Source organism: Arachis hypogaea, chromosome 4 (assembly GCF_003086295.3).
Source record: "Arachis hypogaea cultivar Tifrunner chromosome 4, arahy.Tifrunner.gnm2.J5K5, whole genome shotgun sequence".
Classification (NCBI taxonomy): domain Eukaryota; kingdom Viridiplantae; phylum Streptophyta; class Magnoliopsida; order Fabales; family Fabaceae; genus Arachis; species Arachis hypogaea.
Window position 1 is genome coordinate 13,331,247 of NC_092039.1, and position 72,089 is coordinate 13,403,335.

Below are 72,089 nucleotides of genomic sequence, written 5' to 3' on the forward strand. Positions count from 1 at the left end.
TAAAGATATGATGTGATAGCTTCTCAAAATTTTTTTAATGAAAATATGATGAAAAGCTGAAAACAGGCCAGAGTTATGGAGTGGGTCCAAAAGGTATAGTTGGGCTTAAGTTCAATGACATCACAGTTTAGTCTCCCCCTGCTTTGTGGTTTGTTCATCACAAACTCAGAATTGTCTCCTTCCTGCCTACGAGACAAAAACAAACAGAATCACTAAAATCACAATTTTTCAACACAACTTAAATCCAACATTCCCAAACTGTTCCTTAAAGAACATAACCTATCTTCACACAAAGGTTTAGTGAATATGTCAGCCAGTTGATCTTCAGATTTCACAAATTGAATATCAATAGTATCTTTTTGCACATGTTCTCTAATAAAATGATATCTAACTTCAATGTGCTTAGTTCTAGAGTGTAGAATAGGATTTTTAGAAATGTTTATTGCACGCATATTATCACAAAATAAAGGTATACTATTGATTTTCAATTTATAATCCTCTAATTGAGTTTTTAACCAAATTAATTGAGAACAACACACTGCGGCAAATATGTATTCAGCTTTAGCCGTGGATAGTGCAACAGTGGCTTGCTTCTTGCTTAACCACATGTTGAGTGAGCAGCCAAGGAAGCAGCACATTCTGGATGTACTTCTTCTATCCACTCAATCACCCGCATAATCTGCATCACAAAATCTTACTGCACAAAACTCATCAAATTTAGGATACCATAAGCTAAAATCACATGTTCTCTTAATGTATCTAATGATTCTTTTGATGGCTGAAAGATGGGATTCTTTTGGATGAGTTTGAAACCTTGAACATACACCCACACTTTGAACAATATCGGGCCTAGAGGATGTAAGATACATGAGAGAACCTATCATTCCTCTATACCGTGTTTCATCCACATCTTTGCCATTTTCAACCTTTTCAAGTTTAGTATTTGGATGCATATGTGTTCCCATTAGTTTGGAATTTTCAAGGCCAAATTTCTTGATTAATTCTTTTGCATATTTACCTCGGTGAATAAAAATACCACTAGGAGTTTGTTTAATTTAGAGACCAAGAAAAAAGGTTAATTCTCCCATTAAACTCATTTCAAAATCACTAGTCATAAGTTTTCCAAACTCTTTACACAAGGTTCTATTGGTCAAACCAAACACAATATCATCCACATAAACTTGAACAAGAAGAATATCATCATTAGATGCTTTTATAAATAAAGTTGTATCAGTGATTCCCCTTTGAAAATGATTTTCCAACAAGAAGGCACTAAACCTTTCATACCAAGCTCTTGGAGCTTGCCTAAGGCCATAAAGAGCCTTTGAGAGTTTAAAAATTTGATTTGGAAATTCTTTACTTTCAAAACCGGGGTGTTGAGCCACAAATACTTCTCTATCTATAAAGCCATTAAGGAAAGCACATTTAACATCCATTTGGAACATCTTAAAACCCTTATGGGCAGCATAGGCAAAAAGCAACCTAATTGCTTCCATTCTAGCTACTGGGACAAATGACTCATCAAAATCAATTACTTCCTCTTGATCGTAACCTTGGACCACTAATCTAGCCTTGTTATGAACAACACTACCATCCTCACCCAATTTATTTTTAAAGATCCACTTTGTACCGGTTACCTTCTTACCATTTGGATTTGGTACAAGTGTCCAAGCCTCATTCTTTTCAAATTGAGCTACCTTTTCTTCCATGGCTTTGACCCATGAGGGGTCACCAAGAGCTTGCTTCACGTTGAGAGGCTCCAATTGAGACAAGAAGGAAACATTGCTTGGCTCCAATTGCTTCTTGCTTGAGGATCTAGTGGTTACGCCTTGGGAAAGATCACCAATGATAAAATCATGAGGGTAACCCTTCAAAAACTTCCATTCTCTTGGCCTTTGAGGTGAGGTTTTGCCTTGATGAGCTTCATTAGACTGTTCTATTCCGCATTCTCTGGCTTGTTCAGGAGACAAAACTGAAATGTCTCCTCATCCTGATGAGACATTTCTAGACGGACAGGTTCATCACTTGGGATAGTTTTGGGATTTTCTTCACTGGTTTCTTGGTTGACGTTAGCTTCACAACCTGTATCATCTTCTAACTTAGCACTGGGAATTGAATTAGTATCATAAAAGGACACGTGTATAGATTCCTCTATGGTTCTATGTTTCTTGAGGTAAATTCTATATGCTTTACTAGTGGTGGAGTATCCAACAAACATTTCTTCATAGGATTTTGGATCAAATTTTCCAAGATTTTCTTTATTGTTAAGAACAAAATATTTGCATCCAAAAACATAGAAATACTTTAAATTAGGAGGGGTTCCTTTCCAAAGCTCATATGGAGTTTCCTTTAAACCTTTCTGAATGATGGTTCTATTCAAAATATAACATGCTGTATTTACAGCTTCAGCCCACAAAAATTTTTGGTACATCATGTTCATAAAGTATTGCCCTAGTCATTTCTTGAAGGCTTTTGTTCCTTCTTTCAACTACCCCATTTTGTTGAGGAGTTCTAGGACATGAAAAGTTATGTGCAATACCAAAATTATCACAGAATTTTTCAAAATCTTGATTTTCAAATTCTTTTCCATAATCACTTCTTAAGTGGGCTATTTTCAAATCCTTTTCATTTTAAATCTTTTTACAAAGTGTGGAAAAGGAAAGGAAAGCATCATTCTTATGAGTTAGGAAGAGAATCCAACTTAATCTAGAGTAGTCATCTACCACCACCAAACCATAATGTTTACCTCCTAAACTGAGTTCTTATTGGTCCAAAAAGATCAATATGCAACATTTCCAATGGCCTCTTAGTGAAAATTCCATATTTAGGTTTAAAAGAGGATTTTAATTGTTTGCCTAATTGACAAGTATCACAAGTAATATCCTTATCAAATTTAATGTTAGGAATTCCTCTCACCAAGTTCTTCTTAACAAGTTTAGAAATTTGGTATATGCTTGCATGACCTAATTTCTTATGCCAAAGCCATTTTTCAAATTCAAGAGAAGTAAAACATGTCACTTTTTGATCTTTTAAATTCTCAAGAGTCAATCCATACTCATTATTACACCTTTTAGCTTCAAACAAGATTTCACCAGATTTTTCACAAATAATTAAGCAATCCAATTTTCTAAAAATAACCTCATAACCAAAATCACATAATTGGCTAATGCTTAGTAAATTGTGTTTCAAACCATCAACAAGTAAAACATCATTTATGAAAGAAGATAAACTTTTACCAACTTTTCCTATGGCCATAATTTTTCCTTTTCCATTATCACCGAAAGTGACAAACCCTCCATCATACTCATCAAGCTTGATGAAGAACGTTGCTTTTTCGGTCATATGCCTAGAGCACCCACTATCCATATACCACATGTTGTCTTTTCGCTTGGATGCTAGGCAAACCTACAAAATAAGCTCAAGTGACCTTAGGTATCCAAAACTTTTTTAATCCTTTGACGTCAAACCATCTTCTTTGTCCCAAGCCATTGTAATCAAAAACAATTTTACAAACTTTATTTCCAATCATTCTTTCACTAAAGAAACATTGAATAGAAAAATGACCATTCCGATTGCAAAATCTGCAAAATCCATGAGTTGTTGTTTTCACAAAGCTTGTTGGGTTTTGAAACCTTACATCATTTGAAGATGACGCCATGTTTGTAAAGAAAGGTTTTTCAACAGATTTTGAAGTTTTATGAAAACCCAAACCAACCTTATCATAAAGAGGTTTCTGACTAGTCAAGAGTTGATTTAGATTTTCAGAACTTTGAGCAAAGTTGGCTAAGTCTTCTTTAGGCCTTTTTATCTCTTTATGCAGCCACTCATTTTTTTCAAAATAATTTAGATTTTCAGTCACAGAATGGTGGTATTCATAGCTTTTAATTTGAGCTTTTAACTGCTTGTTTTCTTCAATAAGTTCAACAGTAGTTTTAGCCCCCCTTAATGTATCTTTGAGAAAACCATTTTCAGCTTTTAGAATAGCAATTTGAGACTCAAGATCTTGGTTTTCACTTAGGAAGCATTTGATTTTTTCAGAAAGATGATCAATCATGAGATGAAGATCTTTAGTGTCAGGGTTATGAAATACTACCTGCTCTACTGCCATGAGGCAAGTTTGAGACTTGGTTTCTGATTCTTCATCTTCATCAGAGTCATTTTCCAAGTCTTCCCAAGAGACCATCAGTCCTTTCTTCTTTCCCTTCTTTGGCTTATCCTCCTTCTTCAATTTTGGGCAATCGAATTTGAAATGCCCAGCCTCTTTGCAGTTGTAGCAGATCACTTTACTCAGATCCTTCTTTGGTTTTGTTGAACTGCTTCCTCGGTTTCTTTCCTTTAGCTTCACCATTTTTCTAAATTTCTTAGCAAACAAAACAAAATCATTTTCAGATGAGTTATCACTAGATTCATCATCCAGAGGGTTAGTAACAGATTTTAGAGCTATTCCTTTTCTTTTTGTATCTTTTTTCAAATATGTGTTTTCAAAAGTAAGTAAATTTTCTCTCAAATCATCATAAGTCATAGAATTAATGCCACTACTCTCTACTATTACTATTGCTTTTGTTTTCCACTCTTTTGTGAGACATCTCAAAATTTTTCTCACAAACACAGATTCAGGATATGTGATTCCCATAGCATCCAAGCCATTGATGATGACATTGAATCTTTCGAATAACTCATCTATCGTTTCTCCTTCCTTCATTGAGAATATTTCATACTCTCTATTTAGCATGTCTATTATGGTCTTCTTCACTAGGGTTGTGCCTTCATGAGTGATTTGAAGTTTGTCCCAGATTTTCTTGGTTGTTGTGCATCTTGATACCCGTCGGTATTCCTCGAAGCTGACCGCACAGTTGAGCAAGTTGACAGCTTTGGCGTTGAGCTGTACTTTTTTTCTGTCTTTCTTAGTCCATTCGGCTTTACGCTTGAGAGAAACCACAGCATCAGCTCCTGTAGTGGTTGGAAATTTTGGACCTTCAAGGATTATCTTCCAAAGTTTATAATCCACAGACTGAACAAATATCTTCATTCTTTCTTTCTAGTAACTGTAGTTCTTTCCATTAAAGAGTGAGGGTCTATTGCTTGACTGCCCTTCTGTCAGAGTATAGGCAACCAGATTTGAGTCACTGTTAGTCGTCATCAGGATCTTTTCTCCAAGCTACATCTCTTTGAGACCAAGCTCTGATACCAATTGATGGTAATCAGTGGCTAAGAGAAGAGGGGTTAAATCTTAGCCTCTTTTTGCTAAGTGTTACTTTCTGCCCTTTGAAATAGCTTCAGGAAATTTTTCTTCTTTTTGTCTCGTAACTAGTCAAGAGACTTTTTCTTTTTGTCTCGTAACCAGTCAAGAGATATTTTTCAATTTTTTCTCCAACGTAATAGAAATAGAAATAGAGTAGAAGAGAAAGAGAGAATCACACCAAGAGGTATCCTGGTACAACTACTAAGTGCAATGCAGCCTACATCCAGCCTCCATCACAATAATGATGGAATTTCACAATAATCAATTGATTACATACACAAATTCTCCTTAGAAACTACCATTCCTTTCTGGTACAAGTCCAGAATCTATCCCTAATCCTGAACTTGACTTGGTCACCTACCAAGCTTTCAACTGCTAAGTGCTAACTCAACTTGTAAGGGGATTCCCACAGAATCATGATACACAACTCATAGATGTACAAAGGACCTTTAAGACACCTATGAATTTTTCTTTAATTTTGTACCCTCTGCCTTTTACCTATCACTGGCTTTTTCTTACAAACCTCACTTTATTTGTCTTTTTCACCATGAGACTCAGACAGACAAAACTAAAGAAAAGAATACAAAATGAAACACATTGAAGGAAAAGAACTCTGTAAGCTTAGGGTAGCTATGAGAACTCTGTGCTTTCTCTCCTTGTTTCAAGCCTTGGCCGTTCACCCTTATTATAGAAGGGGAAGCTTCCAAGGTTGAAACGGTTCAACCGAGCCAACTTCTTCTTCTTCAGCACCAAAATCGGTTCGGACAGAGAGAGGAGAGAGGGAAACCGAAAGCAAAACCAACATGCATGTACCTCTCTCACATCCCTTCTCATCAAGCTTCATCAATCTGAGCCTTCCATCTTGACTTGGTCCCCAAGAAGGAATTCTGACCCTTGATGAACTCTTAATCCTTGACAGCTCCATTTGTTTCATTTTTGCTTCCTCTTTGACGTAGTCTCTGTAGCTACCTTCTGTGATGGATAAACAAAAGTGGGAACGAGCTTCACTTCAAAGATCTTCTTCTTTGACCGAAACGGATTGCTACCATTTTTGGCATAGAGATCTTGAAACTTCTTCTCCACATCTTGCCCTTAGTGGCAAAGATCTCAGCCATGCCATACTTTGGAACTTCTTTTTGCTAAGGCCATCATCACCTTAGCCTCTTGCTTGTTCATAGCTTCTCTGCCACTACCTCTGATAGCTTCTTCCATCTTCTTTTACTGATGGAAGTGACATACAAATAAGAGAGAGAAGAGAGAGAAGAAAAAGAAACTTTGGAAGTAATGAGTGAAATTAAAATCAATTAAAATCCACTTCCTATCCTTATGCATTATAACGTGTGAGACATTGAAAGCTATCAAATCATTGTAAACTTTCTCTTTCCTGTTACCAATGCAATTAAACCAAGTTAATTGAATTTGAATTCCACCAAAAGAGATGAGTGGGTAATCGAACCACTTCTCTTTCTTTTTTTTCTTTTCAAATTCAGACCATGAGAAAATTGGTCTTTTAACACAAGGTTTTGGGCTGATCCATAATTTCCTAGTCCAATTATCTTGTAAACCAATTAAATATTTTAGCCATATATCATATAGAATTTTTGTGCAAGGCTGAGTATTTTCTTAGCATATTTGGGCTTTAAATTGCTTATGCCCAATGATAAAAAATCTGCATACAAAACAGAAATTATTTATTAAATAATTTGAACCCAAAATCAAATTAATAATTTCTAATAATAATTTTTAACAATGTTTGATCATCATAATAATTTGAAATTTTTTAAACTCAACAAACACACTAAGAAAAAAAAATATGCATTTGATAAAGTTATTAAGGACTTAAGGTTATGTACATGAAAAAGGGATTTTGGCTTTGTGTCATGAGGTGCAACATAAAAAGTGATTTTACATTTTTCTCTTTTATATTAGATGAATAAGGTATGCTTAAAGTTTAAAATACTATCAAATGTAATTGAGGGTTCTATAATCATGATCTAACTCAATCACTTTCAAAAAATATTGTTAGTGAGAACCAAATTTAGTTTTGAAAAAGACTACTCCTTAGATAATAAATACTGTTATAAAACACTTGATAAATGTTTGAATAATATCTTAATTTTTTTTTTATACATATCAAAGATTTGTCTTTTGAAAAAAGAGTTACTATACTTGATGGTCAAATTGACTTCGATTCTTAAATAATTAATATCACTTCTATTTATATTGTAAGAAAATATTTTTTTATGGAAAAGGCATGTATTAATAATTATTTATTTCAGGTATGAACAATTCAGATACAAATTCTTTCTAGCATTCCACAAGAGTTAAGATAAAATATTGTACATTTAATTATATATTCATCTTATCTTTATTAGTAATTTTTTAAGTGTTTAAACTAACAAAAATATGAAACTGGTTATAGGTATAAATATAACTACTTCAATTTAAGAATAAACAAAATATATTAGTAAGTTTCAACAGAACATTGGTCATATTATTTTAATTCCAATAATAATAAATATGATACTAAAATATAAAATAATTTTAAATAAATTTTAACAAAAACAGTTCTTTGCAAATAATTTTATTTTTATGATAATAAAAAAGGCAATTCAATAAAAAAATTTACTTAATGTTAGATTGTACTTACTCAAATCAATTTTAACATAAGAATATAGAATTTAAAAATGTTACTCATAAATTATAAAAAATGACTACAAATTCTATCATTAATATTATTTAAAGAATTTTTTTAAAAAAAGATATGATTTCAATATAAATATTTTAATTTAATTATAAATTATATATTACTATTAATGAATAATTGTTATATTTTAAAAATAAATTAAATTATTATTTATTAATTTTAATATTAAAAATAGTTAAATTTTAAATTTAATTAACTTTAAAAATTTTATATAACAAAAGTTATTGCGTATATTTTTATTTAAAAATTTTTAAAAGATATTTTATATATTTTTGTATATTATTTCATGTAGAATACGGATATATATACTAATAAACCAATAAAATACTACTATTCATAGATAGATGCCAACAAAGTTTTAAGCAATCTGAGTCGGTATTATAATAAAAAGTTTGATTATTTTATTAGTTCTTCTAATTTTAATATATTTTTAATTTAATTTTTATATTTTTTAATTAATTTTTTATATTGTTTTTAATTTTATAATTAGATTATTTTAATATAAAAATATTAAAATTAATTGAATATTTTTTACAAATTGAACGTATTTAGAATCAAGAACAAATCATTGATCACAAATTTTTTAAAAGAAATATGTTGTTAATTTTAATATTTTTAACATAAAAAAATATAATTATAAAATTAAAAAGTAATGTGTAGATCAAACTCAATTAAAAAAATATATATAAAAATCTAATTACAAATTTTACGAAACTATAAAAACTAAAAGAATAATTAACTTTAATAAAAAAAATTAGTTGTCCTAAAGTACATTTTAAATATATAATAATAAAATTTTTTAAAATTTTAATGTATTTAATGTATTAGAAATGTAAAAAAATTTTAATAATTTTAATAAGATATTTTTTATGATGTTTTTAATTTATATTTTTGGAATACAAGTTAGGATTATTGTTATTATTATTATTTCTCCCCATCTACAACTCCATATTAGAGCATTAATGTGAAGCTTTTCATCTTTAAATTAAAGTAGTTGGTAAAATTCAACTACTAATTAGCTTGTATTAAAAATAAACGATGATTATAAACTGAGTGAAAGTAACCGAATAAACTTTAGGTGTCACGCCATATTTAGAATGCAATTTAAATACAGGTAATACTTTCACCATTTCTTTTTGGTAAGAAGTATTCTTTAACGTTTCTTAAACAGATTTCTTTTAATAAGAAATTGACTTTCATTGGTCATATCATTTTGACATTTTTCATTACAAAAAAAGATGGTAGGCTATTATCTTCTGAAAGACCTACCGGCCTATTTGGTTTATGCTATGATGCAAGGATGTTGATAGGAATATATAATCCGTTATAATGATATGAGATATGCAGATATATAATTTAAATTTTTTATAATATACGAAAATACAGATACAATATATAAAATATAAAATATTTTTTAAATAAATTATAATTATATTTAAATGTTTTATTTATTTTTAATATCTATTTTAATTATATAAAAATATTTAGTATTTTTTGTTTTAATAATTAATAATATGTATTATTTTTAAATTTATTTTAAAAATATATGTTAAAAATTTATATTCTTTAGATAAATTATAATTATATTTTAATATTTTATTTATTTTTAATATCTATTTTAATTATATAAAATATTTATTTTTTTAATAATTAATAATATATTTTATTTTTAAACTCATTTTAAAATATATGTTAAAAATAAGGCTAGATATAAAATTACAAGAAATATATGACATCTGTATTTAGGATAAAAAGTGTCTTTCCTTGCCACTGAAATGTTGTGCCTCTTAATACTATATATGCAAATTATAATATATATAAATATCTTTCATCAAATAGTTTACTTTTATTTAATTTATCTTAATTTTAGTTATAAACTCACTTATTTTTTTTATAATTATATAATATTTATTAATATTATTTTTTAATAAATACTTGTAAATGTAAAATTCAGTTAATTAACGGCTAATTAATCCATAAATGAGAATTTATTCTAGAAAGCCAAAAATGTGATTTTTATGGCTTAATATGATAGAGAAGATTGAAACGAAAATTTCGGTACCAATTTTATAGAAATCAAACCAAGATTGGATCGAACGGGCCAAATCGGACCAACCGGACCCAAAGTGGGCCCTTAGCCCAACTAAACTAAACCAAAATCCTAGTTTTCAGCACTCTCTCTCCTCACTTGACATACTCACATGCTGAAAATGGAGGCCATGGAGGGAAGAACACTGTCTCAAGTTCTTTCTCTCATTTGATCTTCAAACCATCATAACTTTTGATCTAGAGCTCCGATCGCCGCACCGTTTACGGCCACGCGTTCACCGTGAAGAGCTCTACAAAACCCATACAACCAATCTTGAGGTAAGCCACGTTTTTCTCTTCGAATATTCAGCTTTGATTTCGAGTTTCATGAGCAAAAATGTTGAGATTTTGGGCTCTTTGATGTTATATGATCCAACTCTCTTGAAGGAGAAGATTAATCTTGTCTCCTTGGACCTTGGGTGTGGTAAGATTCTCAACCCTAGTGTAATTTGTTGTTCTATAATGTTTGGGTATTGAAATATTGTGTATGGGTATGGTGACTGTGGCTTAGGTTGTGTATATATGAATATTGGAGCTTGATTTGGTGATTTTAGAAAGCTTGAAAGAGGGTTTTGTATGCAAAAATCTGTTCTTGGAGGTGTTGAGACCTAGAGAGCTTGAGAAATAGTGGTTTGGAAGTGCTCCGGTTGAGCTTGAGAAATCGGTTAAGGTATGGTCTCGGTTTCTCGTATCTAATATGTAATGTGGTGGAAAATACTTAGGCTAGAGGCCCTAAGATAGGCATTGGATTGTTGATATTATTGAATGGTTGAGATATATGATGTGGTCATATATGTGATTATGATTATTGATGCCTTGATGGTATGAAGTATGAGAAATATGCATGTTGTGATATATGCTTGATTATTGATTGAGGTTGAATTGTGGGTGCACACCATGTTGATGGTGAGTATGATATTGAGTATGTGTAATGGTAGTTAATTGGAAATGATATTATTGGAAATTGGGATGAGAAAGTATGTATGACATGTTTATGTGCTTGTCTCTTAGCCATTTGATTGAGAAGTGTTAAAATGGTGGGATAGATGATGTTTTGGGAATTGTGGCAAAGTGTTAAAGTGTGAGTTGAGGAGGCTTGATATTGTTTTTGGTATATTTTGATTGATTTCAAAAAGGGATGAAATTGACATGTTTTGGTTGATTTTGAAAAGGGTTGAAAATGGCTTGTTTTGAAAATGGCACTTTGTGGTTTTGTATAAAAATATGGTTTTTGGGCATACTTTGATGGGACATAACTTGGACTCTAGATCCCCATTTTAATTCAAATTTATTTAGAAATGAAATTGGATCCAGAATGTTCATGCCGTTCGAAGAACGGGCGAAAAATATTTTGAAATGAATAAGTTATGTCCGTTGGAAGATTGGAGGTTCTATATGTGGATTATGCAGCTTTTAACTTAGAAAAATTTTAAGCAGAATACCCACCCACGCGTAGGCGTGCTTGACGCGTACGTGTCGTTTTTCAAAAAGGCACCATCCATGCGTGCGCATGGCGTGCGCGTGCGCGTCGATGTGATGCACCCAATGCCCAGCCATTCTTCCTGAGAGTTGTGCCAGGGTTGTGCCAGTTTTGTGCGTGTGGCACAAACGTACCCACGCATACGCGTGGCTGGCACATGTGCGTCGATTGGATGTTCTTCAATCCACGCGTCTGCGTGAATGACGCATACGCGTCGATGAACTGTGAGGCCATCCACGCGTGCGCATGAAGGACGCGTGTGTGTGGCCCTATTTTCATCCCAAAGTTGATTTTTGAGTTTTAAAAGCCAAATTTCATACTTCTAAGCCTCCGATCTCACCACTTATGTCTTAAATCATTATGATATGCCTAGCAATGAGAATGAGAGCTAGTGAATGTGGTAACTTGCGAGTGAAGCAAGGGAAAAATGAATGATCAATGAGGATCAAAGATAATTATGTGAGATGCGGAGGATGGCGGTGGAAGTGCTTGTTATGCCATGGGTCGAAGGACCGTAATTGTTAATGAATTGGCTGGTTATGGATTTAACCGTGAGCCGGATGGCCAGATTATTGCCCTGTTACGGAGGAGCCATGATTATGGCTAAGAATAAATGCATATATGCTGCTCCAGGTTACCACGTGCTCCAGGTTGAGACTCGAAACTCTTTTGACCCTATGTCGTCAGGGTAGTCGGGCACTGTGAAAGCCTCAGATGAGCTCACCCTCATAAATATTCACTAGTGAGGGTGATGGATATGGATCAGGATTATGATCAAGTTTATATTGAGTATAACTCGAGTTGGGGAGACACGACAGATGGACAGTCTAATGGTTAGCTACCAAGACTTGTCGGGATGGCTCTATAACCGACAGATGATATCATCAGCCATTAGGAACAGACATTCATCATATGCATACTATGTGAATTGTTTGAGATTGCCTATTTGACTGCATATTACTTGCTATTTGTCTAAATGCCTTATTTGTTCCTATTTGTATATCTCTTGTCTGATATAACTGTGTTTGCTACATTATACTCCTGCTGGTGGTTGGGAGGTCTGAAGGAATTGGAAAGGAAAGTATTAGTTAGACTGAAGGATCTTTAGTCAGTTGCCACTTATGGTTTAGCTTGTTTATAAGCTTTGATTTTTATCTGGAGGAAGTTCTAGGATTGCCTTCGACTTTCCTCTATTATTACATGTTATATATGTGGGAACTGTTACCATGCTGGGAACCTCTGGTTCTCACCCATGCGGATTTTGTGGTTTTCATATACAGGACGTGAGGTTTCTCGCTGAGGCATGCTGGAGACTTCTGGATTAGCGAAGATCCTTTATTCTCGGACTCTGTTTTGGTTTATATGTCTTGCTTAGATACTTCTTTCTCCACTAAATAATATAAACTGTGATGACTCCTCTTAGAGGGGATTTTGGAGAATAGGTTTTTTTATATTTGTGTCCCTTTGGGTTTCCTTGGGTTTCCTTATCTTATTTACTTATATATATGTGTGTGTGTGTGTTGCTATGCTCAGACCGGTTATCTTCGCAACCAGATTTTGAGTTTTGATATTCCCATTTTTGACACTCTTTTGTATATATATAATCTCACGTTGGTTTATCCTTGTTCGTTACGTTATCGATCGAAGTGTTGCACTTTCGAGTTACGAATTTTGTTTTACCCCTTTTTCTTATAAAGGCTCCTAGTTATAATCATTATTCACAATACTACTCGTACTAAATTTTTATTTTAGAGGTAGTAATACCTTGCCATCTCTGAATTATAACTTAAGCATAAGACTCTATATGGTAGGTGTTACAGTATATAATAGTATAATAGATATAAACTAATTAATAAATTATTAAAATTTGAAAATAATAGTTATTTTAATATAAAAATAAAATAAAAATATTTATGATGGAGTAAAATTAACAAAATACTTATTGTTCATGTTCTATTTATTTTATAATAGTTAGATATTCTTAAAATATTAGTAAAAATATGTATTTTAAATTTTAATTTTAAAATTTTTATTATTTATTATTTTTTATTTATATATGACCGAGTCAATCGATTCAACCAGTAACCTACTGATTAAACTAACGACCTAGTGACCCAATAGTCTAACCAGTTTGATCACCGGCTGTAATACTCGATCTAATCGAAATTAATTAAATAATAAATTAAATAGGAGCAAATATGGTTGGAAGATTTGGAAATTGGAATTTGATAATTTAAATATGATATTTGGATTCAGTGAATTTTTCCGAGCCGGAAAACATAGTTTTCTGTGTAAAAGCGCGCAGTGAAATTTTGACCGGCAGTACCAGCTGAGATCTGTCTGGTACTGCAGTTGAGAAAATTTATTATAAGTAAATAAGGTTAAGAAAGGAGGAATTTTAATTAGGTACGGTAGAAATATTTAAAATGCGATTTGGAGTGCTAATCTTAAAGATTTTAGCCCAAAATTGGGCCAACGGACAAAAATAAGTGAATCGGGCCTAAGTGGGCCTAAGACCCAACATATATAAACAATAGTTTTGAGCATTTCAGCTCATTTTACCCTAAAAGGAAGGGTTGGTGCGCTGAATTGAGAAGCGAGGAGGGAAAAGAGAAAACCTAACTCTCTTTGATTTTCAAACCACCATAACTTGAGCTATGGAGCTCCGATTGACGAGCCGTTTGCAGCCACGCATCGCTCTTTTCATTCTTTACAATTCTATTTAAGTTTTGTGGTGAGTAATCCATTGTCCTATGCTCAGTTTTTATTTTCCTCTTCAAATTCGAATTTGGTTTGGGTTTTGAGTAAACCTTGTGATTTTGGTTGTTTGGGAGTGCTCTAGTATGAGCCATGGGTGATATTCATCACAAATTTCAGTGGGTTAAGGTAAGAAACCCTCCAACCCTTGTGATTTATCATTTTTATGAGTCCTAGGTTGATGTATGTATGTGATATTGGTTATGTTAGTGTATTTGGTGATTTTGATGCACAATTAGGAGGTTGGTGTTGCTTGTGGAGCTTTGGTGAGGCTTGGAGCTAAGGATTGGTGGAGACTTCCATAGAAGAGGCTCAATTGATTTGGTTACAAGAGGTACGATTTAAGTTTCATTTAAATACCGTGTGATGTTATGAGAATTCCTAGGCTAGATGCCCCTAGGATTAAGTTTGGATTGTGTAAATGGTTGGTGCTAATATGCATAGTTGGTATGCAATGTGAATTAATGATTGGGTTGAGAATTGTGTGGCCTTGTATGCTTGGTGTATTGAGAATTTGATGTATTGGGTAATGAGTATTGATTTGTGGATTATGCATTTAAATTTTGAAATTAGGCTGGGGGCCGTGAATTTTGGGTCGGAGGCCGGAAAGAGGTAAGGAAGGTAAGTTGATGTGTGCATTGTATGATGACACAAGTGATTGGATAAATTTTAAATAATAAATATATGAATGATTGGGTTGGTTATTGAATAATAAGGTTTGAGGAGTTGAAGTGTGGAATTTGGTAATTTTAGGTGAAATTATGTAGATGATGTATGTTTGGTTTTGGTTGAGATATATTATGTGGTCATATATGTGATTATGATTATTGATGCCTTGATGGTATGATGATGCATGAGAGATATGTATGTTGTGATATATGGTTGAGGAATGATTAAAGTTGATTTGTGGGTGAAACTATGTGATAGTGAGTATGATATTGATTATGTATAATGATGATTGATTGGAAATTGTATTGTTGGAAATTGGGATGAGAAAGGATGTATGACATGTTAATGTGTTTGTAATTTAGCCATTTGTTTGAGATGGGTAAAAATGGTTATATGGCGGTTTTGTGAATTGTGGTAAGGTGTTAATGCATGAGTTGAGGAGGCTAATGCATGAGTTGAGGAGGCTTGATGTTGATTTTGGTATATTTTGATTGATTTCAAAAAGGGTTGAAATTGGCATGCTTTGGTTGATTTTGAAAAGGGTTGAAAATGACTTGTTTTGAAAATGGCACTTTGTGGTTTTGTATGAAAATATAGTTTTTGGGCATATTTTGACGGAACATAACTTGGACTCTGGACTCCAGTTTTGTGCCAAACTCGTTTAGAAATAAAAATTTAATCCGGGGGTGTCCATGCCGTTCGAAGAATGGGCGAAAAATGATTTAAAATGAGGAAGTTATATCCGTTAAAAAATTGGGGGTTTAATCTGTGAATTCTGCAGCTTTTAACTTAGAAAACTTTTTAGCAGAATGCCCCCCACGCGTAGGCGTGCTTGACGTGTACGCGTCGCTTTTCAAGAAGGCACCATCCACGCGAGCGCGTGGTGTGCAAGTTCGCGTCGATGCGCTGCACCCAATGTCGAGCCATTTTTCCCGAGAGTTGTGCCGGAGTTGTGCTAGCTTTGTGCGTGGGGCACAAACGCACCCACGCGTACGCGTGGCTGATGCGGGCGTGTCCCTTTGCTGTTTTTCCACCCACGCGTACGCATGGGCGACGCATACGCGTCGATGAACATTGTGGCCATCCACGCGTGCGCGTGGAGGACGCGTACGCGTGGCCCTATTTTCATGCCAAAGTTGATTTTTGAGTTTTAAAAGCCAAATCTCATACTTCTAAGCCTCCGATCTCACCTCTTATGTATTAAATCATTATGATATGCCTAACAATGAGAAAGGAGCTAGGGGATGTGATAACTTGCGAATGAAACAAGGGAAAAAGTTACGATCAATGATAATTAAAGATCATTATATGAGATATGGAGGATAACGGTGGAAGTACCGTGTATGCCATGAGCCGAAGGGCTATATTTATTGATAAATGGCTGGTTCTTGATTGAACCATGAGCCGGATGGATGAGTTATTGCCGGATTACGGCAAAGCCATTATTGATTATGGCTGAGTATAAATGCATATATGATTAATGAATAAATGTATTTAATGGATAATAATGGAAAATATTGAAATGTGATGTGTGACCCCGGGTAGTAGGCAGTGGCGTTGTCCACTTGCTCCGAGTATGAGACGGGAAAGGATGTTTATGATAAATGGGTTTAATTATGGAGTTTTGAATAAATGTGTATTTGTGATACTTGGGTAGTAGTAAGGGTGGTGGTTCATCCCGCTTGCTCCAGGTTAATGTTTGAGATTTGATAACAATGATGATTGCTTTTAAACGGAACGAATGTATGTTTTGAGATCTTGGGCAGTAGCAAGGGTTGTGGTTCATCCCACTTGCTCCAGGTCAGAGATTGAGATGCCTGGGTAGTAGCGATAGTAGTGGTGAATCCACTCGCTCCATGTTGAGCTTTTAAACACCCGCTTGGGTAGTAGCCGCAGTAGTGGTTATTTCACTAGCTCTGGGTTGAGCGGGTAGTAGCAAGGGGATTGTAGCTCAAACCTACTTGCTCCGCAAGGGGTGTTTCTGTCTAATGGTTAGCTACCAAGACATGTCGGGTTGGCTATATAACTGACAGATGATATCATCAGCCATAGGGCAGGCATTCATCATTTGCATATGTTTGAATTGTTTGGGTTTGCCTATTTGTTTTGGATTTCTACATTATATATGCTATGTTACCTGATTATGTGCTACTTATTCTACTTGTACCTTATTTGTGTATTACTTGCCACTATTGCTTGTGTTTGTACAACTGAGAGGCCCCTCATGCTGGTGTCGGTGGATGTTGAGGGCTGTTCTTGATGAGATGAATTGATAATGCGATTGCATGATGATGATGATGATCATTGAATGAGATTATTTGAGCTCCCTGGGTAGACGCAGTGATGTTTTTTCACTAGCTCCAGGTGAGGGTATGATGTATTGATATAGAATTGCTGAGGTAGAACAACTGGTGATTGTTTTGCTTATGATCCTGAGTCTGATTCGTGGCAGAGTCAGCGAGTTGGGAAACATGTGAAACATGAATTAGATTTAGCACTCCCTTATGACAGTTGCCTATTCATGGATTAGCGAGAACCTAGGATGGATAATTAGTGAAGAAGTTTAGGATCCTTAGTGAGTTTTTATTGCAGTGCATTGTATTTATTTGGCACTTTTACCGTACTGGGAACCCATGGGCCCGGGGTTCTCATTCCGTATATATCTCTTATTTTTCAGATACAGGTCCAGGTGCTTAGAAGTGAGTTGTGGGGCGTCTGAGAGACGGCGAAGATCCTTATTTTCTCTACTTTGTGTTTTGCTTAGAATATCTCCACCTTTGTTTTGAAAAGATTATATTATGTATTGAACTCTTTTGAACTTGCCTGCAGAGGCTCTCATGTTTCCTTTGGGAGATATTAGGATATACTGTGGTCAACTACTTTCATGCTGTACCCTAGCCGGCCTAAACTTCGTGGGTCACGACTAGTGGCTATTTACTTATGTTATATATATCTATATGTTATCTATCTCTTAATCTCCTTTATTCCTTGTCCGTATATCGCTTTCGCCTTCACAGTTTATCTTTTTGTTGTCGAAACGTGAGTGATACGTCTCTGCAATTTTATTAATACTCTTTTTAGGCTTCTCGATTAATACTCTTTCCAAAATTACCTATATTTATATATTAAAAATCCACCTAAGAGTCGCACCACCGTAGTATCATTGACTTATTACTCGAGCATAAGGATTTGAATATTAGGATGTTACATTATGGTATCAGAGCAGTTCGTCCTTGTGAGCCTGAGGGATGGAACTGCTTATGCTTAAGTGCATACTCTGAGTCTGTGCCTGTGCTAGTTAGGGTATCTAACCGATACATCTAGTATGAAGTCCATGAGTGTAACTTTGGTACTTTGAAGCACTATACTTTCGATATTGAGACTGATCAACTTGATATCGATTGTTTGGTGTGTATAGGAACCAGATGGCACCTCGTGAACCCGGTCGGGGACGTGAGAGAGATTGTACTAGTACTCAGGAACCGAAAATCAACCCGAATAACCCGATAAATCTTATGGCGGCATTGGAGAATATGGCTGCTGCTATGCAGGCCACTGGGGTGGCTCTTGGGCAACAGATAAACAATAATGGCAATGGCAGAAGTGGAGCTCAGGACCCGATGACACTGGCAACTTTCTTAAAGGTTAATCCACCTAAGTTCAAGGAAACCACCAATCCGACTGAAGCCGATACCTGGTTTCAGGCTATGGAGCAAGCACTGCAAGCGCAGTTGGTACCCGAGGAGCAATGTGTTGAATTTGCTACCTATCTGCTTATTGGAGAAGCATCGCATTGGTGGCAAGGGGCTCGACACCTCCTGCAGCAGGGGGATGATCCTATCACTTGGGATGCCTTCCAAGTAGAATTCTATAAGAAGTAATTTTCGAATTCTGCCAGGAAAGCCAAGAAATTGGAGTTACTGCAGCTGAAGCAAGGTGTTATGTCTGTATCTAAGTATACAGACAAATTTGAAGAGCTATTCAAGTTTTCCCGCATGTGTCAGGGAGCTCCGGAAGACTTCGAGGAATGAAAATGCATTAAGTATAAAGGAGGGCTCCGGAGCGACATCTTAAGTTCAGTGGGACCAATGGAGATCTGAACTTTTTCAGAGTTGGTGAATAAGAGCAGAATCGCTGAAGAGTGTGTGAAAAGGAGGGTTGCAGAGAAAGGAAGTCATAGAGAGCACAACCAAGGATTCGCACCAAGGGGTCGAGAGTTTAAGGAGAGAGGATACATACAACACTTTCCCCAAGGACGGAATAACTTTGCGATGAGTGAGGAGTCCCAAAGAAACGGTAAGGAAAAACAGGCAGCGGCTGCTTCTGATGTTTCGAGCTGTCAGAGATGTGGAAGTCATCACCCAAATAGGTCGTGCCGATTGGGGTTAGGTGTATGTTACAAGTGCGGGTTACCAGGGCATGTATAAAGAAATTGCCAACAAGGAGAGAGTCAGGATACGGGCCGATTGTGATAGTAAGATTGAGGTAATTGCAATAATCAGGCTTAAAGGACAGTGCGTGATTTTATAATACCGCCTTTATAGTAAAACTGGGAATGTCGAGCTTAATATTAGACTGAGAAGCAAACTGGATGGTCCGAGTAAGGATTTGCCTTAATAAAAATGGATAAATGCCTGTGACGTAAATGATTTTCTGTTGAGAATGATGTATTGTGTTTGTTATGTAGTTGGTTGATTTCTGGATTTTTGGTAAAACGGATTGAACCCGTGACTTTTAGTTCCTTTGATTTAAATAGATAAGGAATGGTCCTAAATGATGGACTTGGAAATGTTGATTTGAAATGCCAGTCATGCTAAGTTGTGGTTGAGTACTTGAGGAAGTAAGCGATAGAGCTAGTACTAGACGAGAGATCAGAATAAAGCAGCAGGAACATGCGGAACCAGTAACACAGGATAGCTACGAATAGGAGCTGTAAAAGTTTACTATAATATCTTAAGTTTGAATACTAGAAGGGTTAAGCGGGTTACTGCAAGTAATGATCCCCGAATAATTGGATTTGATTGCGGCTACGAGCTTTGATGGTTCTAAAGCGGATGAGGAAATTATCATTGGTGCGTAATTGGATTTAGATGATGAGAGAGTGCAAGTTGTCGTGTTTGAGAGATGAGTACTATGATGTTTGATCATAGTGACATTGGATTTAGATTGAGATTTATAATGATTGGTTTTGAAAGACGAATGTGAAAACCGTTAAATTGAAATGCTGATGTGGTACTGAGATTGGTTTGAGGGAACCCATGACGGGTGATAAACTCTAGTTTTTAGGAGAGGTGCTGTCAAAATTTCCCAAGAATTTGAACGAGTGTTGGTTATAGTTTCGAGAAGGACCTTTGATTTGAATAACTTTAACAAAAGATATGTGTTTCAAATACTTTTATAGATTATTAAAGGAAGCCGGATTCTTATGATTTTGTTAGCTTGTTATTCCAAACTCATTTGATTTCTAGAAATGAAATGGGTTTTTGATTGATGAGTCAGAGACTTTATAACAGCAAGTCATATAGAAATTCGAGGGTTTGAGAATAAGAAAGTAAGTTTAGAGGTTATGCTTAGAGTTGAACTGTGATTAGAGGAATTGGCTTAGCAGGAGAGAGGTTAGTGATGAAGTATGATTAAGGTGTGGTGATGATCTTCGAGTGATTATAGTGATGTGGGATGATGGCTAAATTAACGATGATGGCAATATTATTGATGACATGATTTGAGATTTAATAGGGTGAGAGTTGATGAGACGATAAAAGTAAGGAACGAGGCTGTTGGTCGGCGTTAAACGAATGACTGAGACCCTCGGAGATAGAGAAATCAGAGCGCGGTAACAGAAGCGCACAGAGTACAAGGACCTTGGAACTGTTATGCGTTGGATAATAAAGGCAGACTACGCTCGCGTACTCGCAGTGATTGATGGAATTTTCGAGAGCAAAAATTTCTGTTAGGGGGTAGATGTAATACACGATCTAACCAAAATTAATTAAATAATAAATTAAATAGGAGCAAATATGGTTGGAAGATTTGACAATTGGAATTTGATAATTTAAATATGATATTTGGATTCAGTGAATTTTTTCGAGTCGGAAAACATAGTTTTCTGCGTAAAAGCGCGCAGTGAAATTTTGACTGGCAGTACTGGCTGAGATCTGTCTGGTACTGCAGTTGAAAAAATTGATTATAAGTAAATAAGGTTAAGAAAGGAGGAATTTTAATTAGGAAAGGTAGAAATACTTAAAATACGATTTGGAGCGCTAATCTTAAACATTTTGGCCCAAAATTGGGCCAACAGACAAAAATAAGTGAATCAGGCATAAGTGGGCCCAAGATCCAACATATATAAACATTAGTTTTGAGCATTTCAGCTCATTTTACCCTAAAAGGAAGGGTTGGGGCGCTGAATTGAGAAGAGAGGAGGGAATAGAAAAAACCTAACTCTCTTTGATCTTCAAACCACCATAACTTGAGCTACGGAGCTCTGATTGACGAGCCGTTTACAGCCACGCATTGCTCTTTTCATCCTCTACAATTCTGTCTAAGTTTTGTGGTGATTACTCCACTGTCGTCTGCCCAGTTTTTATTTTCCTCTTCAAATTCGAATTTGGTTTGGGTTTTGAGGAAACCTTGTGATTTTGGTTATTTAGGAGTGCTCTAGTATAAGCCAAGGGTGATATTCATCACAAACTTCAGTGGGTTAAGGTAAGAAACCCTCCAACCCTTGTGATTTATCATTTTTATGAGCCCTAGGTTGATGTATGTATGTGATATTGGTTATGTTAGTGTATTTGGTGATTTTGATGCACAATTAGGAGGTTGGTGTTGCTTATGGAGCTTTGGTGAGGTTTGGAGCTAAGAGTTGGTGGAGACTTCCATAGAAGAGGCTCAATTGATTTGGCTACAAGAGGTACGGTTTAAGTTTCATTTAAATACCGTGTGATGTGATGAGAATTCCTATGCTAGATGCCACTAGGATTAAGTTTGGATTGTGTAAATGGTTGGTGCTAATATGCATAGTTGGTATGCAATGTGAATTAATGATTGGGTTGAGAATTGTGTGGCCTTGTATGCTTGGTGTATTGAGAATTTGATGTATTGGGTAATGAGTATTGATTTGTGGATTATGCATTTAAATTGTGAAATTGGGCCAGAGGCTGTGAATTTTGGGCCGGAGGCCGGAAAGAGGTAAGGAAGGTAAGTTGATGTGTGCATTGTATGATGACACAAGTGATTGGATGAATTTTAGATAATGAATATATGAATGATTGGGTTGGTTATTGAATAATAAGGTTTGAGGAGTTGAAGTATGGAATTTGGTAATTTTGGGTGAAATTATGTAGATGAGGTATGTTTGGTTTTGGTTGAGATATATTATGTGGTCATATATGTGATTATGATTATTGATGTCTTGATGGTATGATGATGCATGAGAGATATGTATGTTGTGATATATGGTTGAGGAATGATTAAAGTTGATTTGTGGGTGAAACCATGTGATATTGAGTATGATATTGATTATGTATAATGATGATTGATTGAAAATAGTATTGTTGGAAATTGGGATGAGGAAGGATGTATGACATGTTAATGTGTTTGTAATTTAGCCATTTGTTTGAGATGGGTAAAAATGGTTATATGGCGGTTTTGTGAATTGTGGTAAGGTGTTAATGCATGAGTTGAAGAGGTTTGATGTTGATTTTGGTATATTTTGATTGATTTAAAAAAGGGTTGAAATTGGCATGCCTTGGTTGATTTTGAAAAAGGTTGAAAATGGCTTGTTTTGAAAATGGCACTTTGTGGTTTTGTATGAAAATATAGTTTTTTGGGCATACTTTGACGGAAAATAACTTGGACTCTGGACTCCAGTTTTGTGCCAAACTTGTTTAGAAATAAAAATTTGATCCGGGGTGTCCATGCCGTTCGAAGAATGGGCGAAAAATGATTTAAAACGAGGAAGTTATATCCGTTGAAAGATTGGGGGTTTAATCTGTGAATTTTGCAGCTTTTAACTTAGAAAACTTTTTAGCAGAATGCCCCCCACGCGTAGGCGTGCTTAACGCGTACGTGTCGCTTTTCAAGAAGGCAACATCCATGCGAGCGTGTGGAGTGCGCGTGCGCGTCGATGCGCTGCACCCAATGCCGAGCCATTTTTTCCGAGAGTTGTGCCGGAGTTGTGCCAGTTTTGTGCGTGCGGCACAAACGCACCCACGCCCACGCGTGGCTGATGCGGGAACGTCCCTTTGCTGTTTTTCCACCCACGCGTACGCGTGGGCGACGCATACGCGTCGATAAACATTGTGGCCATCCACACGTGCGCGTGGAGGACGCGTACGCGTGGTTCTGTTTTCATGCCAAAGTTGATTTTTGAGTTTTAAAAGCCAAATCTCATACTTCTAAGTCTTCGATCTCACCCCTAATGTATTAAATCATTATGATATGCCTAACAATGAGAAAGGAGCTAGGAGATGTGGTAACTTGCGAATGAAACAAGGGGAAAAGTTATGATTAATGATAATCAAAGATGATTATATGAGATATGGAGGATGACGATGGAAGTACCGTGTATGCCATGAGCCGAAGGGCTATATTTATTGATAAATGGCTGGTTCTTGATTGAACCATGAGCTGGATGGCTGAGTTATTGCCGGATTACGGCAAAGCCATTATTAATTATGGCTGAGTATAAATGCATATATGATTAATGAATAAATGTGTTTAATGGATAATAATGGAAAAGAATATTTATGATAAATGAGTTTAATTATGGAGTTTTGAATAAATGTGTATTTGTGATACCTGGGTAGTAGTAAGGGGTGATGGTTCATCCGCTTGCTCCAGGTTAATGTTTGAGATTTGATAACAATGATGATTGCTTTTAAACTGAACGAATGTATGTTTTGAGATCCTGGGCAGTAGCAAGGGTTGTGGTTCATCCCACTTGCTCCAGGTCAGAGATTGTGACGCCTGGGTAGTCGCGGCAGTAGTGGTGAATCCACTCACTCCAGGTTGAGCTTTTAAACACCCGCTTGGGTAGTAGCCGCAGTAGTGGTTATTTCACTGGCTCTGGATTGAGCGGGTAGTAGAAAGGAGGTTGTAGCTCAAGCCTACTTGCTCCGCAAGGGGTGTTTCTGTCTAATGGTTAGCTACCAGGACATGTCGGGTTGGCTATATAACCGACAGATGATATCATCAGCCATAGGGCAGGCATTCATCATTTGCATATGTTTGAATTGTTTGGGTTTGCCTATTTGTTTTGGATTTCTACATTATATATGCTATGTTACCTGATTATGTGCTACTTGTTCTACTTGTACCTTATTTGTGTATTACTTGTCTGTATTGCTTGTGTTTGTACAACTGAGAGGCCCCTCATGCTAGTGTCGGTGGTTGTTGAAGGTTGTTCTTGATGAGACGAATTGATGATGTGATTGCATGATGACGATGATCATTGAATGAGATAATTTGAGCTCCCTGGGTAGACGCATTGATGTTTTTTCACTAGCTCCAGGTGAGGGTATGATGTATTGATATAGAATTGCTGAGGTAGAACAACTGGTGATTGTTTTGCTTATGATCATGAGTCTGATTCGTGGCAGAGTCAGCGAGTTGGGAAACATGTGAAACATGAATTAGATTTAGCACTCCCTTATGACAGTTGCCTATTCATGGATTAGCGAGAACCTAGGATGGATAATTAGTGAAGAAGTTTAGGATCCTTAGTGAGTTTTTATTGCAGTGCATTGTATTTATTTGGCACTTTTACCGTACTGGGAACCCATGGGCCCGGGGTTCTCATTCCGCATATATCTCTTATTTTTCAGATACAGGTCCAGGTGCTTAGAAGTGAGTTGTGGGGCGTCTGAGAGACGGCGAAGATCCTTATTTTCTCTACTTTGTGTTTTGCTTAGAATCTCTCCACCTTTGTTTTGAAAAGATTATATTATGTATTGAACTCTTTTGAACTTGCCTACAGAGGCTCTCATGTTTCCTTTGGGAGATATTAGGATATACTGTGGTCAACTACTTTCATGCTGTACCCTAGCCGGCCTAAACTTCGTGGGTCGCGGCTAGTGGCTATTTACTTATGTTATATATATCTATCTGTTATCTATTTCTTAATCTCCTTTATGCCTTGTCCGTATATCGCTTTCGGCTTCACAGTTTATCTTTTTGTTATCGAAACGTGAGTGATACGTCTTCGCGATTTTATTTATACTCTTTTCAGGCTTCTCGATTAATACTCTTTCCGAAATTACCTATATTTATATATTAAAAATCCACCTGAAAGTCGTACCACTGTAGTATCATTGACTTATGACTCGAGTATAAGGATTTAAATATTAGGGTGTTACACCGGCTCGATTCTGACAACCATAATTTCTTCTTCTATTGCTACTAAACGGCGCCTGATTCAATGCTCCTAATATATTTTGGAGCACTAAAACTCCAAATAAAAAGTTTAGGAAAAGTCATTGTTTATTATTATTTTTTATATTTTAAATTTATTTGGGCAAACTTGTATTGTTTAATTTGTTTGCCTTTTTAGGTTTGGACTCAAATGTTAGGCTGTTGCAATAATAAAAATCATATTGTTTATTGTAATATAGTATAAATTTGACAGGAAAAAATCTAAGCTATTGTTTAAATTTAAACAATATTTTTTTATATATTAATTATTTTCTAGATATCTATATGTATAAACATTCTATTAATATTATTTTTAAAAGTATTTTTAAAAAATATAAAGCTTATACATTTAGATATTAAAAAGTATGAGACTTATATATTTAGATATATTAAACTATTAACGTACTAAAACTTTAAAATAAAAATAAATTTCATTTTAAAACGTAGAATAATAATTTTTTATTTTTCTCTTTTGAAAAATATTGTCAAATACTCATCTACTAAAATTAATATTTATTTTAAGATGTCTCTTTTAAAAATAATTTTTTGAATTTAAATTTTATAATTTTTATAATCAATTTTATTTACTAATATTAGAAATTCAAAATTTAAATTTAATTATAAAAGACTAATAATATAATAAAAAATTATCTAAATGAATTAAAATAATTTTTAAATTTTCAAAACAAATAAAAACATCTTTAATTACATGGATCCATTTTTCTTTTGCTAGGACACAGATCATTTAAGATTTTGGTGATTTGTTAGACTATTTTTTTATTTCTCCATTTTACACCATATTTATTTTTACTTCTCCTTTTTATATCATATTTAAATATTATTATAAAAATATTAATAAATATAATAAAATAATTACTCAATAATATTTTTTATAGTACTTATTATGTTTTATTGTATTTATTAATAATTTTTATAGTATAATAAAAATATGGTATAAAATAAAAGAATAAAATATTGTGTATATTAAAAATATAATAAAAGTATTAACGAGTTCTATAATAAAATATTAATAAATAATTATTTTACTATACTCTTTAATATTTATTATAGTATAATAAATATTTAAATATAAATTTATAGTTAAATATTTATAGTTTAAATATAAATATTTGTTTGTAGTTTTATTAGAATGATGCATTAATTATTTAATAATTTTATTAATATACATTCAAAATTTCATTAATATAATACTTTTTAAGATATTGTGTCAGGTCAACACATATTATAATATTAATAATAAAAAAAATTTTAAAACTCCAAAAAATACAAGAATATTGTAACATATCCATCCTGCTAAACCGCCTGACCGGCGGAGTTTTTTATTTTTCTAATATTTTAAACTAATATAATGCTACACAAATCTCCAAAATATTGCATCGTCTAATGGAACATGAACCTTCAGCGCATAAACAATAAAGTGTCTGCTAATATTATTCTCTATTTGGTTTACTTCCCGACAAGTAATTAAGGCACATAACTTTACGTTCAATGTTCAATCAAGATAAAAGTAAAAAAAAAATGTAAAGTAATATATTTTTTGTCTTTAAATTTTTAAAATAATTTTAAAAATATTATTAATTTTTAATTTAATTTAATTTTATCTCTAAGTATAAAATAAATTTTATTTTTATTTTTATTGTTAATTTTTAAAAATTAACATTAAATAATTCTTTTTATTAGTTTTATCCTTCTTTTATAATTATCATCATCTTATCTATAGTTATATCTTAAAACTCAATCTTTGAATGCTGATGTAGCTTGCTCTTCTTCATTTTTGAATTCTTTTAATATTTTCTTTTGGCTGTTTTTTTAATTTTTTTTATTTTATTGTACATATTTTTAATTCATGTGTTACTTGACTGTTGATATTTTGAATTGAATCACTTTTGTTCATCTTATTCTACTATTTGAATTTACTATATTTCTTTTCTTTTAATATTTAAAAAAAATCTTAGTATATTGTCAATGCATGTTGATCTTGCCTGCGAAATAGATCGGTTGTTTACCGAGCTATCACCTCAAAGGCTTGAACACCTAATCCTTAAGTCCGAGCTTTCTTCCTTGTGAAGGGATGTGAAAAGACGAGCAACGGAAAAAAAGGGCGAGTGTACCTGCAAAAGCACTCCGAAAATTAAGTCAGTATATTGTATTCTCTGAAAAACTTAACTTGGTAGAATATCTTACCTTGCTTTATATGGTGAGCTCCTCGTTTGTTACGTTTTTGACATTAATCGTCAGTTTCGAAATGATTGATATTGTAACTGACTGATGTGCCGTTTTAATCGTCGGTTATGGTAGGAATATAATTCTGACCGAGTTATGGCTTATGAAAAGCCGAGCTTATAACGGATGACAGTTACAGCTCTTAGTGATAACAGCCATAATACCGAGTTATAGCTCGCATTTAAAGGCGACCATATCATAGCCCCCAAGCTTGACCTGAGGAGAGAATTTTTAATGAAGTAGGTTGAGCTTATTTGACTCGGTCAGACAAGTTATTGAGTGAGCCCCCAGTTCAACTTACTTCATTAAAAAATTGGTTGGTTTTGTGTGACGTGGGGAGTCACGTTTTCCCTTTTCACTGAGGAGAGAGGGACATTTATTGCATTTAAAGTTTTGGTCTGTTTCCAATGTTACCTGCGTCGTTTGACGTGACCAAAGAGCAATTAGATCATTTTGAAGTTTTGATTTGTGGTGTTACTCTTATTTCCTTGTTTAATGCTCCATTTGTTGCTTGGTTTCATTTGCTGTTTGGTTTTTCTATTCTTTGGGAGTAGAATGAGTAAGAGAGGTATGTATGTTTTATCTTTCTGCTTCTAATTTTTCTTCTTCTTTTTTCCTCATTTCTGTGTTGCTGTTTGCTCTGTTTGTAATGGGTTTTGAAAAAGAGAAGAAGGATGAGATTGATTGGTCGTATGAGTGGGTTAATGAAGCTACTGTGAGGGAGGTGGATATGGGGAGAGTGGTGAGGGTAGGTTCTGGTTTGCAGGTTGAGTTGTTACCGTGTAGTGTAGATGATAGGGTTTATCATCGAGGGCAGGGGTTTGAGTTTTTCTAGATGCACAGCTATGTGCTAGAGGAACTGAGCGTGAAGTTGCCATTTACTGACTTTGAATGTCAGGTATTGAAGCAGTTGAATTGTGCTCCATCTCAGCTTCACCCAAATGGTTGGGCTTTCCTTCGTTCATTTGAGATTCTGATGGAATACCTGAAAGAGACGCCATCAGTGGATTTGTTCTTTTCTTTATTTCAAGAAATGGGGTATGGAAAGGGGGTTGGATTAATTTTAACAGCACCCCTGGATTTGATATTTTCAGGTTGTATAAATCTTCCTTTAAGGATTTCAATGAGATGTATCTTAAGGTTAGGAATTTGGAAAAGGATTTTCCCTTTTATATGGATGAATATTTGGCGAAGAGGTTTCCTTTGTGGTGGTGCTCGGAGCCTCAGAACATACTCGGTCCTGAGGTTATACCTCCGAGGAATGTCTATTTGATTGAATTTTTGGTTGAAAATATTGATCATAAGGATTTGATTTCTATGTATGAGTTACTAAAGTGGGAAGAAGATAAAAAGTCGGTGGTAGAGTATCTGGGTGAGTTTAGGGTTTTGTTTTGGTTATTTATCATTTTCGTAAATGTTTTTGATATGCTGTGTTTGGTTTTTGTAGGTGGTAAATATCCAGGTGTTTCAGTTGCATCACTTAGGTCTCGTTTCAAGAATAAAAATTTAGAGAAAGAAATTTCTCCGTCGAACCGAGAGAAAGTTGTTGTGGCTGGAGAAGTTAGCCAGCCTCCTTGTGGGCGTACGAAGGTAATTCTGAAGAAGAGAAAATCCGACGTGGTGGAGTTCTCCGAGGAATCGAGTGGGAAGGATTTGGGGGTTCCGTTGGAAGAGATACAAGCTTTTATGGGGAATCAAAAAAAACTTCATGAGGTTTCTGAGACGATCCCTATATGGCTGTGGTTGACGAGTATTGTCAATCTTCTGCCGACGTCTCTCTTGCGAATGAGGTCGGGGAACTTGTGATCGAGCAATACATGCAGGTATATTCTGAGTTTATTTGTTTATATGTTGTTGTAGTGAGAACTTTTATGTAGTTGGTATTTTTTTCCTAGGTTGTTGGTTTGCGCTTGGCTAGTCTTGGGTGTAGCCAAGAGTTGAAGCACAAAAAGACTTCGGTGAAAAAAAGAAGATCTTTCTTTGGTAAAAGAAGAGCTAAGGAAAACAAAAGATGTTGTTGTTGAACTTGAGAATAAGTTGACTAATGCTGAGAAGTTAATGAAATAGACCAAGGAAAATTATGCTAAGGATGTCGAAGATTTGAAGAAAAAGGAAGGTGATTTGGTGAGAGTGGAATCTCGGTTGATTGAGGTTACTGCTCAGCTTAAGGAGATGGAAAAGAAGAAGAGTGATGAGATTCTAGATTCCTTTGTTGAGGGGTTTGAAAGGGCATGTTTACAGGTAAAGTTCTTGGCTCCAGATGTTGATCTGTCTGAGATGGATCCTGGAAAAATTGTTCATGATGGGAAAATGGTTGAAGATGATGGTGTTACCAAAGATGAGGCTGAGAATGTGTAGTTTGTATCTCTGATATTTTGTATATGTCCCAGTTTTGATGGATTTTATAGTTGTGTTGGATTATAGTATGTCAAACTTCGTTTATAAGTACTGTTATTAGCTATGCTAATATAGCTGTTTTTATTGGAGGTGTGTCTTTTTCATTTATTGGACTTATTTTTATTTGTTTTAAATTTGGTTTGCTCTTTGATAGAGCTATTTTGGATTTCATATTATTGTGATGGTTAAACACAGTGTGTGCATGTTTAAATTTGCCTTTTTTTTATATTTGTTTGATAAAGGCGTTGGTATAGTTGTGTTGATGGTAGCATGTTTAATTGTGCTTGTGTTTGCCTGACCTTAGTCGATAGTTGTTTGATTGTTTTATCCTCAAATTGAAAGGATAGGATTAGTATAGGTCAAATTGAAGTATTTGACGTGAATAGTTGAGATCGGTTATATCTGATGAAGATATAGTTGTAGAGATAGTAGTGATTGATGGAGATCGGTGATTTATTTATCCAATTTGTTCGGTAAAATCTGGTGAGTTCAACTCTGAATAGAAGTCGGCGTAATAAAAATATAAGTTTGAAAAGAGATTAAAAATTCTAAATGAAAGATAGAGTAAAGTAGAAAATATAGGATGTTAGATGTATTGATGGAACTTTGATTACAAAGGTGCAGGTAGACAAGCCTCGTTAAAACCTCTCCAAGCAAAATTCTTGTTGGGAAAAATCTTAGTAGTAGGAAAAAGAGTACAAGCCTGTCCCCGACTTTTAACTATAAAGTTTCTTTAGAGAGGAAATATTCCAAGTATTAGGTAGGACTGTACCATTTAGTGATTCTAATCTATATGCTCCGTTGTCGAGGACTTGTGTTACTCGGTATGGGCCGTCCCAATTTGCGGCGAGCTTTCCATGGGAGGGTGGTTTTCGTGCCACCTCTATTTTCCGAAGTACTAAGTCGCCCTCTATGAATGATCGGCTTTTGACAGATTTGTTGTGTCCTTGGGCTATTACTTGTTGTGATGCAAGTTGGCGGAGTGTAGCTAAGTCTCTTATTTCTTCAATAACATCTAGGTCGACTCGCCGAGTTTCATCTTTGTGGTGGAGTTGAGTTCTGATTGACCTTTGCGAGACTTATAGTGGTATCATAGCTTTGGAGCCGTATACCAATCGGAACGGTGTTTCCTTGGTTGAAGATTGTGGTGTTGTGTTGTATCCCCAAAGGACTTCAGGTATTAGCTCGGCCTAGATGCCTTTAGCGTCATCTAGTTTCTTTTTGAGTGCATGTAATATGACCTTGTTTGCTGCTTCTGCGAGTCTGTTTATTTGAGGATGCTTGACGGAAGCAAAGTGCTGTCTGATTTTGAGGCCCTGCAAAAAAGCTTGAAACTTTTGATTGGCAAACTGGCAAAACCATTGTCAGTGACAATATGTTAAGGAATGCCAAAACGGCAAATAATGTTTTTCCAAATGAAATATATAATTTGTTGGGATGTAATTTTAGCCAAAGGTTGGGCTTAAACCCATTTGGAGAAATAGTCAATTACGACGATTAGGAACTTTACCTGACCCAGTGCTGTAGGGAATGGTCCGAGTATATCGAGGCCCCATTTGTTGAAAGGCTAGGTGACATCGGAAAGATGCATATTCTTGGCCGGAATATGTATGATGGAGGCGTGCTTTTGACAATTGTCACACATTTGAACCTTGCTTTTGCTATCATGCTTTAACGTCGGCTAGAAGAAACCTGCGCGGTGTATTTTGGAAGCAAGGCTCCGAGCTCCTGTATGTGTTCCGCATATTCCCTCATGTGCTTCGAACAATGCTATCTCGGCGTCTGCTTTGTTAAGGCATTTGAGCAATGGCCGAGTATATCCTCGTCGATACAAAGTTTCGTTAAGCAATGTGAAAAAGGTTGCTTGTCATCGGAATCTTTTTGCATTGTCAATTCCTACTGGTATATGGCCGGTTTGTAAATATTCGATGAAATCATCTCGCCAATCCTTTTCCTGTGTAACACTTAGTACATCTGTTAGAGTAACGCTGGGAGATGTTATAGTAGATTGATGTAGTGTAGATAAATCTGGCTGGAAACTTCCAAGTTTGGATAAAATATCGGCCCTTTGGTTTTGTTCCCGTGGGATGTGTTTTATTTCGAATTTTGAAAACTTTGAAATATGATCTTTAACTAAAAGTTGATATTGAGATAGAAGAGGATCTTTTACTTGGAAAAAGGTTATTTACCTACTGAACAACCAATAAGCAGTCACAGTATACCTTAGCAGATATGTGTAGGTCTAAACATAGTCAGAGTCCTGCAACGAGGGCTTCATATTCGGATTGATTGTTGCTTGCTTTAAAAGACAAGTGTAAGGAGTGCTCGAGGATAAAGCCATCATCGGCCTCCAGACGTATTCCAGCTCCGCAACCTTCTTTGTTGGAGGAGCCGTCTATATATAATTTCCATTGTTTGGTGTGGTCCTCCTCCGAGGGTATTGTAAGTTCTGCAATAAAGTCGGCTAAGAACTGCGATTTAATTAGCCCTCTTGATTGGTATCTGATGTCGAACTCCAACAATTCTATTGACCATTTGATTAGTCTTCCTGCGATGTCTGGCTTGTGTAAGACTTGTCGTAGTAGATGATCTGTTCTAACATTGATGACATGGCTGTGAAAATAAGGTCTGAGTCTTCTTGCCGAGAATACTAGTGCCAAGGCGAGTTTTTCTATTCTCGGATAATTAATCTTGGCGTGTTGAAGTGTTTTACTGACGAAGTATATTGGAAATTGAATTTTGCCCCGTTCTGCAACAAGAGTAGAGCTTATCACCCAGTCAGTAACTGATAAATATATGAATAAATCTTCCCCTTTAAGGGGCTTTTGTAGGACCGGTGGTTGTGAGAGAGTTGTTTTTAATGTGGTAAAAGCTCTTTCATAATCGTCGGTCCATTGAAACTTATTTTTCTTTTTTATTGTTTGGAAAAAAGGAATTGACTTTGAAGCTAAACATGGAACAAATCTAGATAGTGCAGCAAGTCTTCCTGTTAGTCGTTGTACTTCTTTTACCGTTTTTGGGCTTGCCATATCCAGAACTGCTCGGCATTTCTCCGGATTTGCCTCAATGCCCCTGCTTGTTAACAAAAAACCAAAAAACTTACCACCTTGTACTGCAAAAGCGCACTTTTTCGGGTTTAGACGCATGTTGTATTTGCGTAGTTGGCAGAATATTTCTGTTAAGTCCATAATGTGGTTGTTGCCAACCTTTATTTTGGCGACCATGTCGTCGAAGTATACTTCTATATTTCGGCCGAGCTGTTTGGCGAAAACTTTGTCCATGAGACGTTGGTAAGTTGCTTCTACATTCTTTAGTCCAAATGGCATAACTTTATAGCAGTAATTACTGAAGTCAGTAATGAATGCCGTTTTACTTTGATCAGAAAGATGCATGAGAATTTGGTTATAGCCTGAGTAGGCATCCATAAAACTTAAGGTAGCGTAACCGGAAGCGTTATCTACCAATGTGTCTATGGATGGCAAGGGATAGGAATCTTTCGGGCATGATTTGTTTAAATCAGTGAAGTCGATGCACATGCGTCATTTACCGTTTTGTTTTCTTACCATTATCACATTGGCTAGCCATGTAGTGAATCTGATTTCTGTAATGAAATTCGCATTGATCAGCTTTTGAGTTTCTTCTAATGATGCCCTTCATTTTTCATCCCCGAGTTTTCTTTTCTTTTGTTGCACAGGTCGTGCAGATGGGTTTATTGCTAGCTTATGACTGATGATGTGTGGATCGATGCCGGGCATATCAGAAGGTGTCCATGCGAACAGGTCAGCTTGTTGTTGTAGAAAGGTGGTGATGGCTTCCATCTCTTTCCCGTTGACTGATTTTCCTACAAAGGTGAATTTGTTAGGGTCATCAGTGAAATAAACTTTTTGCAAGTCATCAGATGGTGAAGGTTTTTCTCGGAAGTCGGCTCTTGGATCTAGGTCTGCCAGTGCTGAGTTGTTGTTGATGTTAATGTCGACATTGTTGATCTGATGTTGTGAATGATTTTGTAATTTCATGCTGATATTGTAGCATTGCCGTGCTTCCTTATGGTCTCCATGGATTGTCACGACATGATCGTCCTGCAGAGAAAACTTAACACACAGATGAACTGTAGATACAATGGCGCCGAACTTGTTTAAAAAAGGTCGGCCAAGTATAAGATTATATGGACTTAAGCAGTCTACTACTAAATATTGAATGTCGCATGTTTTTGAAAGAGGATGTTCACCTAGTGTGGTGTATAACCACACTGAGCCTATTATCGGAACTCGCTCACCCGAGAAACCGACTAGGTCTCCGCCTGTTGACTGTAGAATATTGTTGCTTAACTTCATTTTTTGAAATGTTGAGTAAAAGAGAACGTCAGTGCTGCTTCCGAGATCCAGGAGGACCTTTTATACCAACAAGTCTCCCAGTTGTAGGGTGATGACAACAGGGTCATCTAGGTTTTGTATATTAGAATTGAAGTCTGCATGTGTGAATGTGACTTGTGGGAGTGGGGTGTTGATCTCGGTTCCAACGCCTGGGCTGTCTACCGAGCATATTGCTCGGTACAATCTTTTCCTAGCTGAATTTGAATGTCCTCCGCTGGCGCATCCTCCTGAAATACAATTAATTATACCTCGGGGCCTTTCATAAGTGCTTGGTATTGCCTTTTCTTTGCCCCGGTGTGGTTGTTCGGGTAGGTCATTGGTTGTGGGACGTTTATGCATGTGTCCTCCAGTATATTTGTCGAGGTGGCCTTGCCGAGCTAGTCTTTCCAAGAGGTCTTTTGCCACCACATAGTCGTAGGTAGTGTGGCCGTGCTTTTGGTGGAATGCACAATACTTGGACTTATCCACGTTCTTAGCATCTTGATAGGTACCAGCCTTCCTTGGTGGTTTGATTAACTTCGAATTCAGGATTTCTTTGATGATATCCTCGCGTTTGGTGTTGAACTATGTATAAGAATCAAAACGAAGAGTTAGTTTAAAATTTTTCATACTGTTTGGCACCTTGTCGTCGTCTCTGAAATGTGTTTTGTCCGACTTCTGGGCTTGTCTTAGTTCTTCAATATCAATTTGACCTTTCGTCTTCTCGCAGAACTTGGCAAGAGTTTTCGGCTTAGCCACAGCAATGGTTTCTTGGAATTTCCCGGGCCGGAGTCCGCTTTTGATTGCGTGAAGATGGACTTCAGGGTGAAGGTTTGGTATGCTAATGGCAACCTTGGTGAAGCGAGTCATGTAATCCTTCAGACTTTCATTTTGTCCTTGTTTTATTGTATTCAGATAATCCGAATCGTGCAGGTAAATTGCAGATCCAACAAAGTGTTCTTCAAATAGCTTGGCTAGTTGTTGGAATATTGAAATGGAACCTGCAGGCAAAGTACACAACCAATCAAGTGCAGGACCATCTAAATAATTCAAAAAGCAACGGCATAAAACAATATCAGATGTACCGTTGACGATCATTATTGATCGGAATTTTTTGAGAAATTTCTTCGTATCTCCGAGCGCATCATAGGGTGTGAGGGTTAGTGGCAGGGTGAATCTTTTTTTGCAGCTTGAAGTTCATTACTTCTGGCGTGAAAGGTCCTATAAGTTCGTCAGGTTCCTCGTTTTCGTCTTCAAGCTGGGCTTCCTCAGCCTGATTGGTCTCCGAAACATGAGAGGGGTCGGAATGATGCTCATTGTTTTCTGTTTGTTGTCGACGAACGTTAATGTTCTCGATCCGAGCATGGTTCAGTTCAGCAATTTTAGCGGCCATTATTTGATTTTCATCTGCCATCCGCTGATTGGCTTGTTGTAGCTCGGATATCATTCGCATAAGTTCGAATGTGGAAGGAGGTGGTACGTCAGCCATGGGTGCGAGCGAAAACAATGGGACCAAAAGAAAGAATTTTATCTCTTCGGCCCCACGGTGGGTGCCAATTGATCTTGCCTGCGAAATAGATCGGTTGTTTGCCGAGCTATCACCTCAAAGGCTTGAACACTTGATCCTTGAATCCGAGCTTTCTTTCTTGTGAAGGGATGTGAAAAGACGAGCAACGGAAAAAGGGAGGAGTGTACCTGCAAAGGCCCTCCGAAACTTAAGTCAGTATATTGTATTCTCTGAAAAACTTAACTTGGTAGAATATCTTACCTTGCTTTATATGGTGAGCTCTTCGTCTGTTACGTTTTTGACATTAATCGTCAGTTTCAAAATGATTGATATTGTAACTGACTGATGTGCTGTTTTAATCGTCGGTTATGATAGAAATATAATTCTGACCGAGTTATGGCTTATGAAAAGCCGAGCTTATAACGGATGACAGTTACAGCTCTTAGTGATAACAGCCATAATGCCGAGTTATAGCTCGCATTTAAAGGTGACCATATCACATATATTGTTGACTGTGTTCATTTTCTTTGAAATACATAGAAAATTTTGGAGTGAACTACCAATCTGTCCCTTATCCATTTTTTAGAATGACAACAAGATCTTTCACCATAAAAACAATCCACTTCAGACCTTGTCCTTTATTTTCGTGACCTAACGTGGTCTCTGTGGGTATTTTTCCGTCAACTCTAAATAGAAAATACTGACGTGTCAGGTTCAAAAATGGACAGGGGCCTAATTGTCTCTAAATTTAAATTGGTTAGGGGTTTATTTGTCCCTTTCTTTAAATGATATTTTTTAAAAAAATTTATTCATTATATTAATATTCTTTTTTAATAAATTATTGAATATATGGTATAATAAGTACAAACTAATTAATAAATTATTTAAATTTAAAAATATTATTTATTATCAAACTAAATAAATAATTTTTAAATATAATTTTTAAATATATAAATAATAAATATTAAAATACGGTTAATACATTAATAATAATAATCCTATGATATAATATTAGTATTATAATCTAGATCATTTTTACAATAAAATAAAAAAATAAACACATTATTTGATATATAATATTTTTTTGTATTTTTCTCTCTTTAAACTAAATTAATAATTCTATTTGATATCTTTGCACTAAAATACACCATGAGTAGGCTACTAATACCAAATAAAATAAAACATAATATATATATATATATATATATATATATATATATATATATATATATATATATATATATATATTATGAAGATCATTTATAAACTCAACAAACTCAAAGCATTAATAATATTATTAATCTATCAATAATACACATTCTCATAAAGTACAGATCCATGAAGATTTATCAAGAATAATGTGAATTAACTAAAATTTTATGTATATTAAAATTTAATTAAATGTTACATATATTTTACTCAAAATATTATTCATAGATTAATAATATTATTGATGTTTTGAGTTTGCTGAGTTTATAAATGGTCTCCATAATATATATTATGTTTTATTTCATTTAGTATTAGACTATTAGTAGCCTACTCATAGTATATTTTAGTGCAAAGATATCAAATAGAATTATTAATTTAGTTTAAAGAGATAAAAAAAATTAAATTTTTTATTACTCAAAAAAATTTTACTATGTATCAAATAATGTGTTCATTAGTTTTTATTTTATTGTGAAAATTATCATAGGATTATTATTATTAATGTATTAACAAAATTTTAATATTTATTATTTTATATATTTAAAAATTATATTTGAAAATTATTCATAATAAATGATATTTTTAAATTTGAATAATTTATTAATTAGTTTGTACTTATTATACCATATATTCAATACTTTATTAAAAAAAGAATATTAATTAATGAATAAAAATTTTAAAAAATATTACTTAAAGAATAGGGACAAATAAATCCCTAACTAATTTAAATTTAGAGACAATTAGACCCCCATCCATTTTTGAACCTGACACGTCAGCATTTTCCGTTCAGAGTTGACGGAAAAACACCCACAGGGACTGCGTTGGGTCACGGAAGTAAAGGACAAGGATCGAAGTGGGTCGTTTTTATGGTGAGGGGTCACGTTGTCATTCTGAGAAATGGACAGGGGCTGGGTTGGTAGTTCACTCAAAATTTTGTGATAGCTGGAGGTTCCAAGGTCTCTGCTATCTCTGTTCATATGTAATAATTTTTAAATACCTAATTAAAATCTTAGATGTTAGTTTAGCTGAATAAAATACAAACTAGGTCCACGAGTATATCTCCATTTTTTGGTATCTATTGCTTTTCTATGAAACTCAAAAATTGATCGTGGACTTACTGGTGGTGTGTGGTTGTCGCTGTCAGATTGTTGCCTTCTCTGTGTGCAATCTATGTCCAAAAACTCCATCTTTTTTGTATCTTCATCTTACTTCTTGGGCTAAGCAACTCTTTTATGTTGTTCAGTCACCTGATTTTTGGTTGTCTAATCTGTTGTGGGTTTTACTGGTGGTGTGTGGTTGTCGTTGGCTGATTGTTGCCTTGGCTCTGTCTCTTCTACATCCGAAGACTCCTTATTCTCTACATTTTCATCTTACTTGTTGGCCCAAACATCTCTTTTATGCTCTTTAGTTGCAATATTTTTGGTGTTGTAATCTGTCGCGGGTTTTACTAGTGGTGAGTGGTTGTCGCTGCCGGATTGTTGTCTTCACTCTGTTTCTTCTATGTCCAAAGACTCCATCTTCTCTGAATCTTCATCTTACTTCTTGGGCCAAGCATCTCTTTTATGTTCTTTTTTTTGCCAAAGATAGGAAGACTTGAACCCGCGACCTCTTAGATGAGTATGGGGAGACTATGTCATTTGAGCTATAACTCATTGGCTTCTTTTATGCTCTTTAGTTGCCTGATTTTTGGTTGTCTAATTTGTCCTTATTGGTATGTTATATTTTTTCTGCTATCATCATTATGTCGGGGGTGTTACCTTTCATTATATTCATTTTTTAATTTTTTTCCTGGATCATTTTGGATGCATTAATTTCTGTTAGTTAGTCATTCATTTCTTGATCTTTGTTTTGGATTCTTTAGTGTCGATTCGGATGATTTTCTAACTGATCTGATGGATGTTAGATCTGAATATGCCAAAGCTTATTGATTCTGTTGTAATATATTGGTCTCAGCGCAAATTGCTTCCTTGCATTTGGTATTTGGATTTGGATGTGATTTTAAAAAAAATGACATTTTCTTTTGAAATAGGTAACAATATATCTAATAAATCTCATTTATTATGGTTTATGAAAATATAGTTCCCAATTCTTTCTCCATACTTGCTTCCAAACCCTTTCGTAACCTAAAATCAAATTCATCAATTAATCAGATTCAAAATTGATTTGCTGGTGTTGCTAGTGGTATTTGGACGGTTGGTTTCATATCTTGGTTTCTTTCGTGTGTAATTGGCCCATGTTTTTATCCTCCTCAGCCTTTCCTAGTCCCTGTATTGTTTGTGATTTGTCCCTGTTCTTTGTCATCCTTGTTTGTGCATTCTTATTCTCATCACAACTATTTGTTGTTTCATTTTCTTGCCTAATTTTCTGCTATGTTGTCACCGTCTTGCTCAAATTTTCAGGTAGGCTTCATGTTATTTTTTTTCTTTTGATTTTATTTTTCAGTCAATAATTGAATATTGGCACTTTGAATTTAATCACATTTTCCTTCTTCATTTTTTTCAATGCGTTGTCTTTCTATTTATTCATTGTGCTTCCTGGGTGAATGAGTTTGTTCTATATATTTCTACTCTTCTTGATCTCTATCTGTTAGTGTTTGAAATATGTAGGAAATAATGTGATGGGTTAGAATTCTGGGTTATCTGCTGTCTCTAGTCATGTTTGGTGATTTTCAGATAGCTAAATATAATTTTCAAATATTTAATAAAAAAATTTTCTTTTCTTTCGTTATTTTTGTTTCCTAATTTTATTTCTGGATCATTCTGTCTGTGTTAGTTTCTATTATTAAGCCATTCGTTTCTTTATCTTTGTTTTGGGTTATTTCATGTCAATTCAGATAATGTTATAACCGATCTGATGGAGGTTGGATCTGAAGAGTGCAGACCTTATTGATTCTGTTGATTTGTTAATAAGATATTGATTATCGTAACTGGATTTAATTTTATGATAATGATTTTTTTTACGTTTACTCTCGCTTTGAAAATATTAATTTCATGTTATATGTTATGTTTTTTTAATAACAATTACTGTTAGATTTTTTTTATGACCTCTAAATTTGCAAATGGCAATCTATACACAAATATATTAGAACTGTTATCGACAAATACTTTCCCATTCTTTCATTTTTACATTAAATTTTTTCGAGCAAAGCTGTTCTGCGAAATGTTATCTCTAAACAATGGCAAAGTAACTTTTATCACCAAAAGCCTACCAAAGTTACTCCCATCCTTGTCTCTAATTGTTCTCAACCTCGATATTGTGAGTTGTTGATTACGGTCTTGGAGAATTGCAAACGAATCCAACTCCGTGGGTAGATTTATTTCTTATCCACTCCAGCTATCGGTCGAAATCTTTGTCCCACATGTAAACCGGAAGACAAAGTCCAATTTTTTATTTAACTATTAATTGTATTTAAGGGTAAAGAATGTTTTTTTTCCTTAACATTAGTTATTTTTTTCAAAAATATTCGAAAGTTTAATTGGTACACGTGGACATACATGTTCCTATAGATCATGCGTCCCTGAATCCTCTAATATCTAATTCAGCAATGTAATCATTTGGTTATCCTACATTACTAGAAAACTATTTATTACAGATGGATATTTTCGACAGATTTTATCCCACAAAAATACAAACAGATTTTGCAAAGAAATTTCTGTCAGAAACGAAGGAAAATGAATTAGCATAAATTACAGACGAAAAAGAAAATTTGTCGATAATTATGTCGAAAATGTTAATTTTTTATTTCGTGGGAAATAGATACTGATAGAAAATCCATCTGTATTTAAATGAATAAAAATGTTGTGTTTTGTTAAATTATTATAGACAGAAAATCTGTCTGTAATTTAAAATATTTCGTCGAAAAAATTGAGTTACAAACCTAGCATTGCCCCTACCCTATCGAGCTCCATTCGCACTACACAAATCAAACGAGCTTGTTCCTCTCTCCATCAACGAGCTACTTCTTCTCTTCGCCATTGCTGCTGCTGCTGCCGCCGCTGCCGCTCGCATCGCACGAGCCCTCTTTGCCGCTGCTCTCTTCGCGTTGCTCCCTTTGTCGCCATCGTTGCAGAGTCCTCTCCGCCGCTCTTGTTGCATCTGCTCCCTTCATTGCCGTCGTCGTAGAGCTCTCTCTGCCGCCGCTCTAATCCGAACACTAATTTTGTGATTCCGTTGCTTGGAGGTTAGATTTTCAATCCACTAATTAACTGAAACTGAAGCCCTCTGTTTTTCTTCGCTTGGAGGTTAGATTTTCAATTTCATGCAATTAATTCTTTTTTTTTCAATTTCACGGAATGGTGTGATATAATTCAGCAAGATATATGTTGTTTGTAATCTCTAACCGGTTCGTAATTCCTCTTTTCAATTTCATGGAATGGTGGCTATAGTTGTCTATAATAGAAATTTAATTCAGTTAGTACTAGTTTGGATTCATCAATTTCATCTTTCTGCTATCTCTTGTTTAGCGGTTAGTTCCTTCAGCATTTCGTTCCTTTTATTGTTCTTGTTCTGCAATTTGATAATGGTGATTAATGATTCTGTTATGTTAATTTTTGCAGGAGCTTAATTTGGTGAGGGATAGGGTAAGCATTCATAATGAGTTCATCACTGCACTCTTAATTTCAGCCATGCTAATTGTTTTGTTAATTTTGATTCGATGCATTTCGTTTCAGATAAAAACATTGCAACATGAGATTTCATGCAGATCTGCTTTAATCAAAGCAAATGCCCTAAAAGCTAGTAGTAACGAAGATGGGGACACAGTAACTTTACAGCTATCATAGTGCATAGAAAGAGATCATTGTCATATTCCCCTCTGCAATGATACAAACCAATATATCTTCATGTGTCTCATGTTCTAACCTTTATTTTTCTTCTACCACATTAATGGATTGATGCCAATTTACAATTGAAAATTTGACCATATTTATTGTAGTCTTGTAGACCTCTTCTTTTAGTTTTAATTGAATGAAATTACCATAGCTAAAGAATAATCTAATTCAGGAGAACTCATTTGTCAACAACAATATGGATCAATTTATTGAATCATAAACAACAATATAAATTTTGTGGTTTTTAGCTTAGTAAGTGTATGCATTTGAGTTCTCTTTTATTAGCTTATTCCTTTTGGTGTTGGTATGCAATTACAATTTTCCCCTTCTTTTCTGCAGGTCTATTAATCAGATACATAGTAATCCTGTAATATTAAAGTTGATGCCTTCAGTTGTCATTATCATTTTTGCAACATGGGGTGTTGGTCCATTAGCATGTCAGATAAGGAAATTGCTTTTCCAAGTTACACTGTAATTATTCTATTCTTCATGTTTATATTAACTGATTCCGGGCTATTAGTATGCAAATTTAATTTGCTTACTTTATTTTGCAGAGGAGTGATAATAGTTGGAAGAAAAGTAAAACACATTATATAGTAACTTCTTACATTCGGCCATTACTTTTATGGACTGGAGCAATACTCTTTTGCAAGTTTCGTTGTTATGGCACATTAAAATTTATCAGAAGATGAATACTTTATATCTTTCTATATGCATCAATTATCTGCATAGTGAATATTTATTTAATTTCAGAGCATTGGAACCAGTAATTCTACCTACAGAAACTAGACAGGTAATTAAGGAACAGCTTCTGCATTTTGTAAGATCATTGTCAACTGTTTTGACCTTTGCCTATTGTTTATCAAGGTATGCCGATTCACTTGCTTTTGTCATGATCTATTAACACTGCTGAACAATTTGATCACTATTCACTTAACAATGCACCTAATCACTTCCAGTTGAAATAACTTGTGCTTAACTGCTTATGCCCATTGGGGTTTTCTCTATTGGACTATTAAACTGTATGTTTTCCAAGATATCATTATTGTCAGCTTAAGTTCCTCAATATGATTTTTTTTTTCAAAATAATCTGTTTACTAAGTTTTGCTTTGATAAAACTAATTGTGCAATATGCAATGTGATTCAGCAAACGCAAAAATTCTTATCTGAGAGCACTGATCCAAGTGAGACGAGAAATATATGTATTCTTTGTGTTCTGTTAAGGATACTATCATGTTAGTCTTGTTTGAAGTTTGAAAATGGAAAAACTACCATCTAGTTTCCAATTATTACCTGTCAACTTCATAAATTTAATATACTTACTGTCGAAGCTTGGTTTCCCGTAGTTGGGGAATACGTTTTCCCTAGTATACCATGTTCTATTATATTTAGCATTTGGCATCCTTGCTCTCTCTCAGTTTGTTTTACACATTTATATATATTTAGGTATATTTATTGACAGAGTAGTCTTTCAGCAATAGATAAAAAACTACTCATTTATATATATTTAGTCTTATCTATTTTTATTCTGCTAGTCATTGGTTTTGCTTACTATTGAATGGTAGATAAATGGAATGACACAAGAGTAGTTTATTGAATTATGTCATCTTTTTTCTCCACAACTTACACCTTGAATGTGAGATTTCTTTTGTAAGTTGTTAAGCACAGTGAAATCCTTCTGTTTTATATATTTTTGAATGATATTTTGCTTGGAGATTTCAGAATCCAACATCTGTTTTGTTTTTGCTGAATTTTTCTCCTCTTTTAAAGATATAATTATTTTCTTCAAATTGTGTTTTTATTGGAAATAAGTAGTATGACCACAATCTAATCAATCACGTGTCAAATAATTTGATATTGTTATTATATTAAAATGTTAATATAATAAGCTCCTTGATTAAATTTAGTGATTTATCATTGTGATAGTGATCATAATATTGAGAGAAAATTCTTTTATTATTTAATCTAAATTATTCTTGGTCACAAGATTATTAAAAAGGACATTATAATCTGAAAAGACCAATATATATATATATATATATATATATATATATATATATATATATATATATATATATATATATATTGATCTTCATTGGATGAAAATTAATAGATCTCATTTATTGAATTATATATATAGATGGTGCATATAGAGATATGACCATTGAACTTACTCACTTTGAGAATTCCTAATGATTATAATTACCGCATATTTGTCAAGAGGATATTCTCAAGATGAACATGGTAATAGAGTTTCCTTTTACCTGCGACTATCATAGTAATTAACAATGTATTTATTATACTTTGATTCTGGACACCTAATACCCTAGGGTGCTAGTTGAATAGATATTGAGTATGATTTAAATACTTGTAGAATTAATTATTAGTCAATAAAGAATCTGTCAATTCTCAATTGAATGAATGAAGAAATGAGTTTCTTAAGTCATTCACAGTTCATTATAATAATGGTAACAAGTTAGAGTTTGACAATTAAACCATACTCTAAAGGTTAACCAAGAGCTGGAAAGATAGAAGGAATTATACTTTGTTCTTCTCGGGTTCTTAGTAAAAATATATTACTTCATACTATCGGGTCGTTAAGGAGTGTTGCTAGACACCAACCTTGATTAGTAAATTTAGTATGACTAATTTACTATCTGCTTAGAATTGAACCTATGGCGTCACACACTAACAAGTGCTAAAATAGAATATTTTGTATTCTTTGCTAGCACCAAGAATATAATAATAATATGATAATTGAGAATATTAAATGAGATTTGAGAATAATTAGTTATTCTATTTCTAAATTTGAATTCTAAATTTGGATTAGATCCTAACTGATTCTGTTTCATAAGTTATGATATGATTCATAAATTTGAAAGATTCAAGTTTAAAATAATAAGATATGATTTTAAGTTGAATTGAGATTCAAATTTAAAATCAGTAACAAATCTCATACTATATATATATATACCAAGAGTAGAGGAAATAGAAAAAATAAAACACAAGAATTTTATTCCTTTACCTCTACACACATAAATGTATGTGAGCCTAATTTTTGAAGAAGAAATTCATGGTGTGCAAAGAGTTGCAAGAGGTTTCTCAATTTTGATCAGATGTCCATTGGTTAAGAAGTTGACAGCAAAGATTAGTCTCGGTGTGGATACGCATAGAATCTTCGTACAATCGAAAAATAAAGTTTTTACTAAAGCGTGCAAAGGTATTTAGATCTGATCTATATATTATTGGAATAAAGTTTAAGCACAAAATATATCTTTAAAATTACTTTCTTTTCTTCCACTGCGTGTTATGAACACATGGTAATCCTTCAATTTTCACATGCAAGAATCTCCCTCATGATTCCTACAAGCTTCTAACAGTTCCCTCACTAATAGGTGGTATTCTTGTAATTGGAGCTAACACTATTCATTATCATAGTCAGATAAGTGTATTACTTTAACATAATCATGCAATTATTTCTCAACTTCTGTCAATTAGAAAGATATGTTAATTGAATTTTCAATCCTCTATTTTAAACAATATCTGCAATAATATAATTATATAGGTCATTTTTGCAGTCTGCTTCATGTGCATTAGCCTTGAATAGCTATGTTGTTTCACTCAATAGTAGGTGGAGATTTTTTTTCGTTTGTCTTTTAATTGTCGTTAAAGGTTTATGGCTATCTATCCATCATATCTTCAACACTGAGAGGTTTTAATTCTATTTTAGTCAGGAGATGCCAATATCAACTTTCAATGTGGAGCTTGATGTTGCCAATGCAACTTGGTTATCCATTAATATTTTAGATTATCCTATCTTTAAGTGTCAAGTATAATTTGTGACATCAGTTAATGAAGGAGATCCATATAATATTGGGATGGTGATCTTATTTTTTTAAGATATAATAAAAATACTTATTTTAAATTATAAGTTAATTATTTGTATTTTATTTTCTTATTTTTACGGTATTCACATTTCCTACTGAAAACTTGTAATTTAGTTCTCACCCCAAAATTTTTCACTCTTTCAATGACACAGGTTCGAAAACTCAGTATGAAGCTGCGGGCGAATAGTGGAAATTGTTTATGAGTTAAGTTGCTTTCATAGAGTCCCTTAACTCTTGTTGCTTAAGATTTTATTTTATACAGAGAGGTAGGTGTTATATCTAAGTTTCATTTGATTTCTTGTGTATAACATTTATTATTATTAGTATTTATATGATTATTATTACTTGGAGATCTTTGATATATGGTTTTAATAAATAAAAACAAAATTTTTTGGAATTTTCTTAAAACTAGAATGCAATATCAACATAAAGGCTCAATATTAAGTAGTTATTATTAAAAAATATTACGTAATGTTCTTTCTAGTAAAAATACCATGACTTAAGTAAAGAATTTTATTGAAAGGGACGTTACATTATATCGTGCGGTATTATTTATTTTGCTTTATGTGAAAACTTTTAATTATAATATTCATATATTTTTATAGTATTGGATTCTTAGTTATTAAATTATTTATTTTATTCAAATTTATATTTTTTTTATCTTTTATTCATCAGAGCAAGTGACATAATGTGTTTTCATTAAGTTTTTATACTAATCTTTACATGATTTATTTATAACGGTAAAGCATATTTTTTTGTCCTTAAATTTTGTGAAATCTTTGAAAAAATGTCTGTAACTTCTATTTTATTTCAATGTTGTTGTTGAAGTTTTTAATTTTGTATCAAATGTACCTTGCTACCTAATTGTCAGAAAGTTTTGGACTAATATATACAACAATAATACATGATACCTATGTATGATTTGCTACTGTTTAAGGTTGTTTGATTCGCATCAAATATATCCTTAATAGCTAAATTTTAAAAAAGTTTAGGACTAATCTAGCAATATTGCATGATTTTTGTGTCTAATTTCATTCTGTTTAAGGTTGTTCTCGTGAAATTATATCTAAATTCATACTAATTTTTTTTGATAAGTTAGTCGTCAATGATATATTTAATGCAAATCAAACACTTTAGGGACAGAATTGAAACGAAACAAAACTTAGCAATATTTTTAAAACTTTTAACTATCTAAAGGGACAAAAAATGTATTTTAACCTATTCTTAATTAAGTCATCCTTATTGTCTTCTATGTGTATATATTGAGTTCCTCTAATGGGTCAAATTAAAAAGTTGATACATGTTATACTTTAAACCCTATATTTAACTAACGGTAAACCACAAAAAATACACTCAAAAAATTTTGTCGCTGACGTTAATTTACTGAGATGTTATCGAGAAGAATTCCCTCAAATAGTTTAAAAATGCGGAAAAAATCTCCAATATTAAATATGTATTCTCAAAAAATATTTTGGAGATTTAATTTCGATGTAATTTTTTTCAAGCATGGTTAGAAAAAGTATATATTTTTAATGTTTAAATTTTTTTATTTTTGTAACTACTCAACTTCTAGCACGTTATGATTGTACCAAAAGTAAGGTGTTGCTGACCTGTTTTCCTTTATTATCTATTGAATATTAAGCCTTTACGACATAAACACGTTCCCAATTTTATTGGATGTAAGCTAGTAAATTTTATTTTTATTCATTAATAATTATTCAACAAAGACTTCCAACAAATAATAATCACATAATTACTAGTAATACGTTATAGTTAATCAATGAACAACATATACAAGTTTACCCCTCTGAAATAAAAGCTTCAACTAACACGGCGAGAGAAAAAAAGTTCTAGCAACACTGATCCAAACACAATTAAATTCACCAACTTTAAACATATTAATACACTCAATACAGTAAATATATTAATAACATAACAAACACTAATAGATAATAACATAAGAAGAAATTCAAGAAATAACAGATAATTATAACAAATATGAAAAAATATATGAATAATAAATAATTATTTTAATTATAAGTTAGGAAGTCAAAGTACAAATAATTCAGTATTCAAGATTATATTGCATTGTTATAATTATACGAAAGAAAATTATACATGACATAACTCAAAATACTTAAAATAAGAATTTTAAAGAAGAACCAATTCATGTCATAATTAACATAAATATCTATCAACCCTAAATATAATTCTAAGGCTTTCGAAAATATAATTTTAATTTTTCAATTTCACTCAAAATTTTATAAAAATTTCGACAAAATCTTCCCTAAAATTCGGATTTCTTTACCTTTCAAGGGTTCCATCCAAACTAACATATAAGGGTTGAAATTCTAATCCACCCACCAAATAAACCAATAAAATTTACGTAAAAAATTAAATAAAATTTTTTTCTCATAGACCATGATTTTTCAATCTAACAAAAACAAATGAAAACAAAACACAAATAATAATAATCAACAAGTAAGAATAAATCCTAAATTATTATATGATAACTAAGACACAAATCCTAAATTAACTTAATCCTAAATTTAAATGACAAAAACTGAATATGACCCTAAATCATAAATTATAATTATCCATTGTTTGTTCTGATATTCTGATATAACAATTAACACACACAAACATACAAACCAAGCATGATTTTTGAACTAACATTCTTAGACATCCTAATTCCTAAAAAGAATGTATAACACTCCAACTAACTCAGAATCATTCAACAGCCACAACCCTCACTAATCAAATTTCTAACACTAATAGAATAACAAACTAACAGGTAATACACTAACAATTAAAAAAATTCTGTTTCAAATTTTGAAATAGATGTCATGGAGATGGAGAGTGAGGATGTACCTGAACTGGAGCGGCAGCGAAGGGGATGGGTAGAGAGAGAAATGGAGAAGCGGCGAGAGAGCGGGGCCGGGGTTGGAACAGCAGTAATGGGGTTGGGTTGGGTAGAGAGAGAAACGGAGAAGAGGGTTTGAGAGAGAGTGGTGGTTTTCGAAATGAAGGAGGAGAGGGTTTGCGCACTCAATTTTAAAGATGATTACCATCAGATTTACTATCGGATAAATCGGACGGTAACCCATCACGTGTCACCAAAATGCAACGTTTAACTAAAATGTGTTAACGTCGGAACAATCCGATGGTAAATCTAACAAAAAAGTTCCCGCCTATTCTATACCTTTTTCCTCCAAATATTACCTACGAATTTACTATCGGATAAGTGAACCCGCCAGTAACAATTTGACGTAATGAATTTCACAACAAACCCTTCATAAGTCCATCTGACGATAACTTGCAATAATAAATCCGACGGTACTTAACGTTTTTTTTTGTAGTGATAACTCTTTAAGTTTTTAGAAAACAATCTTTTAAAAATTAATCCTAATTAACAAGCTACTTTTAAAATTTGCCAACTTGGAGCTAAATTTTATCTCATATATGTTAACATACTTTTTATTTGAAATTTTTTATGCACGGATAATAGAAATAACAATTAAAATGAGAGTAATTATTCAAATCAGTTTCCAAAAAATTTAAAAGCAGACATTTTAGTCCTTGAAAAAAATTAATACAGAGATCAATCTTTAAGATTGCGTTTGTTTTTTAGAACAGGACAAGACAAGATACTGAGAACAAGACATAAAGAACAGAGACACAAAATTTTGTGTTATTGTATTCTGTTTGGTGTTAAACTAGAATAAATTATGAAAATCCAATTTATTCTCATTTTTTTCATTCAAAAAACTTAAGACAAAAAATATAATAATGAAAAATATAATTATGAAAAATTAACAAGAATAATAAAAGAAAAAATGAAAAATAAGTTGTGTTTCTTGTTAGTGTCTCCGTGTCCTTCCTGTCAGGATGGACACAAAATACACTAATTCAGTGTTTTTGAACACAATGTCTCTGTCCATGTCTCCTCTGTCAAACACCATTTTGTACCTCTGTGTCCTGTCTCTGTAAACAAACGTAGCCTAAGGTTTTACTTCAGGAGACAAATCAGTCCTTAGTCTATTTTTTGGCAGAGTAATTACCCAAATCAGTCTCCAAAAATTTTAAAAGAGAATATTTTAATCGCCAAGAAAAATTAATACACAGATCAATCTCAATGTTTTTTGTCAAATAAAATAGTCCCCATCCATTTTACTTTTACTATATATCAACCTTTATTATTATTAGCTTAGTTTTGTGCATGTGAACGATGACACTAGTATATTGATGCATTTTTTCGTTAAAAAGAAAAAGTGGATAATGATGCTTTAAAATTCAAATTAAAATATATTTTTTTAAATTACAAATCAAAATAATTCTTTTGTTTTTTACCAAGTTAACATCATTGTCAAAAATTTTATATGTATTATTAACTTTTATGTATAAATCTTATATGTATTATTAACTTTTATGTATAGACAATATAAAGGAGATAAAATCAATTTAACTCCCTAAATTTGGTACTAAATTTATTAAATCCCATCTTGTATTCATATGTTTTTTTTGTGACACATCTTATTTATATTTAGGACTGGCAATTCATATTTTACCCGTGAATATTCAACCTGATCCAACCTGATCCAACCCGTTTGGGTAGGGTATACTACCTGGCGTACTGTCTGGGTATGTTTGCGGGTAAGGTAGGGTACGGGTTTAGGGTGTACCCTATTCTACCCAACCCGCACCTCATATATAACACATATTTTATAAAAATTAGGTATATAGTGAAGGAAGTGAGAGTTGAACCCAAAACATCTCTTATATAATGACTTACAATAAGTGAACAATCACTAAATTAGTTAGTTAATTTAGTAGTTTAAAGCATTAATTTTTTTATTTTTTATGTTATTAATATGTATAAAATTCGAAATGATTGAATTTTATATTTATTTTAAAAAAAATTGATATTTCTGCAAGTAGGGTAGGGTAGGGCAGGGTTTAGAATCTTAGGGTGCGGGTAGGGTTAGGGTTGAGAAATTCTCAATTCGCAGGTAGGGTAGGATAGAGTTTTAATTAAATTTTCAACCTGCGAATAGAGTTAGAGTAGGGTCCAACCCCTACCCTACCCTACCCTACCCATTACCAACCCTATTTATACTCATATTTTCTCGTTATCTTTTTCTCTCCATCCGATATATAACAAATTATCGAAAACTTTGTATCAAGATTGGTGGAAATTTTATAGTGCAGAGGAAGAAAACATAAAAAAGATAATCCAAAAGACATGTGTATTAAAAAATAAAATGAACTTGAAGTTGAAGGCAAGGCAAGAATGAATAAAATATTTTAGGAAAAATAATCATTTTTATTCATAATTATTCATAATGTCAACAAAATTACTTACCAAATAATGAAATTTATACCCATAAAAGATAAATTATGTATCCAAAAAATATTCAATTCTTAAATTTTTGTTGGTCTTTTTTAAAAAATTAATAAAATCTCAAAATTATCTTATCTTTTATCTTACATCATCAGTATCAGCATCAATTTTTTTTCTCCCAAACTCCCTCTATCACCATCACTACTTGCAACACACTTATTAAACTACTCTTCCATTTCAATCTATGACAACAATAAAAAAGTCTTGTGACCCACAAATTCAGTCTAACATAATATATAAATTCAGTTATAATTTTAGTCTTTATTATCTTATCTTTATTTTTATCTTTCATAGACAATGCTATATATATATATATATATATATATATATATATATATATATATATATATATATATATTATCTTCATAATTCAATCAATCAATAATTAATAAAAAAATTTTAATCTTTTTCTTTTCTTTTCTTATTTTTTCACAATTTTATCAACACTACATCACCATAATTACCACAAGTATTATCGTCACTACTAACACCACCGTAACACCACCATAGACATAAAACACTGCGTTTCTTGGTTGTATCAACCTCTTCGTTCCCTCCATCCATAACCAAAAGACCCTAAACCCCACTCTCTCTTCTTGATTTTATAGAGAGAACCTCCTTATAATGTCAACTCTCTCATCTCATTTCTCACATTTTTGTTGTTAATAGAATTTTTTTGTGGATTACCTTTCTCTTACTCACTTTGTTTCTTTTGATTTTATCATATTTTTAAGATGAATGAGGACCTTCTTACTGTAACTTAAATGATCAATCTGATCTTTTTTTCTTATGCAACAAAAAAAAAAAAAATTGACATCTGAATTTTGTATATCTATTAGACTATTACTAAAGGTTACCTTATGAGATTTTAAATTTTTTCTCTTACTGTCAAATTTAATAACTTTTTATATTATGATTTAGGAGTACCGTGAATTTTTCTCCAATTCTATCAAGGTTTGAATTATAGGATAAGGATAAGGATATGGATAAGTTTAATTTTGTTTTTCTGTGAGTAATTTTGTCAATATTTTAAATATTGATAGATAAAAATGGTTATTTTTCAATATTTTAAATTTGATGATTGTTATCTAATAATTTTTAATTAATAACTTCACGTGAAAGTGAATACATGTAAATTTTTATCCTGTTATAATGCTTAAGAAAATATATCTAACTTGCTAAAAAAAATAAAAATTACCTATAAAGACTTAATGAAAAATTTTTAATAAGAGTAAAGTATTGTTTTTGTCTCCAACGTTTGAGGTAAGTTCTTTTTGCATCTCAAACATTTAAATCGTCTTATTTGTATTTTTAACGTTTATAAAAGTGATTCAATGTTATCTTGACGTCAATTATACTAATAGATCAGATTGTATTTTTCTATTATTCCCACTTAAATGTATTTATTCTCAATTAGGTCTCACTTGGATATGTTCAATTTTAATATTGTACTCAAAATTTTTGTTAAAGTTTAATTATGTCCCTAAAAAAGTGAATTATGTAAATGTTACAGTGATTAGTTTCAACATTTGTATTCTAACTTCAAGAAGAAATTTTTAAAATTCTAACTAAAACACGTGATGTGTAATTGACAGCAGGATAACATTAAATCACTTTTACAAACGTTAGGGATACAAATAGGACGATTTAAATGTTATGGACACAAATAGGACTTACCCTAGACGTTGGGGACAAAAACAATACTTTACTCTTTTAATAATCTAGTATAGAAATTCAGTTATAAATTTTTTAACTATAAAGAGCTAATTAAAATTTTAATAAAACATCAAAACTATAAAAACCAATAAAATAATTAAATATTATTATTGCGTTCTTATGACATTTCTTTTATCCTATTTAACAAGTTTTTATTCTTCCTTACCCTATATGCTGTACTAGTACTGCTATAGTTCCAAATATAAACTACCAAGCACTGATTGTGATTGTGAACAAGTTATGGAGATCATAAACATTTAACAGGTCCAACTAAAGCAAGTGCTTCCTTAAGAGCCATCAAAAGATGTTGAGGATGATCCTCTATTCTAGCAGCTCCACCATATTCAGATTGCATTGATCTCAATACTCTACCAACAATCTAAGCAAACATACAATCATCATCATTTGATAAATTGCCATGTACAAGTTGGATCCATAAGGAAGAAAACAAAGAATGGAAAGTAAACAACATCTTACCTTCCGTGCATAGCCTCCGTAAGCTATACCGCCGATTAAGGCGTCTGGCGAATTCGACGAATCGACTACAATAGATGTTGTTTGAAATAGTCCTTTTTTTCTCAATCCATCAATTGTGTGAGCATTAGTGCCACCAGCAAGTTGAAGGAAGCCTACCATGCAAGTTCACAGATTTTGTTACAAAACTGAAGGTTTTCAAGGACCATGTATTTATATGTATGGATTATTGAATACAAACCGGGAGGTCGGTTTTTCGCTTTTGCCAATTCGATAGCAAAGGCGATTGTTTCCTTGGTTGCTCCTCTCCCGATGTCTCCACTCATCGGCCGGCCGTCCAACTTCATTTGTGTATATAGCAAACATGGTTTTGTTAAAAAAAATGAGGCATAAAAGGCTCATTAACAATGTTGAGATTGTTGAACTCATAGAAACGCAGACCTGCCATAAGTTGAAGCATTGAAGATTTGGTGTCATAATGGAGAACATCTCATTCATAGAGGGTATTGTTGAATCTCCACCATTAGGTAAGCTAACCTGGGTAATTTTTGTTTTATGTTAATCTCTTTACTCAAATGCAAATACCCTATAGGGTGTGTTTGGAATGAAAAAATATGGAAATGATTTTATTTAAATCAAATATTTTCTAATAATTTATGGGAGGCACCACTTACTGGGCTCATCCTTAAACGCTCCTTGCTAAGTATGGAGTGCTGCACACCTTGTGAATTTGTTAAATCTAAACTCTTCATTTATTATATTTTATTTGAATGGTCTGGATTTAAAAAGGTAACCTGTTAATTAGGTTAATTATTTTTTTTACAAATTTTAAATTTTTTTGGCAAGTCTCAGATATTGAGATGAAGTTCAAAATAAAAAATTAGTATATAAATATTAAAAACAATATGTCTGTACAAAAAAAAAGTTATTGGACTTTAGAATTAAAATAAATAATACATAAAAAATAAGTTAAAAATTCATGTACTAAATCCAAAAAAAAGATATATTAGAATCTTAAAAAAAATAATATTAAATATATATTATGTATATAATATTAAAATTTAAATAAATTTTGTTTTGTGTGAAATAAAATATAATATTAAATATAAACACAATGATAAAAAAAATTGTGTTATATATATATATATATAATATTAAAATTAAAATAAATTTTATTTTATGTGAAATAAAATTATAATATTAAATATAAATACAATGATAAAAAATTTTGTATTATATATATATATATATAATTTTATTTTATGTGAAACAAAATTAAAACATTAAACATGAACAGAATGATAAAAGATTTAGTACTATATAAATTTAATTAAAAAAATATTTATACAACGTAAAAAGCAAACAAACATATAATAATTTTATTTTGTGCGAAACAAAAATTCATGTAAAAAAAAATATTTATATAATTTTTTATTAACAATTTTTTATTGAAATATGTTATTTTACTATATTTATAATATATTATTTGGGATAATTATATTATTTTAGTTAATATATATTATTTAAAAAAATATTTAAAATTTATTATTTTGGATTAAGAATATTATTAAAAATATATTATTATTTTTTCTTAAAATAACATTTTCTTTTCTTTTGTTCAAATACTATGACAACAAAATTTTTTGTGTAATTGCTTCTACTCAATAAATATTATATTCATTTATTTTTATATTGTATGTAAAATAAATAATTAATGTTTAAAAAATTTAATAAAGGAAAGAAGTATTTTTTTTTTTACCAATTCTTAGGTGAATATAAAGAGATTATGTCATTTGAATTATAATTTGTTGGCAAAGAAAGAAATACTCTTAATTATATATTAAATAGAATAATTATTTATTAGGCTCATTTTTATACAAATAAAAATTTTTCTTAGTTTTATATCTGTAATATTTTATACCAATTAGCTTCAGAATTTAATTATTTTTTGAATAAATTAATAAAAAATAATACAAATAATTATTTAAATATAATTGTATTTTAATTTTTCATTCTATTACGTACACGTTGAGGTTAATTTGAAATAAAAAATAATGGACTTGTTGTAACTGCCATGCATATTGTGCTTTGACTGCGTCGTCATCTGAGAATCATGCGCCTTCATGGAAACCAGGGTTCTTCTACAGAATTCGTTTTGCGTTTGGAGTTAGCTAACCAGCAGTGGCGACAAACATGCGTCTTCCTTTTCTATGGCAGCAATTTTTCGGACTTTGATGGTCATTTATGGTAGAAGTGGAATAGGGTGGGTTCAAGAGCGTCAAAATCTATAGCTAGCTCAAACGATAGTGGAAGCACCTGCCATCAAACAAAACAGTGAAAATATTTGAAGACATCACATCGAGAATAACAGAGTAACAGAGGAATTAGTCTTTTTGTTAGTGCTGGTTTGTTTGTTCAGCCCATGACAAAAAAAATAATAACAATAATAAATAAATTAAATTTACCTGTTAACTTTTGATAGTAGGTTAACTTCTAAGAAGTGCTGTACTCCCTACTTTATTTGGAGTGCACTAGCTTTCATTAACTTTAAGTTTTCTACTGAATTCCCTAAAGCACACCAGAGCTCTTTGAATTGTGCACTCTGCCTGCAAAAAGAACGCATGATAATGTTAGAGATGTAACCATTTACGCAAGAATTTTTATGACTTAAAGGTTTAGAATTCAATCCTTGTTGACCCCAAAAGAAAGAATTTCAGCATAAGGCTCGTGTGTGAGAGGGTATGTTAGATATATAACTATTTATGTGTCTCCTCCTATTAGCTTAAACTTTTTGGAGAAGTGGTATCATGACAAATAACATGAGGAAGTGAATTTAAACTCATCAATCATGCATCACAAGAACAACATATATCTAATCATCAGAAAACTGAGTTTTTTTTCTATGCTTTATCAGCTGAATTGTCTGAATAGAAAAAGAAAAAGCCATCTATGTAAAACATGGTTATGCCACAGCCATAGAAATACAAGCTTAGCAAACACATTACATGTGTATGAGAAACTGAGAACTGATAATTGAGAATCATCCTTTCAGTTCTTGTGAAAATATGTTTCCATATCAGTTAAAGTCATCCATTAAATATTGTTTGATATGATTAATTTGGTAACTAAAATTACCTCCCACTTGTATGTATCTCCATAGCATCAACATCATTTCTCCTGAGGAGATCAGCAGTTGTCGCGGCGTCTCTTACATATGTTACCTCTCCTGGGCCAATTCAGTAAGTTCATATTCTTAAAAATATCACATGGCACATGGAAATCAGAATATTATAGATGAAGTTAAAAACTTATAATCTCAAAAGGTAGCAAGAAAATATCTCACTTATTTTGTCATAGGGGCAAACCGGAAGGCAACGGCCACAACCGTAGCAGCGTTCTGTTATGACTCCATCCTGCACGCCCAAGCCAATTGAACAATTTAAGTGTGAAAATGTTTTTGAAAAGATGACATTATAGTCTGTAAAAACTAAAGACATCACTTCCAAGTAAAATCGAGTTAAAAACCACTAAAACTCTTGGTAATTCAGTATTAGATGAAGTTCCAGATGCTGATTTCCCTAGGAATGATATTGCATTAGCAGGGCACACAATTTCGCAAGGGCGAGAACAATTTGCTGGACAGTTTTCTGGATCAAATTCTGCATAGAAGCCAGTACTAGCAACATTCATTTATTGGAAAAATTGAATACTGAATGGATCAAGTGATTGATTATTATGTCGGACTATGCTGATGCAGAAATATTATAATGTAAGCAACAACTAGAAAGAACAAAGACTCTTTCTTACCGGCTTTGCGAAAATGAAGATCTTTATCATCATTGACACTGATCATAACCCAAGGCTTTTTCTGAAGACCTGCAATTTCTTTTGCGGCTAAAATTCCTTCATTCACAGCGCTAACCACTGATGCATCAGCAGCACAGTCAATGCAGTCAACTGCACCCCTACAGTTCCAATCTCAATAACAAGGACATGATATATCATATTTAAGTTTGAAAAACAAAAACCCTAAGGCAAATCATGATGATGCATCTGTTTAGAAATTAGAAATTAAAGAGTAAATTACTTATTTCTGATCATGAAAGATTTGAATACTGACAATATATCTATCAAAATTTGAGCTAGTTCGACAAAACTATCAAAACATTCGGCAAAATTACCCAACAAACTACCCGTTTAAGGTAATTTTGTCAAACTAACCCAATCTTTGATGGATGTCATGTTAGTTGAAATCTTTCATGGTTAGAATTATATCCTACAAACTACCTGTTTTAGTAGTTTTGTCAAACTAACTCAATTTTTGTTTAGTTTAAATCTTTCATAGTTAAAGTTGTGCCAACTAACCCAATCATTAATAAATATCTAACTAGTTTGAAATATTTCATTGTCAGACATTAAAATAATGAATTGAATAGATTACCTCCAGAAAGAGTGTAAACCAGACTGAGATTTCTGATATCAACAACATCCTACAGATAAACACAAAGAGAGTGTTAGATTAGATATGATTCAAGCATGAGAAAGTGAAGAAGTAATAAGAGAGTAGTAACCTCAAAGCTTGCACCACAAATGAGCTTAACCCAGTTGCCTCTTTGAAGAGATTGAAGCGGAGAAGAAGAAGAAGAAGATAGGGAAGGAAGCTTCAAAGTGTTGCTAATGAGGCTCTTCACGTTTTCGATGCTGCTTCTCAACTCCCCTAGTGCTTCTTTCGCTGCATCAATTACACAATCACAGTTAGCATCTTAGACGGAGGAAGATATATGATGATGATAAATGAAACAGAGACAAAAACATGTGTTGGGAAAACCATGATGATGATGGTATGTTGAAATCTTTGTATTGCAAAAATATCTGAGTGCCATAACAAGTAACAAGCCTACCTAAGTTGCTGTTCTGATTTATGAACCGATAAATATCAATCTCATTATATTTTCAAAAGAATCTAATTTCTATGCAATCCGCGCTACTAATCACATAATATTATATTTAGTGAAAATAATTAGTTTTATAATTAATTGTGTAAAAAATTATGTGCGAATAGTTATTTAAAAAAACAAATGTGATTATTTAGGATAAAAAAATTTACACTTAAAATTTTTTAAAAAAGACCAAAAAATCTCAAAATTCTTTAAAGTTTGTAGAATTTTTAAGTAAAGAATTCTTATAAATTCTAACAAAAAAAATCTAAGTAAAAACGGAGTGATTTTGTCTAATTGAATAAAATGTTAGTGATAAATTTAATTATTAGAATTATTAAAGATAAAAAAATATTTAACAAAAATTTTGTAAAACTTATTTATTTTTTTAATATTTATTTTTATCATAATATTTTTACTTTAAATAGATGGCGAATGATAATATTATATATGATAAATACTTTTGAAAATAAACTTGATCAAATTAAAAATCATTTCTAAAATTTTTACTATTTCCAAAATTTCTCAGAATCAAATATAAAAATATTACGGCACGTGAATATTTATAATTTTATTAAAATATATAAAGCCCATATATCTAAATAATATGAAAACCTAAATGATTGTTAGGTCTGTAAAAATATATTTTAAAACTTTTAACTATTCTTAATTTTTCCTTTTCAAAATGTTTAAAAAAAACATTATCAAAATTATTGTTTCCTTTTTTTTCCTGAAATCTATTCTTTTCTAATTAATAGAATCAACGAATTTTTTTATTTTTTACGGTATTTTTTAATTCAACAAATTAAAAATTAATTTTACAGGTTAAAATTTTATTTAAAATTTTGTGACTGATCAATTGCTAATTGCTGGACACATCCACAAAAGAGGATTAAATTTATTTCCTTAAAATTATTATTCAGAACTATTGCGTGCTTGTGCTTCCTTAATTAAATCAAGGCAAGTTACTTGCAAAAGGAGTATAACCGTAACAAAACCCATGACAAAAAAAAATTGATTAAGTTATTAAGTGTTTAAAGAAGTGCCTTTACTTTATTTATTAGCATATTAAGGAAACTTAAAGCCAATAATCTATTTAACAATTTCTTTTTTTTTTTGAAACAACGAAAGCTCAACACAATACAGTGGAGCAAAAAGTCAGGTGCTACATATAAGAAAACAAAGAAACAAAGAAACAACTCCCGTAAAGTCGGTCATCGCCGGCACTACTATCAACACTCACTGGGATTACTATCAGTCCATTCGTTGTATCTCATAAGCGTTCTCTGTTGTATAAGGTCAACACCTGCTACCTTATTGTTAAAAATCCTACCATTACGTTCCAACTAAATGTTCCAAATCACTGCAAAGAACCCAGTCAACCACCGCTTCTTCTCTTGTTTACTCGTGTGCAAGCCAGTCCAACTCTCAAATAGTCCTATTATGGTACCCGAAATAGCCCACTTTCTACCAACTGACCGCAACCAACAACACCACACTTGCAATGCTATATCACACAGAAGAAATAGATGCTGGACAGTTTCTATCTCCTTGTTACAGAGCACACAAATATTATCACTGTGATGAATAACGCCTAGCCTACTCAACCTGTCTTTGGTATTAACTCTACCAACAAGGATAAACCAGCCAAAAACTCAATCCTCGGAGGCACCACTCCTTTCCACAATGAACTTGTGAAACTATAGCTTGTGATCGCTGCTGGCAAGATTCTCCGATTGAAGGACCCTCATAAAAGAATTAGTAGAAAACACACCCTTACTATCAAACTTCCAGACCACATTATCCTCCATACCCTGTGATAGCTTTACTGGCCGTAACCTCTCATGCAGCTGGTGGACAAGTTCCAGCTCCCATTGGAAAAGCTCTCTTCTCTATTGGAAATTCCATATCCACTCCAATCCATCCCAAAACCCACACTCCCCTACCACCTCTCCTTGTTGGTTGGAAACAGAGAATAGTCTTGGAAACGCCACTTTCAGCGGCCCGCCTTGCACCCAGTTATCTTCCCAAAACATGGTACTCCTTCCATTCCCTACTTCCATAGCCAGGCCAGTAACCAATTTATCCCTTATCCGCTGCTCCTTTATGTTTAACTGTCATATGTCCTTCCATGGCCTGCCTTTCTCTGGTATCTTCTGATTTACCAACATGACATCAGGGCTCAAATTGTTACAGGAGCAGACAATTTTCTTCCATAAGGGGCAATCCTCCTTTGAAAACCGCCACCACCACTTAAACAAGAGTGCTGTGTTCCAAAGCACTGCATCCCCAACCCCCAAACCCCCAGCCTTCTTCGGAGCCTGAACCAACTCCCACTTAACTAATGGGATACCATCCTTTCCATCCCCCTTACCCCACATAAATCTCCTTTGCAACGCAACCAGCTTGTCCGCAACCGCCTTTGGCATCTTGTACAGACTTAAGTAATATATCGGCAGGCTATTCAACACCGACTTAATGAGAATAAGCTTGCCTGCTTTATTCAACACCTTCGCTTTCCATAGGCTGAGCTTTTCTTGCACCTTATCGATGGCTGGTTTCCAAGTCTTCACTAGCCTCGGATTCGCACCTAGAGAGATTCCCAGGTACCTAACCGGTAACACAGCTTGCTTGCACCCCAAGAGGCCGCACGCCTGATCAACCCACTCCTGCTCACAGTTTACTGGTATCAGATTTGACTTATCATAATTGATGCTCAACCCCGACATCAACTCAAAACACCGTAACAGTCTCTTATAATGCACTACTGTCTCTGTGTTTGGGGGACAAAATAATATCGTATCATCCGCAAATTGAAGGTGCGATAGTTCTACATGCTCACCTCCAACCAGTAGTGGTTCAATGCGTCCGTTCCTGACTGCCTCCCCCACCATCCGATGCAACACATCAACCACAAGGACAAACAGAAAGGGGGGACAGGGGATCCCCTTGTCTCAGGCCTATCTCCATGTTGAATGCCTTGGTTGGAGACCCGTTCACCAGGACCGACATAGATGCCGTGCTCACACACTCTTTTACCCAATCCTTCCATCGGTGGCCGAACCCCATATGCTGAAGCACAATATCCACAAAACTCCATCGGACTCTATCATACGCTTTTTGAAAATCAAGCTTGATAATTGCCGCCCTCTTCTTCCGCATCTTGAGCCAATGGACCGTCTCACAGGCAATGAGCGCACCGTCATGGATTTTCCTACCCTTTACAAATGCAGTTTGGGTCTCTCCCACCAATCCTGGCATAACTGATCTCATCCTTCTTACCAAAACCTTCGAAATTACCTTGTAGACACATCCCACCATACTAATCGGCCGGAAGTCCTTGATTTCCTTTGCCCCCACAAATTTTGGGGCCAGTGTCACCCATGTGATGTTCACATCAGATGGTAATTCTGCCGTTTGGAAGAATTCCAATACTGCTCCTGTGAACTCCTGTCCAACCTCTTCCCAGCATTTCTTGATAAAATTCATATTGAACCCATCACTCCCTGGGGCCTTAGAAGATTCACAATCCCATACTGCTTCCCTGATTTCTTCCGCCGACGGCATAACCTCCAAAGCCTCAGCCTCAGCCCTATCAATCTGTTTCAGTAGCCCATCACGCACACCAATCCTCGGAGCATACTCCTGGCGATATAGCTCCTTATAGAACCCCCTGATTGCATATTTTATTCTTACCGGGTTCCGCACCAACCTTCCCTGGATCACTAGAGCATCAATCCTGTTATGCCGCCTTCTGGCCGATGCAATGTTATGAAAATATCTCGTATTCCTGTCCATATCCCTCGCATGTTTGGACCTAGACATCTGCCTCCAGTGAATTTCCTTCCTGGTGTACCACTTTTCACAAAAGCTCACCAAAGCCTTTCTTCTAGCCTCCGTCGTACCATTATAGATCCCATCACTAACCTGGATGTCAAGCTTCTTTATTTCATCCTCAAACCTCATCAGTCTACTGTCCATATCACAGAAGTTATCTTTGTGCCATTGCCTCAAAGGCACCGTCAATGACTTCAGTTTACCAATGAAGGGAGCATCTCCCAGGTTCCTCCATTCGTCTCTCACCATCCTCAGGAAGCCCTCAAGGGTAAACCAGGCATCTAAACTCCGGAAAGGCCGCGGCCCCCCTCGTAGCCTAGTATCCTCCACAATTAACGGGCAGTGATCAGACAGGCCCCTCGGACCAACTTTTACCCGAATGGCAGGAAACTCCTCAACCCACTCAACAAAAACCAGCACCCTATCAATCCGACTACATGATTGACCCCTAAACCATGTGAACTTCCCATCAGAAAGAGGTAGATCCACCAACTGCATGTCTTGAACCCAACTCTTAAAATCCTCCGCTGATGCCGCCAGACTCGTCCCCCCTTTTCTATCCTCCACCTGCAGAATCTCATTGAAATCCCCTAGCAAGAAGAGAGGGACTTGGCACAATCCCGCAATATAGCTCAATTCTTCCCAAACCACCTGCTTTACGTCCCTCCCATGCGCCCCATACACCAAACAGAAAGCACAATAAAAATTATTCTTTGTTAACACTCCTTCAATGCACAACCACCTCTCTCCTTTATAACAATTACTAGTCTGAAACATCATGTCATCCCACATCAATAAGAGCCCTCCAGCTGCCCCATCAGATTCCACAAACTCCCATCCTACCGTATTATCTCCCCAAATTCTAGCAACATCATATTTTGAAAACACCTCCCTTTTCGTTTCAATCAAACCCAACATAGTCAAATTATATTTTTTCTTCAATGATTTCACCATGCTTAATTTCCCATCCCCCCTCAACCCCCTAATATTCCAACAACTCACAATCATTTAAACAAAGTACTGTTCACCTTATGTTTGTTCTTCGGACGACTCCTCCTTGCCTTTTCTTTTTGTTTTGTCAATCTTATCTTTGCTGCCATTTTGTCATTTTGAGCTTTCAAAATACTCATGATATCCACATCATCATCATACAGCACAGCACTAGATTCAACTACCAGAGCCCAAGTAACTTCATTTTCATGCATCTGATCCTCTTTTGAATTCCTGTCCATCTGTTCCTGATTGTGGTTGTTGTGCCTCCTTATGCCTATTACTGTGCTAACCCCCTTCGCATGTGCTCCTCTCTCTTCCGCCCAGCCCTGTTCACATGCCATTGCTGTTCGGTTAACCTCCATGGCCGCTTCCTTCCCTCTCCCTCGGTCCAACATCCCCGGAAGGCTCCCTAGAATTCGACCATCGTCCATGACCCCTACCCAGTCCACCGGAACCGGCACCAGTCCCTCATCAATCGCGCACACCCCTTCCTGTATCCCCTCCCCGACACCGAGCTCTGCAGGTACACCCATCCCCGCCGAGTCCATCGCATCTTCCTGCAAGCCATCCGGCGCCACAGTACCAGCAGCCTTCGACGGGACCCCTACCCAGTCCACCTGCACCGGCTTCAATCCCTCGTCGATTGCTCGCATCGCTTCTTGCAACCCCTCCCCGAAACTGAGCCCTGCCTGGACACCCGTCCCCGCCGAGGCCGTCGCAGCTCCCTGCAAGCCATCCGGCGCCACAGGACCAGCATCCGTCGACGGGTTCTTCTCCATCTTCTTTAGGCTTCCGATTCTGCCACCTCCCACTAGGGTTGCCGCCGCCTCGCACCCTTCACAGCCCTGCGCTTCAGGCCAGCAAGCAGGAGAATATGTTATAACCCGCCTGCCCGAGTCCTGACTCGTGTCAACAAGATTTGGATCATCAGTTACCCTATTGTCCACCTCTCCACTCACCTGAGGCCCACTTCTCCTATCCCTCCCCATACGCCTCTCATTTAACTCCCGTGGCCCAACAGCACTCTGAATGGGAATTGGGCTTCTTGAAACCAAGGCCAAACTTACACCCCCCAAGGAGTTATCTCCTCGCTGGCCCAATTGATCAGGCTCTCTTAACATAATATCCCCATCAAAATCAATTCCATCAGGAACTCCTCCGCCACCATTACCATAAACCCGTGTAACCGTTTTGTCAGACACCCCTTCGTCACACCCACCAAATCCCTGAGGGACCACTTCACCATGATTCTCAGTACAACTCCCTAAATCAGTTACCAGCCTAGGCGTTTGAACTTTCAAATGCTCAACGGTAGTATCATTTAACAACACTTCCATATTTACTATTCTGCCCTCCCCCATGTTAACCTGGTTGACCTTACTGGTAATTAGCACTGCTGCCGGATCCGCCTGGACCGACACCTGCTTCAGCCGATTGTCATCATGTCCCTTATCCTCATTCTCCGCATAGCCCACGTGGCTCGCCAGTGAGCTTGTCGTTCCACCATCCTCCACACCCATCTTGTTCACAAGGATTGTAAATCCAGCATCCCCAACTGCAAGGTGAACCCTTTCTCTAATGACGTCAAACTCCTCGGTATCAACTTGAACTCTTCCAACCCGAAAAGATGCCCCTTCTCCCGTTGGGACCCCACACTGTATCACATCGCCCCACTGGCCTCCAATGGCTTTAAAGGTTTCCGGGGTCCAGACATGAAGAGGTACACCATAGCACTCCAACCATACCCTACGAGATACACAACGCTCGGATGCTTCCCATTTCTGAACCCTATGAAAGAATTGGAGCAGAGTATCCAGTTTGAAAGTGAAAGCCTCATCCGCATGCTGCAGCGTATCAAAAGTAAGCAACACTTTAGTCACTCCAAGCTCCCTAATATCCACCACATGATGCATATTTGTGGGTATAGTTCTTTTCAACGACTTCACGTCCACTGGGCTCAACGTAGTCCCTACTAGACTCCTCTCCAACCAAGCCATATTCTCTGCCCCTACCGCTACTTCAACCCTTTTCATACCCTCATGGCTCTGCTGTTCTGGTGGTGGCACTCGTATCGGCAATTCAGGCACCACAAGGGTATCCACCACCTCTGCATTGTTAAAAACTCCCTCTTGGCTCCTACCCATCTGTGGACTAACATTTCCATGCGTCCCTTGGCTCCCCGCTTGATAAGACCTTCGGAACTTGGCTTCCCCCACAGACACAATTTTTTTCCGCAGTCGGAATTGGTTCATTTCTGCTATAGCCTTCAGAGCACCCCCTTTCGTCGTGTATCGAACAAATGCAAATAGGTAAACCATTGCGTTTTTCCTTTTCCGGCATAGATAAATATCATTAATCCATCCCGTCCAACCAAACAGCTGATACAGCTCCTTCCTAGAAATATCCTCCGGCAAGTTGGCCACGAACACTGTAAATGACTCCTTTTCTAAGCGATGATATGCTTCTCGATTTCATACCCTGGGATCTTTTCTTTGGATCCGGCAACCCCTGTGTCCACCCCCACTAGTGTTTCCCCTCCCTCTCATACTCCCTCGGCACCTTCTTCCTTTAATTTAGAAAAGGTATTGGTTAAAATTATTGTCTAACTATTAAAATCTAAGAAAATTATATGCATAATAAAAATTAACCACTATATATTTATATATAAATATATTATCATTTAATTTATTTTTATTATGTATTTTATATTTTAATATATATTATATTAATATTAATTTAGTAATTAATTTTTAATGTATATATAACGTAATTAAATAAAATTAAGAACTACTTGCTTTCTTTATAAAATCTTAAAAATTGTACTAAAATCACATATTAACAAATATTAATAATAGGATTTTTATCTTCTTTTTTTTTCCTCTATCTCCACCTCTATTTTTCTAATCTACTCATTATTTTATAACACAACTAAAAAAATAATATCTAAAATTATTTTATATAATATATTATTTATAATTTTATATAAATAATATATGTAACTATATATTTATTATATTTAAAATTATATAATTATTATAATGATAATTAATAAATATTAAATAAATTAATTTTAAATAATTAATTTTTTATTATTTTTTAAATATTATTATTTTATGTTATAATATTAATATATAATAAATACTATAATGTCTAAAATGTTATATTTATTAAAAAAATAAAAATTAATATTTATTTTAAAATATATAAAACAAATAATATATTTTTAAAACATTAAAATTTGTTATAAAAAATTAATTAGATTAAATTTAGACAATAACTATATATATATATATATATATATATATATATTTGTCATCTCATCAGTCATTAATTATAAATATATACCACAGAAGCACAGGGCAGAGAGAAGAGGGTATCGAAGTTTATTGTTTAATTATTTACTCCTCACCAAATTTAGTAATTGCTAAATCTGACTAGTAGTAATTGTAGAGTCTACGGAAACCATTTATAAGAAAGACCTAGAGATATGCAACGGTTACTTGTAATGGTACTATTAGGTGAAGGTGTCGAATGGAATTGAATATGACTAAACTTTTAATCTGAATCACACTAAAATTATGGGATTGAATTAGATCCAATATATACTATTTTTAAGTATGGATCTGATTCAATTTAATTTGTACATTTATAAATTAGATCGAATTAGATATTGAGTATTTCTGCAAAACATAGAAATATTTTAAAAATTTACTTTTATTAAAAAAATATTAATAAAATTTATTTTTTTATTTTTTAAATATATTTATTTTTAAAATAATATTAAATATATATTTTTAAATAATAAATTAAAAAAATAAAATATATATAATAATTATTAGTTGAAATAAAATATAAAAAGAATATTTATTTGTGTATTTTTTTATTTTTGCAAATATGCAAATCGAATATGTGGATATTTACATAAAATTCGTAATCCAATCCTATTAATGGGTGGATCGGATCCGATTCGATAGCCTTGCAGATCGGATCCATATTCACAATTTTCAGATCAAATTCAAATAAATATTGCGAATATACATATCAAATTCGATCTATGAACATTCCTACCTGTTACTAAAGCAATCACTTAAAAAGACAATAAATATAAATAAATAAAGGCAATTATTTTTGTTCTCTTTTTCTCTTTGTTTATAATTTACACAATACAAATTATACGAAATCAAATAAAAATAATGACAAGATTTTCTTAAATAAATTATTTAAATATTTTATTTACAGATATAAACAATTTGAGTTTTATTATTTATTTTATTTATAATATAAATATATTAATTAAATACGTATTTTATTATACTATAAACAAAATAAAGTATAAAATATTTGAATGCAATATATACAAGTGTAGACAAAATATTTAGAATTTGAAAATTTATGTATATCTTATTTATATTGTAAACAAAATACGTGCACAATTATATTGTATACATTATAAATAAAATATATATGAAAAATTATCTCATTTTTAATGTAAATATGATATAAAACAACAATTTTTTTTAACTATATAGTGTAAGAAGTAATTTTTCCTCACACAAACTTCACTTTTTTTTAAATACCTTCAATAATTAAGAATAATGAGTAGTAAATATATTTTTATGAGTATGTATCATAATTATCACATTAAAAATAATGAGAAAGGGGTTGTATTCACGAGATCTCGATATTTTTACGTATTTATCATTTATATTTTTTGTCTGAATTAAAAAGTTTAGTATTGGCGAGTATTATATATAAGTTATAAGTGCACATCTAAACGTATCTTATTTAAAATGTAAATAACTTAAGTAAAGGTTTATTTCGTTTATATTATAAATGAGATAGTCTATATTATTATACAATATATCGACACTCAAGATATATAATGATATGAATGTGTTTTATCTCGTTTACATACTCATGATAATATTAACGTATTTTATCTTGCTTATAGTATACACAAGATATATTTAATTAAAATATTCGTATTGTAAACGAGATAAATAATAAAATACAAATTCGTAAATATCACCTAAATTATATATATTTATAAATAAAATATTTAAATTATCTATTAAAAAATTCCTAGTAACGGTATCATCTTCCTCTTGGTAATAATAACCCGAGTATATAATTTTTAAAAATTTTTATCCATGTATTATTTTTTAAAAAAGCAAGGTGTTGCAAAATTTAAATACAATAATTTATATCTCAATGGATTAAACTAATATGAATGCATCAATGCCACGTGTATAGACTTATTCACTCATTAATTTAAAATAGGGGCGATATCGTAAACGTTGATATTCATGGACAATCTGAATATGGAAGTCGATGGGAATAAAGTAAAAAATCATCACTTCATGAGAATAAGAATGAGGATAAAGATTTCTTTGTAAAAAATTTTAAATAAAAATTAGAAATTATATTCTTATCTTATTATGGTAATATTCGTACCGACGATATAATAAGCAAAATAGTAGTAAAAGAAAAGTTGCCATGCAACAAAGTTTAACTAGTAGAAATTATTTAGCATATACAATATTTTTTATTTTTAAAATTGTATTGTATACTTTATATAATACTACTTTGAGAATTTGACATTCATTAGTTTTATTATATAATATAATTGAAAATATTAAATTTATTTTATTTTAATTATACTAAAACTAATGTAATCTTATAAAAATGAATAATTTTCGTGAGATCCATAAAACTATATTTTTCCACAGTAAATAGACATGAGGAGAAATATTTTCCTATAGTAAAGAATAAGAGTAAAGATGAGAAAAAAATTTCAAAGTGTGAAATAGAGAATAGATAACACTATTCTTTCTCCCCTGTATTGTCCTCCAATTCAAGGTAAAAGAAAAATAAAAAATTGAGGGAAGAATACTGGAATAGCATAGCATTTATTAATTGATTGTTGAAAATGCTAAGGTATGAGGCCTCTTAAGTCTCAATGCTGTTGAGGGAACCCATATTATTAAACACAACTAACTACTTTTTCCCATTAAATATAACGAGTAATGAGAGCTATGGAAAAATGGGAAGATCAGAAGGAACGTGGTCTTGTCATTTCCTCCGCTACATATGCATGTTTGAGATTTTCAACTCCCCTCTTCTTCCAACTCTGAGGGCGGGACCCTAAAATCCTATCTACTTATAATAAGCTTCAATAACAGCCTAGTGAAGTTGAGACAGTGACAACTTTCTCTTTCTCTCTCTTGCTTTCTGTTGCAAATTCAGGCATGTATTCCATGCATCATGCATGCAACATACATGCAGCTACAAAGGAATTGGATGCTATACTAATCATAAAACTATAGATTATAGAAACTTTTTTTATTTACTTAAATAAATTTAATTTTAATCTTTAGGTGAATTTTGGTTTAGATTTTATGATTTTCTTTCTTTATTTGTTGAAGGAAATTAAAGGCTTTTCACTGTTGTTAGTTTATTATCATTATTTAATACGACAAGTTAAATTATAAATATGGCATACAAGCATATTTTGAAAGAGTTATATTTAGAAACGTATCTCAAACGGATTATAACTAATTGGGCTTTATGAAAGAAATTGGAAAAGATAATGAGATTGTTTAATGTGCCTTCATGTAAGCTTTCTGATGACATTAAGAGTAGCTACAAGGATTCTAATGTCTAAGCTAAGTCAGTAAAAATTTAAAAAAGATTTATAAGAATTTTTTCTGTTTTATTGTTTTTTTTTTGTGACTTTTCTGTTTTATTGTTTAGTAAATTGTCTCCGTCCGAGTCTCATCTCTCATTTCTGTGATGGATTCTTATTTATTTCTCCTTGTGGGGAAAGTGGATATCCGTAGATATTAAATTAAAAAAATTCAATCATGATAAAATTTTATACAATTCAACTAAAACATATCAAATTAAACTCAATACAAACACATTTAACAAAATAACATAAACATTAGATCAACAACATACAAATTAAAATAAAACAAAATAAAAAAATTTTCAACATAACAACAGTAGCTTCCAATTGAGACTCAACCATTGTTGGCGGCGCTTCCACTGTACCTTGTATTTCACCTTCATGGCTAGATATAATAAGAATTGAAACAAAACAAACAGTTTATACATTAAAAGGGTAAAGTATTTTTTTGTCCCTGAAGTTTTTGAGAAGTTTCAAAAATACTTTTAAATTTTAATTTGTTTCAATTTTATTCTTAATGTTTTAAATATAGTTCAATTATATCCTTTTTGTTAATTTTTTTATAGTCAACTAATAGTCAACTTTTTATTTTCAATTTTAACCCTTAATTCTAACAGTGTTTGGCAATTGACACACTGCCTAATCCATCCTCTCCCTTTCTTCCCAATCTTATTCTATTTCAACAGACCAACACCTCCACTTTTCTTCTCAACCATCACTCATCCTCTCATCTATCTCTCTCATTGCAACCACCGGCACCACCACCAACCACCACCACCAATCTTTATCTCCGTCTCTCACTCTCTTTTCTCTCATGCCATCTCTCATTCTCCCTTGCTTCTCATTGTCTCACCAACCACTATGCACATTTTATCAATCCACACATTTGACTCAATTGCAGAATGAAGTGCCAAAGCTACAACAATAGCAACAAGTTGAAAACACCAAAATTGAATATAGAATAGTGATATTAATAAATTAATAATAAAACCATTTGGGCAATTAAACCCTAATTGTAAATCTGAACAAGAAATTAAACCTCGTCATTTTCATTGAGTTGTTTCTAAAACCATTTAATGTTCAAGATCTGGACATGGACAGAGGGAGAGGGAGAGTTGAGGCTTCCGGAGAGGAAAGCCATAGCGCACATAACGGCAGACCTCGAGGCACGGTGAAACGCGAACGGCGGAGCTCTGGGCGTGGTGAGTCGCGAGCGACGGAGCTCCAGGCGCAGTTAATCATGGACGGTGGAGCATGAGCTTGAGGCGCCGTGAATGGTGGATGCTGTGTGAGACTTGAGTGTGTGGGACTGGGAGAAGAGAAACGTGTGAGTGATCGGTATTCGGACCTATCTTTTGTTGCTTTATTATCATGAAAATGGAGATGGATGAGTGGTGAGGGAGATGGATGAATGATGTTGGAAACGAAGATGGAGATTGGCGGTGGTGGTTAGTGGTGGCGCCGGTGGTTACAGCGAGAGAGATGGATGAGAGGATGAGCGATGGTTGAAAAGAAAAGTGGAGGTGTTGGTCTATTGGAATGAAATGAGATTGGAAAGAAAGGGAGAGGATGAATTAGGCAGTGTGCCAACTGCCAAACACTGTTAGGATTAGGGGTTAAAATTGGAAACAAAAAGTTTATTATTGGTTGACTATCAAAAAATTAACAAAAATGATATAATTAAAGCATATTTAAAACATCAAGGATAAAATTGAAATAAATTAAAACTTAAAGGTATTTTTGAAACTTTTCAAAAATTTCAGGGACAAAAAGTATACTTTACCCTACGTTAAAAAAATAGCAAACTCAATCATCATTAATAAAATTATAAGATCTATTAACGACAACATAATAACAACACTCAAAAAGTGAAATTTTAATATTAACCCCAAATACCACAATACTCAGCGAATTTTCACATTAACAACATAATAACAGCACAAGGTACAGTAACAGTTTCAGGAGAAGAGGAAGATAAACCTGAAAGGTCTTTGTTAGTGAGAATAAGTCCAACAACACGAGAGAGACGGGACAGCTTTGGCGACAGCCATGGAATAGTTTCAGCGACGGCAACAAAAGACCTTCCACAATGAAAAGAAAAGATGGCAACGACACAGTTGGAGTCGGCGACAGCGAAACTTGCACAGGAGATTGTGTTTGAAGTCTATCAGACTTCAGCGACGAGGGACCTTCAGGTGACGGCGAAGCTTGTAGGGAGACATTCAGACTTCAGTGATTGAGATGATGGTCATGAAGAGGATGGTGAGG

General features: G+C 33.6%; 1 protein-coding gene across 1 annotated transcript; it reads right to left on the reverse strand.

Moving 5' to 3' along the window:
• Positions 1-52,759: 52,759 nt before the first annotated feature.
• LOC112796331 (uncharacterized) lies at positions 52,760-58,253 on the reverse strand. The gene is made up of 12 exons (XM_072235084.1): positions 58,180-58,253; positions 57,938-58,098; positions 57,808-57,856; positions 57,174-57,323; positions 56,892-57,025; positions 56,710-56,779; positions 56,502-56,592; positions 55,903-55,972; positions 53,808-53,903; positions 53,608-53,707; positions 53,370-53,521; positions 52,760-53,271 (listed from the first exon to the last, which is right to left on the reverse strand). The coding sequence occupies exons 1-12, from the start codon at positions 58,247-58,249 to the stop codon at positions 53,140-53,142; spliced, it is 1,275 nt and encodes a 424-aa protein (XP_072091185.1). The 5' UTR covers positions 58,250-58,253; the 3' UTR covers positions 52,760-53,139.
• Positions 58,254-72,089: the final 13,836 nt, after the last annotated feature.

What these genes read in the sequence shown, in the direction of transcription:
- LOC112796331 (XM_072235084.1), bottom strand. Translation starts at nt 58,249, where the DNA reads ATGGCACTCAGATATTTTTGCAATACAAAGATTTCAACATACCATCAT. An exon ending in AATGCTTCAACTTATGGCAG is followed by an intron (nt 53,708 to 53,807) that starts GTCTGCGTTTCT and finishes ACACAAATGAAG; the next exon opens with TTGGACGGCCGGCCGATGAG. An exon ending in AGCGAAAAACCGACCTCCCG is followed by an intron (nt 53,522 to 53,607) that starts GTTTGTATTCAA and finishes CTTGCATGGTAG; the next exon opens with GCTTCCTTCAACTTGCTGGT.